This window comes from Chenopodium quinoa, unplaced genomic scaffold, assembly GCF_001683475.1.
Source record: "Chenopodium quinoa cultivar QQ74 unplaced genomic scaffold, ASM168347v1, whole genome shotgun sequence".
NCBI classification, from domain to species: Eukaryota; Viridiplantae; Streptophyta; class Magnoliopsida; order Caryophyllales; family Amaranthaceae; genus Chenopodium; species Chenopodium quinoa.
Genome location: NW_018742205.1, coordinates 3,532,455 through 3,604,543, shown reverse-complemented (window position 1 = coordinate 3,604,543; position 72,089 = coordinate 3,532,455). Strand labels below are relative to the sequence as shown.

Sequence of the window (72,089 nt, the reverse complement as noted above, 5' to 3'; positions counted from 1 at the left end):
TGTTGTAATATTATATTTTCATTAAAAAAAATTAAAATAAATTAATAATAAAATCAATAAAAATTTGTCGCTGCACTTGTTCCACCACCAGCGACTAGCCACCGATTCCACCATGCACCTGCCAACACGCACATTCCAACCAACATAAAAAATATCGATAACTACATCAGAAACACAAAATCTAACAACAAAATTTATACACTTAATATAATTTAAAATTACAATTATATAAAAAAAAATACAAGAAAATAAAATCTGAAATTTGATTAAAAAAAAATAAAAGATCTAAATACTTACCTAAATCAAATATCACTACACCATGACCCCTCCAACACCGCTGTTGCCACCCACACAACACGAGCAACACAACTGCATAGCCACACACAACCGCACCTCACGTGCGCAACTCCCACCAATAAACTCACCAACAACGGCACTCAAACCATACCACAACCGCATTACCTTACCCCTACTGTCTACAACACCGAACCTTTACCCAACTTTATCGCAAAAAAGCATCACCACGCTGCTGCTCACCCTTCACCAATTCGCCACCAACCACATGCACCACCATTGCCACACACCTCGCACCAGCCAGAGCATCCCCTGCTTTTCACGCTACACCCAAGTAATCCGCGGAATTTTCCATCACCAATTCGCCACCTCTGAATTCGCCACTTCCGATGCCGGTTGCTTGGTGGTTGCTGGGTTTCACTTAAATTAAAACACTTAAAAACGTGAGAGGAGATGTGGAGTATGGAGTTAAGAAGACAGAGAGAGAAAGAGAAGTGTGAGAGGAAAGGAGATGTGTGAGAATGGAGAGAGGAGATGCGTGAGAATAAGAGAGGAGAGTAGATGCGTGAGAATGGAGAGAAGGGAGAGGAGAGTGAAATAAATAAGGAGGTGGGCGGCTAATAGCTTAGTATTAAATTTGTTAGGGTTTTTTTAAAGAATGGGGAGCGGTTCAATGTTCAAACCACTTCCCATTTGTAATAATTGGAAGCAGTTCACTCATAACCGCTCCCCATTTATATGTTTCATTTTTTTTTGGTGGGTTTTTGGAAGCGGAATTCAATAACCGCTTCCCATTTGGGGCTGCCCATTTGCTTTTTTCTACTACTGATGAGAGTTATAAGAAAAGAGCGAACAAATTCAAGAAGCCAAGAGTATTCAATGTAGGAGATCTTGTGTGGCTCCAACTTTAGAAGGAAGGATTTCTGGCTAAGAGAAAGAACAAGCTCATGCCAAGATCCCATGCTTATAAGATCAAACTTTCGGGAGACTTTGGGGTTCATGCTACCTTTAATGTTGGTGATCTTGCTCCTTTTGTTTTTGAGGAAGATGTTGGTGATTATGATCCAGAATTGAGGGAAATTCCTTTTGAAGAGGAGGGGTTTGATGCAGGTGCATGGAACTTAGTGGAGGAAGTTGAAGAAGTGCAACGTGTTGTGGCACGTAGCCATGCAAAACTCCTTGTTGGTCACCTCTTAGGGTTGATTATCATCAAACTCGAGTAACTTTTGTTTGCTTATAATAAAGCTCCAAGGATTCCGTGTGTTAGCCAAGAGAGAAAATAATCAATGTATTACTCAACTACTTTAATAAGCCATATCCTCTTGGTTACAAGGAATTTTCAAGTGATTCAAATTAGATATGAAAGTAGAGTTTAAGATCTTTCCAACAACAGGTCACATGCCCAGTTTGAGCGAGAAATGAAGAAGTTATGAGCATTTAAAATCGAGCTATCCAAGCGGAACCGTTGGAGCGACCGCTTCGACCATTGGAGCGACCGCTCCACCCTTTGGAGCGCTCGCTCCATCCGAAATTGAGATTTCTGGTAGAATTTTTGGAGCGAACGCTCAGTTTTAGAGTAGCGACCGCTCCAAACGTTTAGAACGACCACTCTAGAACCCCTGTTTTGTAGCGGGTTTTGTTCTTTCTTTTGATGCTTTTTCTTGCTTTTAATCTTGGCCTTTCATTTGTAATCCACGGGGTGTAATTTTAAGAACTCTAGTGTTTATTTTGTAAAACCTATAAATAGGGCTAACTTTGCTTTTGATGACAACTTTTGCTTAATTTTGAATCTCATAAGATTTTCTCTCTCTACCCATAATCTTTGTGATTATTGAAAACTATGTGATTTCTCCTCTAATCTTTGCCCTACTTTGTGTTAGGCTTTGACTAAACCCTTATTGCATCAAACTTGATGATTGATTTGATAAGAATTTATCTTTGTTATTTGTTCTCTCTCAAATTACATCCTGAACATTGAAGTTTGGATGAAATTAGTTTTGTTGGTTGTTTCATATCAAAGAAACTCTATAGTGACCTTAGAATTTCATCAATGCTTAGAATAGTAGGTTAATTGGTTACTTCTCCACTCAACACTCTGTCCCTTATCAGTAGTAGGTATCACCTTCTCCTTTAACTTGCTTGTCCTCTTTACAGCTTCCAACACCCCATCTTCAACCACCTTCTCATCAGAATCTTTGGATAACTTAGGATTCCTCCTCACTAATGCCTGACGACATATTTTCAACAAGGTCATTTGGAGTAGCTAAACTTAACCTAGGGCTCCTCCTTTCTAATGCATCACTTGGCTTTTCTGGAGTGTGTTTAGAATGTGATTTGTTTGGTTGAGATGGGCTTGATTCATGTGGTGGTTTGGATCCGGTCTAAGAAACTGTTGTATAGGGTGGGTTGGACTTGGATCTAGTTTCAATAGGGTTGGGTTTAGATGGGCTTGATGTTGTGTTTGGGGCATCCACTTCAATTGACATTTGTTCAAGGTGTCTAGGGGGACTTCTTAAACTGTACTGAACAGCTCTAAGTAGCCATATTTGTGTTACGTTTGGCCTCAATAAACCCCCTAAATTCCTCATCATTAACAGTCTCCCTTTTCCCAGTTATCCAAGTCATTCCCTTTTTCTTATACCATATGTTAAATAAGTTAGGGACATCCCACTCCATGCCCCTAAACCCTTCTATACATAGAAATCTTAAGTATTTTACTGTTATGTATAACAATGGGCCACTCATTCTCCAATACATAAAGCCAGCCTCATAAACTTGGTACTGACTCCCCCTTCTATTCTTAAACACAAAACCCCCAAAAAAGTCTAAGCTTAATATCAACAATAGCATCACCTTCATCCATTTCTTTAATCTACAATGCATGTAAAATACATAAATCAACCAATTAACCTACAATAATATACATGTAACACAATCAAAGCAATTAAAAACACCCAATCCCAGACCGTACCAATTAACTTATCTGATTGCAACTGGATAAAACAATAATTAACAACACATAACCCTACTACATGCTTGTATAACCATCAATTATTAATTAATATCTTAAATATGCTTAAATTAATCCAAACACAATAACCTAGGGTTTACTTCAGCTTTTTCAAAAATACCCAATTGCAAAAATAGCACCATTGTTGGACCACTACAAATAGATAAAGAAATCGTACCTTCCCACTGATCGTTGTCAGAAGAATCTTCTACTTTCAACAATGAAGATGACGACTCCAAGGTCTTTAGATTTCACTCTGCTGCTGCGTTGATCTAGTCAAAATCTTCTACGTTCAAGTCACTTGCAGAAAAGTTGAGTGAAAAAGAAAGATAAAGAAATTGACAGGAGAGAGAGAAAAATAATTGTGGTTCAAATTCAACAATGGAGTATATGATTATGGTTAGGAGAATTGATGATGGAGGAAGAGGGCATTAACTGAGTTGAAATCGTGGAGATAGAAGAGGTAAAAGGTGGGTAATTAATTACGTCGGCCCCACTAACAGAAACAATAACACAAGTAAGACGGAGGATAGGTAACAAAATAAAATAAAATTTAGGATATTTCGACTTTTACCACAAAAAAAAATCACAAAATTGTTTTTTACTACCTAAACTTATCAAAGTTTTATTTTACTACCAAAAAAAAAATTCTAAAAATTATTTTTTATCACCTGCCATTAATAACCATTAAATGTAACGGAATTTTAAAAATTCTCCAATTTTCGTTCCAAAAATATGTTGTTTAGAGATTTTAGGGGTCATTTTGGCCCCTTTAGTTTCGATTTGAGGCCAGAATTAACAAAAAATTATCGTGAATGCCTCGTTTTGCCTACTAAAAATTACCTTAATTTGCATAAAACACGCAAAAAAAAAAGATAATTACGATAATATTTGTCAATTTTAACTTTAAATCAGACCCAAAGGACCAAAATGACCCCCAAAACTTCTAGAGAACATGTTTTTGGCATGAAAATCGAAGATTTTTTTTTTTGAACCGTTTTTAGTTTTTGGCAGGCGGTGAAAAATAGTGTTTTTTTGTTTTTTTTTTTGTAGTAAAATAAAACTTTGAGAAGTTTTGGTGGTAAAAAACAATTTCTTGATTTTTTTGTGGTAACAGTCATAAAATCCTAATATTTTAGATGGGTACCAAACCATTCTTGAGGTACTAAAAGTCAAAATTTACTTATTTATGAAATTATGATTATGAGCGGTAAAATACAAAATTTTCTTTAAATTCGTATGCCACATGGCCCACGTTTCTCTACCCAAAAAAAAAAAAACCTATGCCGCCACATTACAATCTATAGGTTTTTGGTTTTTCAAAATTTTGAGAAGTACTTTGTGTTTCATTTGTTTTCCCGCTTTTCAATTTTATTTACGCTCCACTCCCTCTCTCTTCCATTTTAAGCGTGCGCAGAATTATCCATTGAAGCTTGCTCAGAGCTTTCTCTCCTCCATTGAAGCAACTACTTAGGTAACATTCATTTCCTAACATTATAATTAAATTCAGAATGTAGGGTTTACTTCCACATTATCTTTGCAGACTTTGTTTTTACTCGTTAGTAAAGTCAATTTAGGGTTTTTCCGACTATTGAATTAATTTTTATAATTACTGAAATTTTGTTTTAGTCAATTTCGAGGTTTTTTTGTTGCTATGATTTTTCTATGCGCAATTTAGGTTGTTGCTCTAAAGCTATTATTTTGCTGCTATGATTTTTCTATGTTCAATTTCTCTATGTGCAATTATACGCGATTTTTGGAGCCTAATTTTGGTAATTGACTCAATTTTAGTTGCTAATATATTGCAGGCTTTCGTTTGTAACCCTGTAAATTATAATGGTTAAACGAAACTATAAGAAAAGAGTTTCTCTCCCTAGTCCCGAGGCCGCCACCACTCCTGCCGTCGCTAAGGGACAGGGTCGGTCTAAGTCGTACGATCATCGGCCAGGCACAGTCGCTCTCCGGAAAATTCGCAAATTTCAGAAATTTGTTAACCCATTGATTCCTACTGCGCCTTTTATCCGAACTTTATGTAGTATTTTCAATTTGCACTTCAATTGAATTTTTTTTTGCTTATGTTTAGGTAGAAACAAGCTCAACTATCCATTTTGTGCAGAGTCTTAGCTATTAACATGATACCAAGTTATGTTTATGTAGGAATATGTAGTGAGTATAGAAGCACAGAGAAAGTATATGAATCGAATTTGAAAATATAAAAAACTTTCCAATAATTCCCTTTGAGGTGATTGATGTGAACTTATTGTGAAGCTGAGTAAACCTTGGTTCGCTTCATTTGCTAAGAGTTGGGATTGAAGTAGTGTTTGTTGTCGGTACCTGGTAGACTTTAAGTGGAGATGTATCCTAGTTGATGATATGTTCTCTCTTATATGGGTGGCTTGAACTTCCATATAAAAACTTAATTGTTGTTTTGGTAAATGGCGGCTTAAACTTTTCTTAAATAAAAAGGGCGACTATTGACCGTGTGAGTTCATTTAAGAGCTTAGTGAGGTAATAAGCCGTGCATTTTAGGGGCCGTTTGGTTTGTACGGGGTAAACGGAATGGAATGAACAAAGGGAATGGAATGAAAATCCCTCAAATGTAATATGTTGTTTGTTGTAAAAAAACAATAGGAATCACCACCACCACTACACCACCAGCATCACACCCACACAACCCCTTTTTCTTCACTTTCCCACTTTTCCAGCCACCCTATTCCCGTCGCACCAGCCACCGCCCCTCCCTAACCCTTCGCCGCCCCCGAAATCACTACACCACCACCACCACCACACCCACACAACCCCTCTTTCTTCACTTTCCCACTTTTCCATCCACCCCATTCCCATGCCGGCCTTCCCTAACCCGTCGTCGGAACTCGCCGCCCCTCCCTAACCCTTCGCCGCCCCCCGAAACTACCTTCCCTGCCCGGAAAACCTTCCCCACACCCACGCACACCACACATAAGGGTTTTCTAGGGTTATGCGGGGGTGTGGGGAAGGTTTTCTGGGGAGGGAAGGTAGTATCAGGGGGTGGCGAAGGGTTAGGGAGGGGCGGTGACTGGTGCGACGTGGGGATAACCGGGATTAGGGAATTTTTTCGAGGGAGTTGAGGGGATGGCCGGTGAGGGAGTTGAGGGGATGGTCGGTTTGGGGTGAGGGAGGTGCAGCGAAGGGTAGGCGGTGGTGCGGTTTCCGGTGATGTGGGTAGGTAGGAGGGTGGTGGTATGGTGGTGTGGTGGTGGCCAAGGAATGGAATGGAAATACCTTGGGGGGTGAGGAATGAACTTGGAGGGATTTGGGGGAATGAAGGGGGTAAAGGGAAATGGAAAAGTGGCCTAACAAACAACAACAAAGGGAATGATTCCCGTTGATTCTCATTCCTTTTGTTGAATACCCCCAACCAAACGACCGCTTAGTATACTCTTATAAGTAATTATTATTATATATATGTAAAAGATTTGTTTCTTATATATATATATATATATATATATATATATATATATATATATATATATAAAAGAAATATATATAATTAGATAAAAATCTTAGGACTTACTTTAGTACTATTAATCAATTATATATAATTAGATAAATATTTAGTTACATCGTATCAATTATAATATATTTCTAGTATTACAACATGTCACAAAATATGTCTAAAATAGTAAACTTTGATTACAGAATTTTTTTTTTTTTTTATTTATAGTAGTCATTATTGTATATTAAAAGATACGGAGTACATCAAATCTTTTATTTTAAGTAATTATTATATTAATGAAAATAGCTATTATTTAGTATAAGATCTTTATATATTAAAAAAAAAGGACGACACATCAGGAGATGACACGTGTCATTATATGTGTGTCTTTTAGTATACGGTTATATTATTATTGATTAGTTTATTGCAAATAAAATCATTAAATTGTTAGATTTCATTTGCAATGGAATTTCTCAAAATTATATTAGCAGACGAAGAAAGTATAAAAAGTAGTCAATATGATACTCCCTCGTTCCAAAAATACTTGTTCTATATTGACTTTTACAATACAAGTATTTACATACACCACTTTTTTCTCTATTTGTGCTTTATATATAAAATTATTTAACGTCATGTGGGTCGAGTTTTTTTTATTTATTTTTTATGTTTAGTTTTTGAATACCAACAACATTTTTTTTATTATTATTATTTTTTTTTTTTATAATTTATACTTTTTGATAATTATTGGTTAAAGCTTTGCGTTGTCAAATAATCGATTAAAATGAAACATTTATTTTAAAATGTGGAAGGGGTGAATATTGTGAAACAGTGAGAGTATTATTACGTAACACACTCTTATCAACTTGAAATTTGAAGTAAAAGAAATTGAGAAGCATATGTATATTGGCTTGTTTGACTTGTAGTTTCTAGAATCCTTAAGATAATGTCTATTCAATGATTTCTAGATTTGATGTACCCACATGAAATTACCTAGTAGAAGAGCACACTGACTTTTTCATAGTATTAAGTTCTAGAACTTCTAAATATAAGTAGTGGTTTCTAGAATCTATGGTACGAATTGAATGATTGCTCATGGATAATCATGATTTTTAAATACAAACACGGACGATGGCCCGAGTTTTATTTAACCACAAAATAAAAAAAATTACCTTAATTTTAAATATCATTTAAGAACATTACATTAGTTTAAAATAAATATTTTTAAAAAAAAAATTATGGAAATAGAAAGAGAGATGCAATAGTATACTTGTTAATGTTACTCTGTCTAATTGCTAAGCTTGTATTGAATCTAAAAAATTAGTATCCAAGAATCAACAACCATTAATATGTGATTAATTTCTTATAAATTAAATTGTAGTTTATTGTGCAGTTACTTAGAGGTTACAATATTGTAAGGAAAAATTGAGTATGAAGGTTACACATATAAAGAGTTTGAAAGAGATGACACATAGTAATGATGTGGCGCCAAATCATATTAAGGGAATTGTGACACATAGCGTTAGCATGTTATCCCATTGTATTTTAATAATATTATAGATTTTTTCAAAAGTATAAGAATATTTTAGGATATACATCATTCTCTTAATTTAGAAAGCTAATTAATCTGTATAATTAATGTAACATGAAAGAAGAGTCATAGAGTCCTATTCTATTAGAGTTAACGTCAATATCTTGTGTGGTGTGGCGATGCTTAAAAATAGTGTGACCAAGTTTTAAAAGTTTGTTGATAAACTAGATTAACCTCTCTCTTTTAATTTGAATGAGGAACTAATTAGCTTCTCTATAAATGTGAGTGAAGTAGATAGAGTTAAACAATGAGATGATGTTAAGGTGTTATCCATACTATCAAACCACCCGTGTGATAATAATAATCCTTAAAAAAGAAGGATTATTATTATCACAAAAAAAGAAGGATTATTATTATTCCTGCTTAAAAAATATGAAGTATATGTTAAAAGAAACAAGTAAGAATTTGATACATGGAGTATTAGACTTGAGCCTTGTTGTATTTGACTAATTTTGATTTCTTTCACATAAAACATTCATACAATTTCAAACAAAATAAGTTTTTATTTTTTCCAATAATTCCAGACAAATAAGTTTACTTCAGATTATATAAGGCGAATATAACATTGCCCTAGAGTCTAAATTTAATCCCTCCATTTCACTTCCATAAGCCCCCTATAAAGAATAATGATATTGCCTTGATTTACTCTGTGATTTACACAATTAGGTTGATTGTCAAAGATTTCCCTAACTATTGTCTAATGTACCTAGACATATACTCTAGTGAACTGTTAAACATCGCCCGCAAATTCCTACATAAAGCCCACAAAATAAGAGTGAAATGACACTTTTGCCCTCAAACTAAAAAACACAATTTCTCTCTCTACTCTCTACTTCCACTTTCTCTCTCTAAATTATTTCCAGAGCTATGTCGAGGCGGCCCGGCAAGGAAGTGGCGGCACCGGCGGTGGGCGGAAGGCGGTTTGCCGGCCAGAAGTTAATTTTTTAAATTTTTGTAATTTTTTTTTAAAAAAAAAAACCTCCGGCGACGGTGGGGCGCCAAGGCGAGACGCCACCACCACGGAGGAACCGCCTAGGCAAGACGCCCATACGGTGGTGGCGGCGCCTGGCCCAGACGCCACTACCACGGCGGCGGCGCATAGGCTAGGCGCCACGGCCGTGGTAGTGGCGTCTGGGCTAGGCGCCGCCACCACCGTACGGGCGTCTTGCCTAGGCGCCTCCTTCTCTTTTTTTTTTAAAATTTTTTTTTTGTTTTTTTTTAATTTTAAATTTTATTTTCGAATTTTTTTTTTTTTTTTTTTAAAAATTTGTTTTTCTTTTTTTTAAATTGTATGTTCCCTTTTTTTTTATCTTTTTTTTTTTAAATTTTGTTTTTTTATTTGTTTTAATTTTATGTTCTATTTTTTTTAAAAAAAAAAAATTGTTTCTGGTTTTAATTTTTAATTTTATGTTCCTATGTATTTTTTTTTTTTTTTTTGAATTATATTTTTGTATGTAAAAAAATTATAAGTTCCCTTTTTTTTTTTATAAATTTTCTTTAAAATTTTGATGTTCTTCTTTTTTTAAGTTTTTGCAATTTTAAATTTTTTAAGTTTTGTTAGTTTTTTGTTTTTGGTTTTTTCTTTGCATTTTTGATTTTTTGTTTTTGTTTATGTTTTTCATTTTTTAGTTTGTTGTTTATATTTTTTGTTTTTGGTTGTATATTTTGTTTTTGGTATATTGTTTTGTTCATATTTATATTTTTTTATGTTTATATTTATATTTTTTATGTTTTTATTTATATTGTGTTGTTTATATTTTTATTTTTTATGTGGGGTGACTGCCATGTGTGACCAGCACTACATGGAATGGTACATCCGGCACTCGCACCCGAGGTTGATCAAAGACATCGACGACGCAGATGATGACGATGTGCCACCTGCCACTGCCTCTTATGCGGTACGTCTCATCTTTTATTTGTTGTTCTCTTATTTTAATATATATATGTATAATACGTCGTTTCATGTTTTTTGTTTTGTGTAGTGGATGGGCAAGATTATGCAGTTGGGACACCGACTTTTTGAGGAAAGGGACTGCATGACGAGTGCATCAGGCAGAGCTGTTATTGACGATCTGGAACGGACCCTTGAGCAGTGGCAGTGGGCGTCACAGAGGGATTACTGATATTTGAAATTAGACATTATCTTTTTAGTTTGTAATATTTGAAATTATTGTTCTTAGTTTTTAAAATTCAATATTATCTTTTAAAAATGAACACATAGAAATGACATAGTATTGACAATACAAGGCCTCATAGTAAAAGGTAGGTGTACATCAACAAAAACTACATGGCAATTAAATTGTTCCACTGTTGCACGCGAGCATGGTACAAAGCATCCCAACCCTCCACGCTTGCTCTACGAATTTCATACCACTTCGGTATGATATGTGGGACCGGAAAATCGGGTGACATGTCTAATCGGATAAAATGTCTGTATGACGGCCCAAGAAATCCAATAGCAACGTCCCTTACCGGTCTAGTGACGGTCTCGCGCGAACACCAGGGCAGAACCGTTGTACATGGATAATAGGCTCGACTATGTAAACCAAGGCCGAAATGCATGACTGCACACTTGTAGATGTTTGCAACGGCAAAGAGATCAAGTGGCGCATCGAACCAATGATTTTGATCGCAAGGTCCCCCTCCCCACCGGATACGCTGCAGAGACCTATCCAAGTCCTCGCCGTACACATGGCCATACACATCTCGGTTTGATGCGATTTCACTGTACATCAACTGCCGCACTAAACCGTAGTTGTCTTCACCCATTTGAAACACATCCGCCACAACCCGAAATCCGCAGTTACCATCTGCAATGACATCATTCCACCCGTCCAAGAATGGCATCATGATATTAGGGATCCTGTCCTTATATGGAAAATGTTCAATGTCCATTCTCCCTGTTACACACATCAATAAACACAATAAACAAGTCAACAGTAAACTAATCAAACAGTCAACAAAAGAAATTGAAGTCGAATGTCTTACCGGTGCCGGGCATATTCACCGACGACGATGATTGGCTGCCACTTGATGAGGATGTACGACCACGGCCACGGCCACGGCCACGACCGCGAATGTACTCAAACGCACTCTTGTTCCGCCGTGGTTGTCGACCCCTAGGTCGCTCGACCCCTTCCGGTTCCTCGGTATCCAAACACGATGTATTGAACATGTCATGAAGTATGTGTGTAGCACTACGAATGATCGAAGGGTGACTGGAGGACACTTGGTCAAACATCAACTGAAACTGCTCCAACTCCTCCTGTTCACGGTGAACCGTATGCGGAACAGCATGCTCTCCGATAACGAGAGTCCGCCAGAATGGATGAACCTGATCGACATGTAACGACGCCCTGTCTTGCGTAATTACGCGGTGAATGGTGCATGCACAAGGTAATCCATGAGTCACTGATATAGCACATCCGCACCGAATAGCCACTTCATCGCCCAACTCCCTCATCCTGGTATACTCGCTCAGAATCAACCCCAAACAGTGGTGTGACACACGACCGTGGAGAATCTTAAATATGAAATGGCCATACAACATGCCATGTCGTCGTCTGGAGTCCTCGAGATAGTTCTTGATGCCGTTCCTCTGAGTATCAATAGCCTTGTTTATTCTCTCGAACAGTGTATCCAGAGCAGCCGTGGAAGAATCAATCCAGTCCTTCAAAGCTCTATGAGCGCTCTCGACTCTGCATGTCGTAGTGTTCCCAAAATGAAGAACTTGGTTCGTCCAATATTTGACAAACTTGGTTCGTCAAAATGCGATCCATTCTACCATCCCGTTGAGATTTATGAGTTGCTACTACTAAACAAAAGCCTGATCTAATTGCAACCTGTTTTGCCCAATCAATCGCTTGTTGAGCATCTTCGAACAGGCCATCATGTACAAAAATCCCACTGTAATCATTTCCGTCTCCACCATAATCCTGTAACAATAACATATAACGTATAAATATAATTACATTAAAATTTCTAAATATCATTTTTATATTTAACGCATAATACATTTAAAAAACAAAATAATAACACACATTTCATTTCAAATTTATCAAACATAAATAAACAAACAAATTAAAAAATAATAAAAAAAAAAAAGAAAAACAAACAAAAATAAAAACAAACAAACAAATAAAAAATAAAACAAAAACAAAACCAAAAAAAAAAAAAAAAAAAAAAAAAAAGGGGATTAAATTAAAAAATAATAAAAAAAAAAATATATTCCCCTAGTGGCGCCTGGCCAGGACGCCGGAGCCACGGCCAGGGCGCCTGGTCAGGACGCCGGAGCCACGGCCGGGGCGCCTGGTCAGGACGCCGCCGCCATGGTGGCGGTGTCCTGGCCAGGCGCCCTGGCCGTGGCTCCGGCGTCCTGGCCACGCGCCACTACCATGGTCGAGGCTTCTCCACCAGGCGCCGTTACCACGGTGGCGGCGTCCTGGCTAGGCGCAACAACCACGGCATGGCCTTTTGGCTAGGCGCCAGCCACCATTTCGTCCTTACGATGCGTTACGAACCTCGTTTTCCGATGACGACGGCGATTCTCCGGTGATCCTCGGCGATCCGGTGCTGCTCCACATTTTTTTAGTGCGAAAAATTTATCTTCGGTTAAAATTATAAAAAGGGCAAATTTGTCAAAAAATTATAAAATGTGGGCTTTATGTAGAGATTTGCGGGCGATGAATAACAAGTCCCATACTCTAATGTATCTAGTCATACTTTCATGCTTACTTATGTTATAAATACTCTTGTATAATCATCAATATAATCAAGCTTTTTAACATTCTTTTTCTCATAACTTTATCACCCCCAAGACCCAAATATGTATTGCTAATTTTTTTTTTTTTCCTAGCCTCTCGGCTTGAGCATAGTCCGCGTAGAACATGACATGAAAAAAAAAAGGTTCAGTCTAGTTTTCTACTCTTGAATTTAGCATATCAAGAGTGATTCCTGTGATTGTATTGTTGTCTTAATTTTCAAAAAAGGTTCTTTGTTACTCTAATAATCTATAATTACTAGCTATCTTAGAGGAAGCAATTACATTATGGAATTCATCTTGTTTGGTCTAATACTGAAAACTAAAGTAATACAGTTGCCCACTTCTTAGCTAATCTTCGATTTACACTTTGTTTGGATAGAAAGAAATGAAAGGAAAAGAAGAGAAGAGAAGGGGAGGAGGAAAAATTCTTTTGTTTGGGTAAAGGATTGGGGGAAGGAAGGGAAGGAGATGGAGGAATCCATTTCCCCTCTCTCTTTAACAAGCATAATCCCTCCAAAATTGGAGAGTTTTGGAGGGAAAATAAAGTTCACCTCCCCCTCTCTTTCTTTTCCCTTCCCTTCCTCCTTTTCCCCTCCCCTTCCTTACCTTCCTTCTTTGCTATCCAAACAAAACGTTAGTGATTTTGATGGATAGGTTTGGTTGGAGGATGGTTATGAAAGCGTATAATTAACACAATAGCTTCATATATTTGTATGTAATATCCATGAATAAATTCTCCCTTCTACAACTTGTAATCATTTTTTAAAAATTATCGCACAAAAAATAGAATACAGAGTACAAAGCTAAACTAATATATTAAAAGACGTTCATAAAAACGTTGATGTGCCACGTAGTCCCTTATTTTTGTTGCGCCATGTCATTTTCCCAACATCTCATGACGCCACATCACGCAAGCAACCAACATTACTCCACATAAAAACATAAGGTTAAGGAGGATTGAACCCTCAACCTCTTATAAGAAAGATAACTATTCAACCATCTAAGCTAATTATCAATGATGTTATTAATATGTAAAAATCATTTATATAACTGCAAACTATAGGGTTCAATTATCAAAAAATAAAAATAAAAAAATACTCAAAGAATAATTCAATTTTAGTTTGACAGTGACAATTACAGTTTTGAAAAGCCTTTAAAAATTTTGTCGATTGCACGTCTACAACAGTAGAACATTAGTTTTATAAATTACTAATTGTGACAAAGTTGAGATATCAACTTCAATAAGACTACTTTCAGGTAACGAAAAAAAGAAAACGTCTCTTATTTGTCAAAATTGGTAATAAAAAATGAAAATAAATTTACTAAATTTAACACTTTAGAAAGTGAAATTTACATTATCATCATCAAATTTTAATTTCTTGATTAGTATCATCATAAATCTTTTATAACCTTTTGCTCTCTTGGAGTGTACGTACGCAAATAAACCCCTCGACAATCAATTTACATTAAATAAAAAAAATGACCTCTACATTATATTTTATGTAGCTTGATTGTCTAAAATCATTCAAATCCCTCACCAATTTGGAAATAAAAAGGAAAGGAGTGATATATAGTTTTCTCATAATGAATGATCAATACGAAGTACTTTGTAATTAAACAATTAATGAAACATGCGACAATTAAAAAAAAAAAACCTAATTAATGAAACATAAATAATAATTGTAGTTACTTGTAAAAAAAAATTGTAATTAAAAAAAGGGAAATTGTTCCATGTACTCCTGAGGTTTTAAAAAATGACCCCTGAAAATTTTCAAATGCACCATGTACCCCGAGGTTTGTAAAAAAAATGCACCAAATACCCTAATCCCATAACAAATGCACATATCATTGACTTATCAAACTAAAATTATGCCCACATACTGACTCACTTTAGTATTTTATATTTATGTAATAAAACCGCCTAAAAACATAAATTACATCAAAATTTGTACTCCGCGGATCATTCTAAATCCTAAACTTTTGGGTGTTAGAATTTGGTTTATTAATTAAGTTTATTTGATAATTAAATAGTTTAGCATTATAGTAGCATTAAACTGTAATAATTTACTGAATTTGATACTTATGGGGTCTCAATTTAACAAAATTAACATTTATTGTGAGTTTAAGGGTATTTGGTGCAAGTTTTTACTAACCTCAAAGGTATATGGTGCATTTAAAAGTTTTCAGGGATACATTGTACATTTTTAAAACCTTAGGGATACATGAAACAATTTTCTTAAAGAAAAACAGAAAAATTCAAATTAATCTCTGAGATAAAATCTGTAAATATATCTCTTCTCACAATATATATATATATTATAATAAAAATAAAATCATAAAGTGACACAAAAATCAATGCATGAAGTTGTGACTCTCCTACAGAGTAGATAAATTAAAATGTTAACCTGACTCCTTAAAAAAACAACCATGAACACCATAAAATTTACAAAACACAAGAAGTCAACATAGTTGAAATTCCCTCCAAAAATCATCACCAAACCCAAACACATCCACCTCACTCCGACCCCACAAAACATTACAATTTACAATTACATCACACCTTCTAATTTCCGCTTTATTACATTATTCTTTCCTTTCCTCCAAAAAAAAAAAACCCCACAAATAATTTCAAACTCTCTCTCTTTCTCTCTCATCAAAGAATGCCCCAAGTTGATCTCGCCTCAGTTTGCGCCGGCGTCGCACACGACCGCAAAGTCACCTGCGAAACCACAGCCGACGATTCCACGGCGGAGGAACCGATCCCACCACCGGATTACGCGCCGGAATCATTCTGGCTCTCCAAAGACGCCGAACTCGATTGGCTCGATCGCAACGCATTTCTCGACCGGAAAGATTCCGGCAAAGGTGGGCCCAACTCTAATTCCAGTAGCCTAAACCCGGTTCATGTTTCCGCCGGTTCACAGCGTTATTCGGCGAATTTGAAGTCAAAAGCGTCGTTAATCGCTCTTCCTAAACCGCAGAAACAGAATTACGCTGAAGTGAAAAACCGGCGACATTGTCGGCCGTCGAGCGTGCGGCTGTTTCCGAAACGGTCTGAACCGGTCGGGAAACCGGTGACGGAACCGGGTTCGCCGAAGGTTTCTTGTATGGGAAGGGTGAAGTCGAGGAAAGGGAGTAGAAGTGGGAAGAACCGGAAGAAGGTAATCGAACCGGGTTTGGTTAGGAATAAGAGTGTAAAGGAAAGGAAACCCGGGTTTTGGAAGAATTTCCGCTCTATCTTCCGGTCCAAAGGGGGTAATAAATTAGATGTACAACTTCAACGAGGAGATGATGAGGAATTTGTTGGAGTGACTAAGAGGAATAACTCCAACTCCAAGAAAAAACGCGGGTTTAATTCGAATAATTGCGACGGTTTGAGTGAAGCAGGATCGGTTCAACCGTCCGGTTTAGGGGGAATGAAGCGGTTTGCTTCGGGCCGGAAATCGGATAGTTGGGCCGGTGACGTGGAGGTTGACGGGGCGAAATCTGAGCCGTTGGATGGTGGTCCGATCTGGCGGCGGAGAGAGGTGGGCCCACCTGTAGAGGTAGATGTGGATCGTGATTGGCGGGCGGTGGGACCCATGTCTGTATGACGTGGGAGAAGGTTAGTGGGTCCCTTTTTGATAGGGTGACGTCAGGATTTATATATATACACGTCAAAATTTATGAGCTTCAAAAATTCGAGTGTTTTTATATTTTGTTGGGTCATTTTTGACATTGGTGTAATGGTGTGTGTCGTTGTTGTTTCAACTTCACGTCTGAGTTTTTATATATGTTCATACTTTAGGTTATAGGATTTTTCATATTTTTAGTGACATGGTTGAAGAATTTTGTTATATAGTTTGTATATACAATTTGTGATTTCTTCTTCTATATAGAGTTCATGATCTTTTTAATTTACTTTTTGATCAAAAATAGTTATCACGATAAATTAAGATGGATAACTGGAATTGTTGTAACTCAAGTACTCGACAACACTGAATGTTAGGACTTGGGAGTCTTAAGCGTGTGAATTTGAAATTCATGTAAACTTATCAATCTTGCTTTTTATAGATAAAACTTTAGACTTGGTTAATCATATATCGCATCAGTGGTGGTTTCAAAAAAAATTTCTTATGGGTTCGGAGTCAGTCAACATAGATAAAATAAAATAGCATAATCTATAATTTAAAACGTAATATATTGTAACTAATTATATGGGTGTACACATAAAAAAAAAAAAAAAAATTATACGAAGTACAAGTAATTAAATTTTCAAGTGTAAATATGCAGTGTATAATCATCTTCATTAACTGCAAGTAATTAAATTCTCAAATATAAATTTATGATCTTCAATTATATTAGCATCAGAGGTAAATCAGCCGCTGGGCTGTTGGGCGCAATGTTGTATACCTATCTCACTGTATTAATCTTAATTAATGTTTGAAAAAAAAAAATAAACTAACCAGATTTTTTTCGGATCCAGCTGAACCCATACTGGAACCGCCACTGTATCGCATTATCCATAATACATAGGCTCATACCGCTCATTATTGATAATACATAAGTTCTCTATATTTGTTAGCTCAAAAATTGGATAAACTTGTGATATCATGGAGTTCTACAGGTCCACATATAGCTTGTTAGAATGCATCAAGTATTTTGATCAATTTTTCCAACCTAATCTTTGCTCGATTAAGGTCGTGCTTGGTAGTAAGCGATTAGCTGTTAGTCATTGTTATTAGCTTTATTGGGTGCAATATTAGCTGACTTTACTAACTAATTGCATAAGATGTTTGGGTAAAAGTAGCTATCTAATGTGTATAAATCAGATAGGTTCAGAGGGACCAAATGCAGCGGGCAAACGACATTGCTAGGAACTGACGGTTTACGCTTTCTAATTATGTATAGTTCTTAGGGGTATTCTTATTTACTATTGTCAAAAAAAAAAAAAAAAAATCAGATAAATATTTGGCTTTGGTTATGACTTTTTCAAAAAAATTAAATGTTTGTTTTGCTCAAACGTTGACCATTTGGTGAACTAACTACTAACATCTCTCATGTACTACCAATTGATAAAATAAATATCTTAAGGGGTCGTTTGGTTCATTAGGAAAGGGAAAATTCTCATGAAATTTCAATTTGTAAGAATTAAATTTCTTTATCAATATTATGGGAATTCATCAAATGGGGGGGGGGGTTGGGTAAGTTAATTCCCATGTTTTGAGGGAAGTTAAAATTCCCATGAATTGTTATTGGCCCCATTTTTACCTTTTTGTGTCAACCAAACAACAAGTCCAAAATGAAATTTAAGGCAATTTTGAATGCCTATAAGAAATTAAGCCAACCAAACAACACCTAACAATTGCTCCGTGTTATTTAGTCAAATAAGTTTAGTGAATCAACTACTTCCTCCGTTAACATTTAGTTACAACATTTTGACCAAAGGATTATTGCAATTAAAAAGTAAAAAGGGGAAGGAGTATATTACAAATGATAGCTCACAATATTATCTTCACCATTATTTACAAACAAACTACTTCATATCATATTTAAGAATTTCAAATGTGCATTTCATATAATAATTTGGTACATTAGTCTAATGTTATATTACATTGACCCAATTTGGTGAGTTTTTAAGCATGCATATTTTCATTCATGTTTCTAAAAATAATTATGCTTTTTTTCTCACGGATAGACAGAATATTTAGGGCAAATTTGACATCTCCACCAATTTTTAATTGTTTGTGTAGACTATAATTATCTTTCATACGAGTATGAGTTTGAAATTAGTCATGTTAATTCCTAAAATTGACAAGAGTGACAGCAATAATATAAAGTAGAAGCCGAAACAACTAACTTTAATAATTTCTAAATTAAACTTGAATTGAAGGCGAAAAAAACATGAAAATTTAAACATTATTGTACTGTTAAAATACATGTGATTGATGTGAATATTACTAATCTTTCAGTGGCAAAGGAGGCTCTAGCCAAAGGTTTATGCTGAAGACAAATTTGTCATTTGTCTACATGTCAGTGACGTCACTATGTCAACAACCTTTGTGCAAGGGTATGTGAATATGTGATAATGTGAACAATTACTACTCCGCTTAACACAATTTTTTGTATGCGGTCTACTGTACTATGCGGCCAGCTTAGATTACGGGTCCAACATTTTTTAAGGCCAAAAAAAATAATGGGCCCCCATTTCTAATCCCGTTTTTCGTTTTTTTTTTTTATCTTTTTTGTTTTCCTCTTCTCACTCATTTTATTTCCCTTCTCATGCTTTCCTCTCTCCTACCTTCCATGAAGATGATTTCTCTCTCCTACCTTCTATGAGGATGATTTCACTTTTTTATCTTCTATGAGGATGATTGGTACAACATACAAACAAATTCATATAAGAAATTTACACAAAGAGCAAGTAATTTGAAAACCCCCAAATCGATTTTTGGGGTTTTTACGTGCGATTTTCGGCAAAATTTTCAAGCAACTCCGCAACAAAAGCATAAAAACGAGATTGTTGGGTTTCTGGGTTGATTTGGTGGAGTTGGGGTTGTTCGTCCTCGTTATCTTCTTCGGCACTATTGGAGTAGCTTTGAATGAGATCTATTGAAGAAGAAGATGAAGAAAAGGGATTACTTAGAAAATGGGTTAACTTTTGAGGGGTTACTGGTATTATTGGTTACTTGAAATTAGGGATAATTTATATTATGGATTACTTGAAATTAGGGGTTACTTTTGTTAAAAAAATATATATCAAAAAAAATAAATAGGGGTTACTTATAATATGGGTTACTTGTTTTTGTCTTCTATTTTGGGTATGTTATAAAATGGGTAACTTGAAATTAGAGGTTACTTAAAATTAGGGGGTTACTTATAATATGAGTTACTTGAAATTAGGGGTTACTACTTGAAATTATGGGTTACTTGAAATTAGGGGTAAATTAAGGGTTACTTGAAATTAGGGGTTACTTATAATAGGGGTTGCTTGAAACTGCGCATGAGTGTCAGACTCCTTTATGCACGTCAGACTTCGTTATTTTTACTAAGTTGGTAGTAGGCCACACAGTGTGGCTTGCTGCACCAAAAAGGTGATGTCCATTTAAACAATAGTTATTCTCACACGCTTCCAAACTTACAATATCCTCACAATTTTCGTGCTTTTACAAACCAATATACATACTCTATTAGAATCATGTGATTCGGAGATGTTTTTACATGCATCTGGATGCACATAAAGTTATGCGTGCTCATCTAAGGTTATATTACTAACCATATCCGAATACATTTAAGTTTAAGAAACTTCATATGACTTGAATAAGATTCAACTTACAAAGGCAGATAAATAGAATTTGATCCTAGATTGTTACGTATTAACATGTGTAAATTTTGCGAATTAAGCTAGTTAAAGGTGACATCTTCTATTATTGAGATGCACAAATGAGATATCTTGGCTCGCAACCAAATCCGCTAACTAGTAACTACAGACCAAAGTGGTTTATTAAAAGCTAACTGCCATGCATTTGGAACTAATCCTAGATCAAAATGATTAGCATGTAATACAGTTGTTTTATACAATATAGTATCTCCATGATAGATGTTTATGACTATGAAATCCTAACTAGTGGCTACTACACCTGATATCAATTATTTAAGCTTTACCAATCATTCAATTTTTATTGTTGTAATTAAATATTTAATTTCCCTATTAGGAATTCATTACATAATTAGCAGTTTTGGTCTGTTTTAGGTGTAATATTATTCCTAAGATCAATTCTATCGTGTAATGGAGTAGATGTTACAAGGATCCGAAATTCTTTATACTACTTGTACATGTTGGACGGTTTGGTAGTTGATTGTGCTTTCTGTCAATTGTAGAAAATTTAATTTAAACTAATATATATATATATATATACATTGAATAGTAACTAATAATATCAGCTAATCATTCAATTAAGATATATAATGTTATATGTAGCCCTTAGGGCTACAAATAAGCAAATAACTTTCCTTATTTGGTATAAGTTTAGAAATACGTGACAAAATCACGTGCGTATCAGTGTAATTAATGAATATTTTTATTAAAACTTTCCTCTTTTAGCTTCTTATACATACAACATTTTCTTTATTATTTTAATGCAAGAAATAGCGAACATGTAATTGATCAACGCCTGAACTTTATGGATACAACAAATTCCGGCATGTATTGATATTACTACGTAAAAAAGAAAAATGTATTAAAAGTAGTTTCTCACAAAACATAAATAAAATGTTGTTTCTCATAATTTTTCAATACAATTTTAAAAAAAATAATAATAAAAATTAAAAAGAGGAAGAAAAAAAGAGTCGTGCGTACTAGATCTTTAAAAATTTGTCTTGCTAGCTAGACAAGCCCCATTTAACAAATGCTTAAAATAACTAAACCTCATCATATGTTTCGACCTTTCTTCCGTTTAATGGTTGCACGGGCCGTGCATTGTTCTTGTTTTCTTCACAAAGAGGAGCACTTAGTTCATCCACTTGTTCCATTGAAATTGTTTTAGCCTATAACAATTATATCGAAATTTTGTTATAATATGCATGTATATAGCGATAAATTTTTAACTTAAACGTACATGTATAAATTTCTATCTTTACGAATTTAGTTGTCATGATACTAATTCAAATTAAATTTGTCAATAACGTGACTATGATTTCAAGTAAAAAGTACGGGTGTACTTTTTCCCCCTAAAAGAGTATAATAATAAATAAGTTCGATAATTCTTGTTTTTTTTCTTCTAAGTTGACGATAATAATTAAAATGTATTTATATACCTCGCAAAGCACATTCCAAATGACATTTTCATCACAAGGAGGGGAAGTGTGAGAGCCAAGATATCGATAATAATCGCGCGGCCATTTCCTCAAGAAGCTCAAATCAAACTTTGGGATGTCAATCCTTTGTTCTGTACAAGGCTTCTTAGCTAGTTCTTGCAATTGGGGCTTTAACTAAAACAAGAAAAAAAAAATTCAAATCCGACAATTGTACAAGATTAAAATAACAAATTATTTTTTTATTATTATTTTTTTTTTTTTTTTTTTTTTTGTGTGTGTGTGTGTGTGTGACATGAGCTTTAGCAGAATAAACAAATTGTTAAATCTACATATTCTTCTATACGTATATATAAGTATGTATATTACGTATTATTCTTTTAAATAACACAGCTATGTTACTGAATTATAAGCCATATCTGATTGAATGTCACTCTAAGACATTAAAATTTAATACTAAAAATATCATTTGAAATTTAAGTAACAATGATCACATCTCAAGCATACCATAACATCAATGCAATCTATACTATTACGAGTAATTCTTTATTTTAGAAAGTGGTATACTTTGTATTACATTTTTAAAAACTGACTCACTTAAAGTAGAAATGTAGTCCTTCGTATATGATACGAAGTAATAGTATTAAAAAACAGATGGAGCATAAATTAATAGAAATCGAGAAATAAAAAAATTTTGTGGATTAAAAATGACATAACATTAGACATGCATGATTGCTTATTCTTCCTAACCGACGCAAGTGAATGTTGGCTTGATTATGGACCATATATATATACTCGTATGAAGTTATTAGGAAAGTGCTGATTTCTGATGATAATAATGCAAAGGGACATGAGAAGCATGGTCGTGTTTTCTTTGCTATTTGGAAACATTCATACAAAAATTATTTCTTCATTAAAATTTTCACAAAGGTTTCAATTTATTGCGTATGTCATGCTCTTGTTCTAATCAGTGGAAGACCCATGTGATTAAGACTAAAATTTTTTAGACCACTTATCGATTAATAATTAAGACTTTGTCTGGCTTAAAATTTTGTTAAAAACTATTTTATCTGAATAGAACTTATTTAAAAGTATTTAAACTTATTTTGTTTGAATTTATTATGTTCCAAATAAAATTATTCTATTTAGAATTATCTATAAATGACTTAAAATACCATGGATCATAGCGGCCCTAATTAAGCTATGTTTGGTAAGGTGTACAAAAATTTCTTTTATTACTTCTTCCGTGTTTATATACTACTAGATAGTTCCCGAGCATGCTCAATTTTTAAAATTATGATAATTGAAATCTAAATATAGAAATTTATAGCAAAATGTAATTCAAAAGTCCATTACTTATCTTATCTCATTTAACCTTTATTTATACAAAGCACATCGTATGAAATAATAACCTTTTCCCTTAATTTAATGTTGGAGTTACTTGGTTTTAATTTAGTATCCAAATAGAAAAGTTGAAAATTTAAGATTTTACTTGTATTAAATTTTTTACATTTGAAAGGAACCTAACAAATTCTCATATTTGTTTAATTTTATTCTTATTAGTTAAATGTATTTTAATTTAACCGCATGAATGGTAATAAGAGACTAATTAAAAAATTTAAGTGGTGTGCTTACCATGTAAATGAAAGGACTAGGTGGTCCATACTTGAATAGAATCGCCACCACTGCTCGGCTGCCATCGGCGGCTTCATGTATCTGCTGTAGCTCTGCAGCATATCTTACATGGTTCATGCAAATTAAACATCCAAATTTGATTAGCATAATATAATTATACAAGTACATAAGAAAGAATTTTTTTTTAATAAAACCAGCTATGTTTGTGTTTAATAATAATAATAAAAAAAATATGTTATGTCCTATTATACAATACTTAGTACTTTAGTATTCCGTAGTAAGTTTTGGGTGAAACAATCTCAATTCTCACATTATTTATTGTAGGTTGTAAATATAGGGCGTAAAAAAAGTAATACAACACATGTGTTGGGCTATTATGGCCCTTTTTTTAGGAATGTATCCCAAAAATTTTAAAGTCCAATCAATGTCTCATGGTTTCTAAAAAACTCTACCATGTTGGTTTATCAATGATAAAATTGTACTGTGGAGAATAATTTCTAAAGTATATGGGTAAATTTTTCTACACACTTTATCCACCACCATAAATCAAGTATAAAGATAAGACGTTAGACATGATTTGGAAGTGATCCATCATATCCTTCTACCCATTCCTTTCCAAATACAATTCCTTTCATACAATGCCTAATTGCTTCCCTATTTACTCTTTTCAATCTCTAATCTCCGTTAGCAATTGGATTTGCGATGAAATTCCTATAGTAAATTATATAACCATTCCCCTCCTAATAGATACGATATATAGCAAAATGAGATTATTTGTATTTGACTAATTAGCAAGATAAGATGGTTTATACTTCAAGCAAAATAAATAGAAATGAGCAAATATGGCTTACGGGACACTGTTAAAACGATGCTCAGATGGAGTATGAAACAAAAGTTGCGTCAAATTGTACGTCTTTCCATATATTTTCAATCCTCCACTCCCACCTAAAGATATCTGCATTATGCATACGCATTTTGATTTCAAAATAATTTCTTATAATTTATGCACATATAAAAAAAAAACTGCAGCCCTACCATAATAGCAATATTTTATGTCACAATTCTAAAAAGTTCATCCTTTATTGATTTAAATTAGCAGTGACTGTGATAAAAAATATATAGCGGGTAATATTCTTTTACATATAGATCGAGAGATCAAAAGTAACAAAGTGTTAAATATAGGAAAATTTATGATATCAGTCTTATTACTTTTGACTACAGAAATTATTAGGTTGGTACTGAATATAATAAAACAGAAATTTTATGTAATAAAGCTTGTACATATACGATATTAGAGTGTAATAATATATTTACTTGTATTACACAAAAAAAAAATTAATAAGGAAACTCTCTATTCTTTTTCTCTATCTCATTTCCAATTAATATTGTTTTATTCATCATTTTTGATTAATTTCTGCTAGTTTTATCAACAAGTGTTATGTTGTGTCAAGGGTGTAGAACATAAAAAATAATATGATAAAAGACCTTGATTAAATAAAAATGACCAAATTCAAATTGAAGCAGATTAATGTGATCTGTTGTATTTTTTTTTTTTTTTTTTTTTTGAACTAAGATTTCTATTTTCATACGCTTAAGATTTTGTTCGCTCTCTTGCAACAGAAATGTTGAAGAGGGTTTATTCTGTCCAAAATGTCTGAAAAAACATGATTACAAGTTGTGTATGTGTGATTACCGCAGCGCAATGAGGTTTTAATTCTTAATTTGGAGTAAAAAGAAGTAAAACCGGGCAAACAATGAGCTTCCAAGGAATGTGGTTGCGAATACAGCTGGTTATTGGGTAGGGTAGTCCTATGATAGTAGGGTCAGGGTCAAGGTTAAAGGGCTTTTAATGGATAGGGCCTTTAACGGATAGGGCCCTTATTAGGTAGGGTCAATGTAGGGCCAAAATGTTTTTCCAATAATAAACAAACAAAATAGATAATGTAAAAATAATTACATAAATAAATTTGTATTCATATATACTTAATAATGGCTTTGTTCAATATTTATTTTAATTGATATTTTGTTGGCCCGCTCATTATCGACCCGCGATCCGCATGGGCCCGACCCGCTATTAACCCTATAAAATATGACCCTCTTTGACCCAACCCACAATTGACCCGCACCGACCCTGACCCGACCCGCCCAATAACCAGGTCTAGTTGCCAATAGAGGGTTATTCTTCCTGCTATAGTATACTCTCTATACCATAAAATTCATTCCACCATTCATTTAAAGTTGTCGTTTCATAAACTAGGTATTTTATTTTGCTCATGCTTTATTCTAATATTTTTTCAAATAAAGACAGTAATATTATTTCAACTTAATCCAATTTATTTGTGAATTGTGATGGTAATTTTCGTATTATCGATTTATATTTCTCCCCAAAAAGTAGTTACAAATTACATTATTTATAACAAGGGGGAAGAAGCAAGTTTGTGGGAGTAATTTATAAATCAATAAGTGAAAGAACTAGAAGAAATGACTTAGGAAATTGATTAAGATTAACCTCCAAATGTTTGCCATCAGTAACAAATGTAGTGTTGTGAGCAACATGAAAATGGTATTCTCTTTCAAGCGGTTCTAAGGTTTTGTTGAGTATAGCAAAATATGTGTTGATATCTACTGGAGATTGCCTCTTACCCGACGAGCACACTGCAAAATTTACAATTAAACTTTACGTTAATACAATCATTATTTGACTACATATATTTCCAACCAATTGAACATTAACAAAAAAACTAGGTATAATTTGTGCGATATATATGCTTGTAAGGGGTGCGGGGTAAAAGGAAAAAGATTAATAATGAAACTTATGTGGCACATTCTCTTCAAAATGTGTCGTTTTTGTTTCCCTACATGTTATATATATAAAATTAAAAATATAGAAATTGAGAAAAAAAATTCCGAATATTATAGTATAATAGACTATTCACGGACTAAGGAAATCTTGATGAGTCTCCACATGTTAGTCAAGGGTAAACATTCTTATGGTGTCCATTTCTGTTATCTTGCTTTGTGTGAGATTTAAACATAATCGACATACTGCATCCAAACTTAACCAATTTATAATTTAGATTACATTCGCAATCTCAATATTTCAGATATATATAACTTGAACTACCCTAAGTAGGTTATATACTTAATATGTTATGCTTTTTAAACTTTGTCTTTTCCCTATAAAATATTCAAAGATTAATGCAATTAATGACAACATTGCCAAAATACACATTTGTTTGTAAACATGCAAGAGTGCTAACAAAAATAACTCAGTACCTGCGGGATGCCCTGAGGCAAGGGCACCTATGAACAAGAAGGAAACACCAAAGAAGAAGATCAAGATAGAATTGAATGCCATTGTAATGTGACTTTTGTTCAAAAATGACAAACAAAACTATTTAATTACCAACTTAATTTTGAGAAGTTTTGTTCTCATAACTTTGTGGATTTGGTTTCTGGATTTTCTCCACCTTTCGTATATTAAACTATTGTTACTAGATGATAGGAGATATAGCTAAACTTGGCTAGTTAATCCCTAGAAAATCTAAAAGCCAATCACATATTCAATTTTTAATAATATTGCTTACTAATAATATTGTGCTTAATTGATCAAAATTTGATGGAATTTTTGTTAATAATTATTTTTAACTAATTAAAAATATGCTATTTATAGAAATGATGTTCCTTATTGATGAAGTATAATACACATTTCTGGGTTTCAACCATCAACTTAAACTTTTAGTTGAATTGATACTCTAACATTTAGAAGCAATAGTAATTAATCATCTTGGTCAAGAAATTCAAAAAAGGTAACAAAAAGAGAGAGAGGGAAAAAAAAAAAATCAAAGTGGTATGATGATTAAGAAAGAATATAATGCACTCTGCTCATTCTTTTTTTTACTTATCTATTATTCAAGTAAGATTTGCTCCTCAGATTAGTTGTTGCAGTAGGTGGTAACTGTGTGAGTAGATATTCTATTGCCTAAACATAATACAAAGTAGATAACTTGTCAGAGTCACTCAAAGCCGTATATTCAAATCAGGCATTTCAACAATTTTTTCACCTTGACTCGTACTTAATTTAAATGACAAAAGTTTGCACCTATTTTTAGGAAGAATTGTGCATAGTATATAGAAAAGAATAAGTTAATGCGTGAATGTGATTGAATGGACCTATTATGAAATAAATGATGTGTTTGGTTTACATAAATTACTGATTAATAAAGGTTGAGAAAACAATAATAAAGAAAATAAACAAAGAACACAATAACTTACGTGATTTGGTCAATTAGCCTTACTCCCATAGTCCATATAAGTGGGGTTTTCGAGATATTTTCTTCACTTTAATGGAGAAAAACCAAAGGAATATCAATGATTCTTTTTATGGCTTGATTAACCTAAATCTCATTGGTTCCTTTTACTGTACAAGGAATGAGGAAACCATTGTAAACTCTTTAATCACCCGCTTTCACTGTATTTGTACATTTTATGTTTAGAAACTTTGGTTAATGGTTTAATACGTACGAAAAACTATAGTGAGGAAACTTGTATGGCATTCAAGTGGTCATTTTTGGTCTTGAACCTATTCTTTATTTGGGAATGTGATACAGGAGGTAGTGTGAATGAGAATGATTGACGAGAGAAGGTGCATGAATGGTGAGCTGGCAGGTGTACTTTGTCTGTTAGAATGAAATCAGTCAGTTGTAATGCTGTAATATTCTCTAGGTTGTTAGAGTTTGTTATGGCGAATATTTTGTGTGGCTAGGATTAGCTTAATCTTTCTATCTATAGTTGCCTAAGTTGTTGAGCTGAGGTTATGAATAATATAATTCTCGTTCTCCCCTCTCTCTCCTATCTATCCTTCTCATTTTCTGCTAGTACATTACTATATTCAATCTTATAATCATCTAGTACCGTATCAGTGGTATCAGAGCTGACCGTTGCCTTTTTCTCTGATCATTCTGGCCCTTACACTGACTGTCAGAGTTACTTCAATGGAAGCTCGGCTAGATGCGTTGGAGCACAAGTTGGAAATACAGAATACTTCAAGTGCACAGAAATTTGATGATTTAATACAAATGATGCAGCAATTAAAAGAAAGCATAGCTGACCCTAGAATTTAGAGGCCAGAAGAAAGAGGTAGTACCCCCAGACTTGGATATAATCCTAAGATTGAATTTCCGAAATTTGATGGTAGTAACCCTAGGGTGTGGATTAAAAAATGTTGCAAATACTTTCAGTTGTGCAAAATACCTGATAAACAGAAAGTAGATTTAGCATCATTAAACATGACCAGTAAAGCTGAGTGCTGGGTCACTAGCTATTTGGCTACTAGAACATCTGTGGATTGGAATGATTTTGTGTTTGATGTGAGTGCTCGTTTTAAGGATGAAATAGGGTTGAATGTTGTTGAGGAATTTAATAAGTTGCAACAACACAATACCATTGAATGTTATGTGGATGATTTTGAAAATTTGAGATCTATTATGGTGCAATCAGGCTATATGCTTCCTGAAAAATATCTTTTAGAAAGCTTCATTGGCGGTTTGAAACCCAGCCTTAGACCATTTGTTCGTGCTTTTAAACCAAAAACCATGGCTTCTGCCATTGAGTATGCCAGACTACAAACTGAATCTGTGTCCCTTAGCCATGACACCCACTATAAAACCACCCCAGCAAAACACTCAACAAACTTCACCACACCCAACTCTTCTAAACCACCCCTTCTACCACTTCCACCAACCAAACCCCTCTCAAACACCTCCCAAACCTTCATTCCACCTGCCAAATCAACCACAAGACCTAAATACATTCCGGCCGCAGTACGGGCTGAGAAAATGGCAAAGGGCCTATGCTACTACTGTGACTCACCCTATACTAAGCTCCACAAATGTCAGTTTTCTACACCCCAGTTATTTACTGTTGAGATACCATGTTCTGATGAGAGTGTGGATGTTACTGAACTGAGTGAAGAGCGAGATGTGGTGCAGGTGGTAGAGCCATTGATTTCCTTGTCTGCTCTGTCTGGTAATCATGGATTTCAGACTATGCGAGTGCAAGTGCTAGTGCCTGGTAAGAAGTTACAGACACTGATAGACTCAGGGAGTACACACAACTTTTTAGACAGTTACCTTGCTAGGCATCTAGGGTGTGTCTTGGAGCATGTACCTGCTCAGTCTGTTATAGTGGCGGATGGTAATAGGTTGGTGTGTGATTCGATCTGCCGAGGTTTTGCTTGGACTCTGGCTGGGCATAAATTCATCACTGATGTGTTGGTTATTCCCCTATGAGGATGTGATATGGTTTTAGGGGTTCAGTGGTTGAGTACATTGGGCTCTATTACTTGGAATTTCAAGCAACTCACAATGCAATTCTCTCTGGGCCATGAGACAGTTGAGCTAAAAGGGCTGCCTAGTCAGAAACTTAAGCTGACTGCTACAGACCCAATAGCTTAGTTTTGGCAGCATGTTGCTCAGGTTTGTATGATTCAAATAGTTGAGACATCTGCTATGCCTACCAGTGAGCTACTGCAGCTCTGTTGCCCAAGCAATACATGTACAGGGTTATATGAACTTCTAACTCACTACTCTGATATCTTTGAGGAACCTACTGCCCTACCACCTAACAGGGAGGGTTTTGACCATAAAATTCATCTGGAAGCAGATAGTAATCCAGTCAACATTAGACCCTATAGGTATTCCCTCAAGCAAAAGGATATCATTGAGCAATTAGTACAGGAACTGTTGGACTTGGGAAAGATTCAACACAATTCAAGCTCTTTTGCTTCGCCTGTAGTATTGGTTGGCAAGAAAGATGGGTCTTGGAGGCTTTGTATTGACTACAGAGAAATGAATAAAAGGATAGTGAAGCATAAGTTTCCAATTCCAGTCCTTGAAGAATTGATTTATGAGCTTTCTGGCGCGATGGTGTTCAGCAAAATTGATCTCCGGGCAGGGTATCATCAATTGAGAGTACATCCTAGTGATGTCTTCAAAACTGCCTTCAGAACTCATTCCGAGCACTTTGAGTTTTTAGTAATGCCTTTTGGGCTAACTAATTCCCCTGCCTCTTTCCAGAGTTGGATGAATGCCATATTTAAGCCATTTTTGAGAAAATATGTGCTGGTTTTCTTTGATGACATTTTAATTTACAGTGCTAGTTTAACCTAACATCTGCAGCATTTGGCTTCGATATTTGAGATTATGCAGAAACACTCTCTTCATGCAAAGTTGAGCAAATGCTCTTTTGCTACAAGTAAGGTTGAATACCTTGGGCACTTCATCTCAGGCCATGGAGTTGAGACTGATCCTGAGAAAATCAGTGCAGTGGAATCGTGGCCCACTCCAGCTTCAGTCAAAGACTTGAGGAGTTTCTTGAGGTTGGCCGGCTACTACAGAAGATTTATTCAAGGTTATGCAAGTATCAGTAAGCCCTTGACTGATTTACTGAAAAAGGGTGGCTTCACATGGACTAACTCTGCTTAGGCAGCATTTGACTCTCTGAAGCAGGCTCTAGTTACTGCACCTGTCTTGGCCTTACTAGATTTTCAGAAGCAATTTGTCATTGAGACTGATGCTGCCAAAGCTGGTATTGGAGCAGTTTTGTTACAAGACAATCACCCTATTGCCTATATTAGTAAGGCATTAGGGCCAAAATGGCAAATACTCTCAATATATGAAAAGGAACTATTGGCCATTGTGTATGCTGTACAAAAATGGGAACAATATCTGGTTAGTGGGCCTTTCATTGTCAAAACAGACCAGAAAAGCCTCAAATGGCTGTTGCAGTAGAAAATCTCCACTCCTTTCCAACAATTTTGGCTTTCCAAATTGATGGGATTCACATATGACATTCAATATAAAGAAGGGAAGCTCAACACTACTGCAGACGCTTTGTCCAGGGTGTCTGGTTCTCAAATCCTTTATATGGCGATATCAGTCATTGATTCTGACCTTCACACTGCTATTGAAAACAGTTATGCCCTGGATTTTAACACTCAGGCTATCTTGCTCAAGCTGCAGTCAGGGAATATTTCAGTAGCAGACTTCACTCTCCAGGACGAGCTGCTCATAAGAAAAGGGAAGATAGTTGTTGGGCCTGATCCTTCACTCAAACAGAAGATTCTCCAATGGCAGCATTCTTCCTTGGAGGCTGGCCATTCGGGTAGGGAGCACACACTAAAAAGGGTCCAGCAACTCTTTTATTGGAAAGGGTTAACCAGAGATGTTAGCCATTTTGTAAGGCAATGTGTGGTTTGCCAAGCTTCCAAGTATGATACGGCAGCTCACCCTGGTAAACTACAACCTCTACCTATTCCTAATCAGGTATGGTCAGACGTTTCAATGGACTTTATTACGAACCTTCCTTTGTCAATGGGCAGGAACGTGATTTTTGTTGTGGTTGATAGACTTAGTAAGTATGCACATTTCATGACCCTAAAGCACCCTTATACTGCAGTGGAGGTGGCTCAATGCTATCTAGATAATGTCTTTAAGCACCATGGGTGGCCTAGAAGTATTGTAAGTGATAGGGATTCAGTATTCCTTAGTCAATTTTGGCAAGGTCTGTTTTCCATCCAAGGTACTAATTTCCTGTTGTCATCGGCCTACCATCCTAAAACAGATGGACAAACTGAAGTTGTAGACAGATGCTTGGAGACATACTTGAGGTGTGTTACTAGTATATGCCCAAAGGACTGGTGTAAATACATCCCTTTGGCAGAATGATGGTACAACACCCACCATCATACTTCGGCTGGAATGACACCCTATGAAATAGTGTATAGCCAGCCCCCTCCTTTACATCTGCCCTATTTGTCGGGTGAGTCTAGTAATGTTGTGGTGGACAGAAGCCTACAGCACAGGGAAGCTATGATTGGTGTCTTAAAATTGAACCTCCAGAGAGCTCAAAATCGGATGAAAACTTTGGCAGACAGAAAGAGATCTGAGAGAACCTTTTCTATTGGGGACTGGGTGTGGCTTAAGCTTCAGCATTACAGGCAATTTTCAGTTCAATCAAGGCCTAACAACAAATTATCTGCCAAATACTTTGGCCCTTTCAAGATACTTTCTGTGGTGGGCAAGGTTGCGTATAAACTTCAGCTCCCTGAAAAGGCAAAAATTCATCCAGTTTTCCATGTTTCTCAATTAAAACAATTTGTTGGTACTCTCCCTACTTGTGTTATCATTCCAGATTGGGATACTTCGCCTGGTCAGAAACCATTGGCTATTATAGATACTAAGACTGTACATGTTAATGGTACACCTCAGCAGCATTTATTGATTCAGTGGGAAGCTAGTCCTGCTCATGAATCAACTTGGATGTCTGTAGCAGATTGTGAAGCACAGTTTCCTGACTTTATTCCTACTGACTTGAGGTCAAGTCTCTTTGGAGGAGGGGCTATTGATACAGGAGGTAGTGTGAATGAGAATGATTGATGAGAGAAGGTGCATGAATGGTGAGCTGGCAGGTGTACTTTGTCTGTTAGAATGAAATCAGTCAGTTGTAATGCTGTAATATTCTCTAGGTTGTTAGAGTTTGTTATGGCGAATATTTTGTGTGGCTAGGATTAACTTAATCTTTCTATCTATAGTTGCCTAAGTTGTTGAGCTGAGGTTATGAATAATATAATTCTCGTTCTCCCCTCTCTCTCCTATCTATCCTTCTCCTTTTCTGCTAGTACATTACTATATTCAATCTTATAATCATCTAGTACCGTATCAGAATGATAGCATTATCTTTGCCCATAATTGTTGCTATTAGTTAAAGTGTGCAAACTGTTGATGTGCTAGAGAAGTAGCTCAAACATATCTAGGTCGTATTACTATTGTGGAAAGGTCTAAGAGGGTAAGGTGATCACTAAGGGTGTCTATTCGAGAGAAGTTGTACAAACAACTTCCAAGGGATGAGTCTATCTATCAAGTGCGAGGTAGAAGCAAGTGTTGATTAAGACAGTGGCCCAATTTATTCATACATATATAATATGTGTGTTTAAACTACCCTCTTCTTTTTATGATGAGTTTTGATCTTTATATATAAAGATTTGGAAAATTCAAACAAATTTTCTTATATTATGCCCGCGAGCATTAGATTGAATAAGTGATATGAAGTGGAAACTCTCAAAGGTTGAATCAATCAAAACGTGATATTGAAATATTAAAATATAAATTATATAAATTAGAGCAAAGCTATATATTACAAATGATTGATACCAAAATCAATCAATCAAAATATGATATTGATATATATAAATGATAACAAAGCTATATAAGTATTACAAATTGAAGCTCATGGATGAACAAAAATAGTTTATGAGCTCGGATTGATTATTATACAAGGTGTTCAAAAGCCGAGCTTTAACACAATAACTACAAAACAAACAAAACTTGAGCAAAGTTTTGAGCTCAGATGAAAGTTCAGGCTTGATCTCGTGCTTGACTAAGTTAAATGAACATGAATTAGTTAATAACTGACTTATTTACCAGCAAAGGTTCGTTACAACTTAGATTTATACTCCTTGCTAATTGCCATCATAAAGTTGGACCCTCCTTCCATTAAGTGGTTGTGCTGGTCTAGCATTCTTGATCTTATTGGCCTCACAAAGAGGAGCCTTCAAAGCTTCAACTTGATCCTTTGAAATCGATTTCACCTAAATTTTAAATCAACAACCAAAATAAAAGGAGGAATGTATAAGCCATTTATCACATATGTATTCATTAGCATGTAGCCATTCTTATTGTGTGCATTGAGTTTGGCTCATAAACTATACTCATTCATTGGTTATGTTAAGTTTAGTTGTCACGTTGTTTAAAAAAAAAAAATAGTTGTCACATTGTCTCAACTTTTTATAATTACGAAATAATTGTATTGTATAAAAAGAAAACACTTTTTTATATTCAAATCATCTCTATAAAAAGAAAACACTTTTCATTACTTAGTTTAAGAATTGAAGGTGAATATATATTCAAAAATATTAATCCTAATTCATTACTATATTAGCCTATATTAGAAGTGACTATTAATTCCGAACAGAGGGAGTAATGTTATGGATTTATGGTGTACTTACTAGGCCTAAAATTGGAATTATTAGGCATGTAAAGCTATTATCTCTGTCGTAATAAGTGCCAGCCTCATTAGAATTAATCAGTTATATAGTATAAATGTATAATATAATTTTGTCAACCATATTAATCTAGGGTACATACATACGTAACTAACTATTAATTTAAACATACCTTGGTAATAACATTCCAAATGACATTCTCATCACAAGGAGGGGTAGTGAGAGAGCCAGGATATCTGTAATATTTGCGAGGCCTCCTTCTCAAGAATCTTGAATCAAACCTTGGAATCGCCACTATTCTTTCATGATCTTGACATGGTTCTTTAGCTAATTCATCCAACTGGGGTTTTAGCTGAAATCCATCGAGATCAAGCAAACACGTACACACAATAAATGGATCTTGTTCGCCGTATCTTCAAAGGTTAAATCTAAAGAACATAACACATGGTATCTTTCTATAGCAAATAATCAAGTTCCAGACCCAAACTGCCATGTACTCTAGGTAACAAACCAAACGCTCCCCTAAAAGTAGCAAATGAAGCTAGATTATATCGCGACTTAATTAAATTATAGCCCATTGCTTAATTTAAATGATCATGTATGTATTCATATTCATTATATTATTGTATGATTTGTATCTGCTAAATTTTATCTATGTTTTCCTAGCTTGTGACACCCTTCAAATGAAATTAAATAATTAAATAAAAAAAAAAATAATGAAGAAGAATTGGTACATATATATAACTCTACAAACATACCATGGTAAGAACAGGATCAGGTTTGCCATACTCGAAAAGGATCCCTACAACAGACCGGCTGCCATCAGCAGCTACATATACCTGATGTAGCTCTGCCGCGTATCTTTGTAATGCACATACAAATATTCAAACAAAACCATTTCATTATGAAAAATATTATATCTAAAATTTCTAATCGCAATAATAATGTCCCAATCCCTCATAATCAAGTCTTGAAATATAAAGGACTGACGAAGAATTTAGCTTACTGGACACCATTAAGGCGGTGCTCTGAAGGAGTATGCCAATGCATCTGCTTCAACTTGTATGTCTCTCCATCGAACATCAAATCTCCTCGACCAGTAAATACAACCTGGATTACATACCGTTCATAGGAATACCTTGTCAAAATTAATGCCCAAACATATTATAGCATGTAACAAGGGCTTTAGAAGGAAATTAACCTCAACTTCAATGCCATCAGTGGACAATGAAGCGTTGTAAATGTGGTAGTTTCTAGTCAGAGGTTGCATGTTTTTGTTGATGACAACGTCGTTGGTGTTGATATCAATAGGGGATTGCCTCTTGCCGGTAGAGCAAGCTGTGTAATTTGGGTGCTTGCTTCCCCATTTTTCTACTTCTGAATAATTATACAGTGGGAGATCCTCTGATTCATGTAACCAAAAAAATATTATAAGGGAGTGTAATCATTTATGCTTTGATCATTTTTTACTTTGTTCGATAAGGTCAATTTCAATAGCTTAAACAGCAGAAACCAAACATTATAATCTCAAATCGATCAAGTGAAAGAGTTTTCTACAACTAAAACAACAAAGACATAATATTAATCATGGTATCGAATGTCCTGATGTATGCAACATTATCCTTAGGCAGTAAGGCCTTAACTGCTTAAAATTATTGGAGAGGTTGTGTAATATACACAAGTAGACGTTAGAGAAATAGAGTACCTGAGGCAAAGGCGCCGATGAACACGAATGAAGCACAAAACAAGAGAAGGGCAGGAAAAGACGAAATCATTGTATTTTCTTGCCCTTTGCTAGCTTATTTCTGAATCACAAACAGAAAAACTCTCCCCCTCTAAATATTTAGTTCTACCTACAGAGTTTACCACACTTAGATTTGTGATACCAAGGAATAAATGGCTAAGCTTTTCTGATTTTCTCTTCCTCTTGTTTTATTTAGCTCATTGCATTTACACTCGATGATGGGAAACTCTGATGGTTATATATAGCAATTCTTCACCATAAATTCCACAAAAAAAAAAAAAAAAAAAAAAAAAACCTATTATTTGATGTAAAAATAAAAATTATGTGGTGCTTAATTAGATATAGCTTGGTGGGCCAAAAAGTCCATTAACAATAGGAAGTTCCTGTAAAATTAATTAGAGATGAGATATGTCATTAACAGGATTGTTGTTTCACAGTTAAAGGAATCTTAATTTTTGTTTCTATAATAGTTATAAATAATGGTAATTGAACTAAAGCGTCTACTTAAGAGCAACGCAACCAAATTTTGATGTCAATGTAATAAAATTAAAGAGTCTACTAAAGAGCAACGTATCTTATCATGTCTGTCCTTTGTCTTGAACTACTCTAGTTTTTTTTGGATGTGAGATGGTGTATAAGAGGCTTTTTAAACACTAGTTAGGCCTATTAAACACTAGTTGTTTGTCTTAATGGTGACAATGTATTTATGTTCGATTCTAATTACACATATGTCGAAACGCTTGATACACCTAAAAACGAAAATATAACAGTTAATTTGGAATGGAGGGAGTAAGTTGAAATGAGCCACACATCTACTATTGGGATGTATGCTCAAATTATGGGTTGACTATTTTACTCATTTCTTTAACCAAGAAATGGATCACAATCACTAGAGTTTAGAAGGCCGACATGAAAAGATTATACGACCCAAAATCAATATATTATTTGGTCCAAAATTAAAGAAAAACAATGTCATAATATAATATAAGCCACCATGAAAGGATGAAATAAAAAGTCCTAGGTAGCAATTTATAAGTCAAACAAATAAATAAAACCTCCCCCATACATATTGGAAGGCATGCATGCATTCCTAACACACTTTGAGTGCACTGTGCACTGTAAGTGGTCACAAAAAAAGAGTTGCACTCTAAACATTAAGCAAGATAATGGTGGTGCCATGCTGTGAAAGGAACAACAATTGTGGTCTTTTCTGTTTGTTTCTTTACATGTAAAAGAAAAGGCAGCGTAATAATTCTACCCCCATATCTTGAGAATATCTTCTTCACCTCGAAGCATCGCGATGATTCGGTTTCTAGAACCATGCGACATGGAATCTGATCCTTTTGGTTCAAGCTATTGCTGCATGCTACAAGCCTACAAGTATACATGATTTCTCATGTGAAGAGCTAACTGAGCATGGTCTTCATCCATTCCAGTACAATATTTTGTGACAGTTATGTTGGATTTGCACAAAAAGGGAATACTAATTTTGGAAGAATAAAAATAAAGAATGAAAAATGAAAAGTAGGAAGTATTACAAAAGACAAAGGGAGAAATAGATTGAAATAGCCGCTGTATTCTAGCCTTCTAAGTTAACATCATAATATTGGATGTTTGGGCAGATATTAATTGTCTACCAAAGATGAACATACATCCCCTTTCATCGAACCATAAAATCATAATATTCTTTAAGTGTGGATCAAGATAAACAATCATGTTGAACTCTTGGGGAAGATCAGCCTGTTATCCCTAGAGTAACTTTTATCTTGCCCTAGTTCAAAGACTGTAACTGCTAAACTTTCTATAAGATTGAAATTCTTCTCTGTTACAGTCCCGTCACCTTTTCATTCTTTTTGTTGATTTTCTTTGAGATTTGGGGAAGGGTTTGAAACATTGTATAGCATTGTCTTAGCCTTCTTAGGATCCTAACTCCTCATCAGATAAAATGATCTGTACTCCTGTAGAACCTGCGACACCTACAAGATTGTCGTTTCACACAAATTATGCCACTGACCCCGTACAGTGAGTGTCGTGCTCGTGCTTGCCTAGAAACACAAGCATCACCTAGGTAATAGTTCGTTCCTTTGAAAGGATAAAGCATATGCGTGCTTTTAAGAGCACATAAACTATACGGAACAATTATACAATATTTTAGAGGTTTCTAGTAATCCTTGTTCACCTAGACAGCAGATGACATGATGATGAACAATCTTTATAATCTCTCTTGATTTGGATGGGATCTCATGCAGCAGGCAGTCAAGTTGGGTTAAAGAGACAGGAAACTCCAAAACAAGTCAATCTACTGTTTGACTGCCTTCATTATTCCAGTAACCAAAAACAGAATAACAGCAGCACTGCCGCGCTGGAGCCTATGACCATCCACTTTTCTTCTATATATACAGGTTGAATAAATGAAGAGACATCCCAAAACAGTGTAGAAGTGTTTTCTTGAGACCCACACTAATCCTAGAACCAAGCACGACTTGGCCTAGTGGAAAGGTTTGTATCTTAACCATGTGGTTATAAAATCAAACCCCACAAGAACACTTTTTGGGGGTAAGAATTTCCTTACTCTTCCCCTCTCCCAAGGCACCTTGCAAGCTAACCCAGCTAGGATTCTAGCCGGTAGAGCCTTCTCCTTAACCACCCAAAAATAAATAAATATTGTCCTAGAAGAAAACCAAATTTACCAATTCACAAGAAGAGGTACAAAATTATTACCATTATTAATGGTCAAAAGTATATAGGGGTAATTAAATGAATAAAAGTTACAATTTGAAAGACATAATGCCACAACTGAGATTTGATGAACATGAATAGAATCTTCCAGTCAATTTATGGACTGACAATGAGGACAATGTTGAGAATATATTTCTGACTAGATTTGTACACATCACACATGACCTTCATGTAGAAAAAGAAACAAAGGTATATCAAGCACATTTAGTTATCTACAAGATGAAGAGAACCTTCATTCGCCTCAGAATATTTGCTACTAAAGAGCATATGTTGCTTTTAGGTAATCTACTATTTCGGCACTTTCGAACATTTGCACTCCGGTATTTGGATCTTCTAAATAAGGCACCTAACAAGATATTATTGAAACATTAACAATAATGTTAGAGCTTACTGCATCATCTAATGCAACATAAGGGACAAGCTGCTTATTATTTCAAAAAGGAATTTACCTGAAAATGACCAACTCTTGCATACAGATCCTGTCTTTTGGGGCTGCCACGAGCGCAGCTGAAAAAAAAACAGTATTAAACCTTGTCATAGTTGAAAATTAGGACATGTAAGCCTTCATCAATGTTTCTAATAAGAAAAGATAAATGTTGATATCTTTTGAATTAGGATTTTCAAAAATTCCATGACTTTCAATATCAAATTTTTTTTTTCTTCATAAATTATGCTCAACGCTTGCTTTCTTTGACGTGGAATATAAAAATTCAGACCTTCAATGTCGGACAAAAGAAGTATTGCTTCACTACATTGTTACTCTGTACATTTGCTAACAGGTAAAAAAAAAAAAAGAAAAATTCAATTTCAACTTAATTACCATCTTACTTTCATCCAATCATGTTCTAAAATTTTGAAGGTATTAATACTTTAGTGTGTACAGTAATAGAAACTGGACAACAATGTCAGGACATCCGGAGAGAAAATTTAGCAACATAGCATGGATGGAGTATGTTAAATTAGACAGATACTTATTCAACATTAGTGTTGTGCAAAAAGAAAACATTGCAACTTCGATCAATACAATATGAACAAACAAATAAGCTATATAGAAACTTTCCACACAGTACCTGCGTTGAATGTGTGGCAACTCCAATTCCACAAGCACCTCACGAGCAACTTTACAGAAAGGAGAACCCTGAAGTAATAGACATGGTATTAAACTCCATAAAAATTGATGTTTAAATATAGGCAATACAAGAAGTATAATTTATCTTCCTATTCCCTTTCCCTCCCCTCAACTCCCCCAAAAAAAAAAACCAAAAAACAAAAAAAAAAACAAAGATAGTATTAAAGTTGACAAGTAAAACCTCATATGCCCACAATACAAGTGGCTTAGGTGGCATTTTTGCTGGAGTATAAGATGATCCCTGGAAATAGGAAAGGCAGAAGAACAAATGTCAGTTACTGGTGTCAGCTACCAAAAGAAATTTTGCAATCAGAAAATGTTTTGCCAAGTGCAACTTACTCTACCCATGCGCCCAATCATCGCAAATCCTTCAGTTAAGGTCTAAATAAGTCAAAAAAGTTGAATTAGTCGTTTATTAGTGTTTCAATAATTACATTTAAAGCAATTGAGATACTAACCGTAAGTAGGCCTAGCGACAACAAAAGAGGGACTTGACCATTACCTGCATAAAGGACCTCAAACTCATAAAAACGTACAGGACCTCCAGAGAAGTATAGATAAGTTGCAATAAATTTTAGATTGCAAATTCACAGAGGAGATTATTTATCTAGGAAATTCAGGATGTTTGACATTATCTAAAGTGCAATTGACTTATTTTACTAAGATGTGGCTGCAAGCCTGAAACTTGTTTGTATCACATTTTTTTTTTTTTTTTTCTATTAACCAGACAATAGCAACTTCAATAGATTAGAAATTTTGGGATATATATAATAACTAAAAGGGAGATAAATAATAAATAATAACTAGGAGGTAAGGATGAAAAAAGTAGTATTTAGATTAACATTTACCAAATAACAATTGCAAGCTAGGAGTTTTCACTGGTGGCAAAGTAGTAATTAATAAAATTTACTTCGTATAAAGACTGGGGGAGAATTGCTTCTCTAATAAGAAAATTAAATATCAACGTTTAAGCAGATAGACCTTTTGTTTGAGGGGTAACTAAAAAAGGAGACCAAGGGTTGGTAGTCTATATCCATAATTCACTCCAACGTTCAAGAGCTTTCCTTACTTTGTAAAACTTTTTAGTAAAAAACACTAATCTCTTCATAGAAAAGAGTTTGGAAACTCTGGAACCAACATAAGAAAAAACCTGGAGTCATTAAGATAGTAGTACGTCTGTCCTGCACATAAGCATACTATATATAACTGTTGTTCAATAGAAGACAAGTATAACCTCAACATTATCAAAACGGAAGTTGTCCATGGCAGGATAGAGGTCATGTATATGTAATCTTATTTGATATGACAAATAGATTGCTTCTTATTGCCTTGTAATCAGAACTCAATAGCCATATGCTACTTCACAAAAGTGCATTTTATGAGCTATTATGATGAGTAAATTATTTATTGGATATCTACTATTTCTTTCTTGTGTTCCAAATCAAAGGCTAAGTTGAAAAAAAAAAAAAAAAAAGAAAAGAAAAGAAAGAAAAAAGAAAAAAGGTTCTTCGTTTTTTCAGGAGAACACTGCATATATCAAAGGCTTTTAGGAATGAAAAGACTGAATAGCATGATGCATGTGACTTTTCAATAAATGGCTATAAACTGATTGAATTACTGGAAATATAGAAAATCTAAGAGCAGGACTAAAGCTTTGTTCTCTTCACCTTAATCTTAGCTTTGTTCTCTTCACCTTAGTCTTATTACTTTATATTTAATCATGTCAAAATTCTAGACAAGACTAGGAAAAAAAAAAAGAGATCAAATTCACACTAGATAAGACCACACTTTACAAAAATCAGATCAAAACACCTTTATAAAGCTTCATAGCATCAATGGTCATCTACATATAGTTTTACATCCATCACCACATAGGGGCTCTTCTATATATGGATAATAATTAAATCTTAAGAAATTAAAGTAAAAATACAAATCAGTAGAATTGACTTTCAGCAAATTTTAAGCTAACTCTGCTAATTATTACCTAATTATCATCCCATAAATCCCTTAATTCACTGTTGCTCAGGTTGTTTATTAAATCATTGCAAAAAGTTTGATAGAAAGGTTTTCAAAAAATTCTCAAGGTTGCTTCAATATGGTAACTTGAAACGCTCTTGGTTTCCTAGCACAAAAAAAAACACTAATATATTACACAAAACACCAAAACAATCGAAAATAAAACAAGAAAGCATAATGGCTTAAGACTTTAAGAGTGTAATTTGAACTAAATGTTACCTAATACCTTAACCAATTCTTCAGCTATCACCTGACATGAATATCCACATAATTTTACACATACTATCAAAAAATAAAAAAATAAAAAAGGAAGACAAAATCGTCATTGGCCAAACAAGCAGAGATTTGAGCCAAATTATTTTCTTATGTTAATCTTAGTTATATTAATTTTCCTTCAACAGATTAACTACAGACCTATTCTTCTATGAGTAAATGTGTAGGTTCATATCATTTAAGGAAGATAAAGCATTTTGGTTAAAATACAAGTGCATCCCCAGCTTACCACTTCTCAAACACGAAGAACCCCTGATAACCAATATGTACAGCTCAATTGGAAAGCAAAGCAAGAAAGGGCAGGAAGAGCCGATGTAAAAAAGTTAAATGACCAAACTTTAAGGGTCACGAATAAAGAAAACAATGTAGAGCCATATGTAAGAGAAGGAATGGCAGAATTAATCAATGGGCTTGGCATGCAATCAAGGCTAATGAAATCAAGAAACTCCGTTAAATAATGAGGAGAAGGTGACAAACCATATTTGTTGACCAAATACTTAATAATATCATCTGATTCATACATAGACACTCCAGTGTTAGGATCCACCTGCAATCACATAATCAGTGACTGGTTTTAATTTCATTTATTCAAACATGTGTAAAAAAGAAATCTTAACATAATATCAAGGAGAGGAGAGGTAAACCAGTCCCAAAACCAGACACTAAGAGACTGGATCTATAGGCCAGATTCTAAGGAATGAGAAGTTGTACGTATAATACTAAACCAAACACTTGGGCCAACCTATAAAGTTGGTGGTTCTGGAAAGACTTGTCATCAAGACAAATGCACATAATTGTAATGAACCGACCACATTACAAGTAGTCTAATACTATTCTGTAAATAGTCATCAGATTTCGTATAAATAGAGAGAGAGCTGCCACTTGTGCATATGAGACAAAAGCTCATTCTAGAATCATCCTAGGGGTTGAAACCGTGTACATATATAGAGAGAGATGAGAAAGGATTAGGCAGGCATTTTGTGAGTAGAATCATTTTGGAGAACTGTGACCTAAAGTCACTACCTTGGAGTGGTACTAGGAGAGTGGTAGCCTCAAGCTGTCGGTCACTAACTTGGAGAGTGGATGACCATATGCTCATATAGATTATATAAGTTTAAAGGAAGTAAAATCATACATCGCATCCTTATGCTTATGCAAATTATATAGCAGTAGGCCAATAACATATTAAATACTACCGAATGACCTCATAGACATGATGTATGTTCTAGATAAAGTCAGAAAACAATAGTCTGAAAATGGACAAAGCCCGTTAAGTGGTGAAGTGGCCCCTTCCCACCACCCAACATCCACCACTGCAACAAAAGCCTCCACCATCACCTCCACAACCAGCCACCACCAACAGCAATAGGCCCCTATCCAACAGCCACCATTGACACTAACATCCCCATTGCACTCCCATCTCCTCCACCACCACTTCCTATAACAGCCACCATCATCTTATTCATTCTTGTCTCTGACAAAAATACAATGTCTCATATTTGTGTCTTTGACGGTCGAATTTGGCATAAATTTCAAATATATAACCATTGTGGCCAGATTAGACCACCATATACTCTCTATCATTCAGCTCTTATGGTGATTTGTTTTCTTTCCCTTTCTTGGTCGGATAATGGTAATTTGTTATCTTTCCCTTTCATGGTTGGATTAAAAGGTTTTCTGATGGCTAGTTCTCATGGAGGGGCTTGTGGAACTATTTAGTGGTCGACTCTGGGTTCGGTAGTTATGGTGAAGCCATGGTGATAAAAGTGTTCTTAAGGTGGGTTTTTTTTGGAAATCTCAAAATTTTATCTGATACATACTATAAGATTACTTCACCACATAGAAAATGCAAAAACAAAGGGTTTCTAGGCTAAAATTCTCAAATACTGCAGAGGACTGTGTCCCTATCTTTTTGGGGGAGTTCAGTTTCTAAGGGTGCAAAAATTATTATACTGTATCTCTTCCATTTACATGACCTAAAATTAAATCTGATTACGAACAAAACAATTGAACTTTGCCAGAGTTGCCACATTAATGGTGAAATCACACAAGTGGGAAAGGATCTGTACAGCAAAAAATAGTTTTCAGTCAGAATAATTTGACATAAGATTGATGGGTATGTTGTCATACCATGTAAGGAAACATCTTCTTTCCACCCATCTGAACTGCTTTCGGACGGAAGTTTGGCCCATTTCTAGGGCAAGGATAGTACAAAACATCAAGATCTAACACTGCTACAATTTCCCTGACCTGTTTACACATTAGGAGATCAGCTATATGGAGTTATGGACAATCCCAGGAAAGGTATGCAAATTACATTCTGGAGAAAATTATCATCAGTCAAGCACCATATATATTGTGATAATGTGAATGAAATAATGAATCATCAGTACCTTTCGGCAGAAGGGACAACTGATGTACTCAGTGTGTTGCAGGCAACATATGGTGATGCCAAAGGAGCAAAGTAATTAGTTAAAATGCCAATAAGCTGTAAAAGGCTATGCTAAAGATGAAGATGCCACAAGCTGCACAATGCTCTTCAAACACCAATGCTCAGAGATGGGATGAAATGCAGTTCAGTTTCAATACCTTTCAAACTCATATATCTCAATAGGGTTTTCAGGACGTGGTCCTAATTTTGATCTCTCCTTCAACTTGAAACCTTAATCAAATAAAATTGAAGAAGAACAAGCAGTATATATGTGAGTCACACATTAAATTTCAAAATATAAAGTAAAAACAATCATTTCATCCAGAAAGTGACTATTACAAAGAGTGGGGAGCAAAATTATTACATAAAAATTATATAAAAAAACAGTTTAACATCTTCAGCAGACAAAGTTACACAAATACATTTATACACACATCACTTTCTTAACCAATCTACATTATAAGAATCTAAAGCCCCTATGTGGAAAGACAAATGTACACAAAAACAAGAGCATCAGATATAGTTCATATTCTTTCCAAAATTACCAAGAGGAATTTAAGAAAATGTGAAACTAATTTATTCACAAGAAGAGTTCTGAATTCTAACCAATCCAAGCAAATGAGAAGCTAACTTATTAAGTGACTTGATTTTTACATTTTGAACACAACAAAATTTTAACGGAGAAACTTGCTAACAGGTTGGTCTATGCAAGGCTGATAGTAAAGATATTGACCCAGGAAAAAGAACAAAAAGCCCAAGCTAGCAAGCAACTGATGTGCTGCTTAAAAATAGTTGTTCTAATCCTTAGCTTTCAAGAAACTCAACCAAATCATTATCTTGCACTAAAATCCGGGACTTTAAATTTGTTTTTGCAAAAAATTATCTCATTGAACTATAGAACAGGTTGAGATAATTGAAAAAATCTGCAAACATCCTTGCGTTTTCCTTAATAGAGCTTCTTTGTTTCAAAATATCAATACTTTTGTATAAATATATTCTAGTGGAAAACTTATAGAACATTCAAGAACCCCCAACCTCCAAAGAGAGGAACACACATCCAAGGACATTGAGAAGGGAGAACGGCCTCATAAAGTCTTATGGAAAGCAAACCTTATACAATGAGGAAGTTGAGCAAACATATTACCAGCAATTTCCAGAGCATATTGGTCAGATGGGATTTCATCCTTTGAAACAAGGGAAACAGAATACCTGTTAATGAGTGATAAAAGTAAATCATATATTGAAAACACTGTACAAGCCAAGGTCAGTTATTCTGATCAAGCAATCAGCCATTCTATTTGACAAGGGATAAGTCAAAATTAAGTTTATTGCAGCATACATTTGAAAAATAGATAGCTGTAGGCACAAAGTAAAGGACCTAAATTATATAAACATCAAACTGCACTCCCTGGCAACAAGCAGAAAAAAAATTCAAGAGGTATATGAGAAGGCACCTAATTTAGATAGATGCGAACCGGATGATTACATTGGGTAAATAGTTCATCAGGTTCCCAGTTCAAGTTTCCTGTACTTTACCACTGATATAAAGGAAGCCTTGGTTACTCTGCAGCTCATATTGTCCAATATTTGGCCATTTGATAGTAGATTGATGTCAAGACACATAATGCAACAAGCAGTTTCACGCTAGCATTGAGTCACTGACAAACTAGTTTTACAGGGAAACATACTTCCTCCAAGAAGAAATGCCCTCTGCTTTCCTTTCCTTTTTGAGATGTTTTAGAAGGAAGGTCCCAAGTCCAACCTCCAAAACAAATTTCTCTCTATGCAATAGCTGTGCTACTTCAAAACGTAATTTTAGTGGTTTATGATTACTATCTCAATCTTTGTGAGAATTCAACTAGGATAAACAATGTGAAAAAGAAGAGCACATATATCAGAATGACAAGTGTGCATGAGAGAACGGAAAAGGTAAAAGACAGAGAAGCTAGATTCGCAGACAAGTAGAAAAGAGAAAAAGATGGTTTGTTAGGTGGTTAGCTCCCAGCTATGGTACTAAACTAACTCCAAATCGGCATCACAAGAAGTCAAAGCAAGTTTAGTTGAACGTCGAAGAGTTATAATTGTTACTAAACATGGAGTATCAGACATTGTTTGTTGGACAGTATTAGAATTTCAAATTCTACTATCTACCACAAACTGGACATACAATGACACAAAATCTTCAATTTTGCAATTCCTATATTTTTATCAACCCTTAAATAAATATACCGCAGGAACTTTTATCCAATGCATGATTGCATGTATCATCAAATAATTCATTCAAATACAAAATAAACTTCAGGGACTTATCCTATGCATGACTGCATGTATTATCTAATAATCCATCCAAAATACAAAATTGCAAAAATCCCAAATAACATCCATGCAATTAACAAAACTCATAGAACACAATCAATTAAGTGATTAACAAATATCATCGTCTAATTAATCACCATAATCATCTGATTACCTCAGAAATTACAAATAAACATAATTAAACAGTAATTAAGAAAAAAATTAGGGTTTACCCATCAGCAAAAACACCGGTACCCAATCGGAAGATGAGAGAGAGAGAAGCGCCAAGAATATCGAGAGTCCTATCCGGTCTAATACCGAACCGCTTCGGCTCCGGCGGCTTAAAATTCGGCGGCGGCGAAAAATTAGGGTTCGATGTCGAAACTCCGGCATTTAAACCACCTTGAGAGCTTGAATCTACTGTCGATTCTGAGATTTCCGTGGAAGCCCTAATTCGAAATGAATTTATCGGCATTTTCCGGCCGGAATTTGGCCGGAAAATTGAAATTGGAGTGAAATTCAAAGCTCCGGGCATGATTTTCCGGTGAAGTTCCCGGAGATATAATTAAATAAAATGAAAGAAGTGATGGATTTTTTGTGAAGAAATAAGTACAGTAGTTTTAGTTCACAAGTGTGGGTAGATTTTTTTTGGTGGCAAATACGAATACACGTACTCTCGTACAAGTGTTTAAAATTGGCGGGTTAGTTTACTCTCGGAACATGGACTTGTTTATGGAGTAATTATGTATGGATTTCTTTTGTATCATAACAATTGCAACCGTTAGATTTTATCATTTTCTAAAATGGATATGGAATTTGAATATGAGACCAAAGGTTGTAACTATGGGATTTGAACATATGACCAACGACGTTTTCTCTTGGCACAGACTTTTTTTGATAGCTTATAAGGATCGATTGAATTGGATTATGTACCAACCACAAGTGATAATGAATTTATCTATACTCCATTTATTAATTTTGTTTCCTTTAGGTTTAAAATAAACATATAACTATCCAAAGTCATTCTTGCAATAGAAAATGAGTATATTCATTCTTAACAGGACCGTCTTGGAAGATTTTGGGGCCCTATTCTAAAATAAAATTTGGGGCTCTCTATATTTAATTATAAAACTTATACAAACTCAAAAGTTTACAACCAGAATTTAGATAAACAATATTTATTTCAATATGCTACTCTCTTTGTTGTAGCAATAGAATAATCAAAGTAATCAAACTTTGCCCAAAATTAAGTAAAATAAAATTAAATATAAGAATTGTCTTACCTTACTTTGGATTTCAAAGTAAATCGGCAACCGCAAGACCAATCGATACTATGATGGTGAATTATGAACTCTAGAACTTAAAATTGAAGGTAATTATGTAGTTTACCCAATTATTGCAATTGAACCACTGTACTGTACATATGAGGAATTTAGGTTTTTTTTTTTTTAAAAAAAAAAAAAGTAGAATTGGGATGAAATAAAAAGGGGAGTATTTAAGTGTGACGAATGATTATACATTACAATGAAATTGAAAACTTAGTGTTCATAGTAATGTAGATTCATCTAAACATGGAGAAAATATTTTAAATTTCCATATATAATTGACAAAATTACATGGAAAAGAAGAGAAAAAATAGAATTAATTGATTGAATCTGACAAAAATAAGAAAAAAAAATGTCAAGTTTAAAGGAGAAGATAAAAAAAAAAAAAGAGAATTAAGGGAATAAGGGGTTGAATTGGGATGGAAAACTGACATGGGAATCAGAGAACTGTAGACGTGATTTTAGGAATCATTAAAATAAAATAGGAGAGAGAAGAAGTAATAAGCAAAAAATTAATCCAGTAACTAAAAAATCCAAACTTAAAAATAAAAATAAAAAAAATTAAGACAAGGGCTACTAATATGTTTGGGCCTGTTTTCAAAAAAAAAAATAAAAAATATGTTTGGGCCTCAATTTTTGGGGGCCCAGTGCTTCAGCACGGGTTGCACACCCTTAGCTACAGCCATGATATTTAAGGAAAAATTGTCTGGAATTACTAGCTTAATAGGTCAATTTGTGAACAACTATTCCCTAAAAAGTTATTTAAAAAACTACCCCTAAAATTTAAAAAGTTTGGGTAGCACTAGCCTTTTTCATTTTTCGGCAACTAATTCCAGCAAGTGGGCCCCATATGTTATTTTTCCTCAAAAAATTTGGTTTTTGGATTGAGTCTTTGCAAAGAAGAGAATGGTTGGTTAATATATAGGAGGGCGAGGATGTTTTTTTTTGGAGAGAAAATAACAAACGGGCCCCACTCGCCGGAATTAGTTGTTGAAAAATGAAAAAGGGTAGTGCTACTCAAACTTTTTAAATTTTAGGGGTAGTTTTTTTATAAAACTTTTTAGCGAGTAGTTGTTCACAAATTGACATGTTAAGTGAGTAGTTCCTGACAATTTTTCCTATATTTAAACTTGCATGTATTAAATGAAAAGAAATCTCTTTAACATTTTACCATTTATCAGTGTTCTTATGAACCAAATCACGAACCTATATGGGTTCAATTTTACTCTTTTAATCTATATAATACAAGATATTCTTTTAAAGGTTCATATACTTATAAGGATCTTGCTAACAAGTGTCACGGGGCGTTAGATAAGGGATTAATATGTTACTTAGAATAGTATTAAGTTCGGAATGCATGATAAAATCACGCGTCGATTGGTGTAATTAATGTTAATTTCACTATAATATTTCCACAGTTAGCTCTCTTATCTAACGTCCCAGCTCAGGGGTGCTCGTTAGCTTTTGCCTACTTATAATTGAATTGTAACAAAATTCTAGTAATTAATATGTTAGTATTTTATTTTATTGAAGGGAAATTAATATGTTAATATAAAACGCACTTTATAAAAGAGTATATAAAAAAAATTCACCATTACTCATTAAACTCACTTTGTAAAATTTTGTGTAAAATGAATGTTATGATTTGTAAACAAGAGTGATATACTAATTTATAATTTTATAAAGGGTAATGATATATGTAGCTCTTAGGGCTATATATATGCATTAAATATACTTCCTCAAATGGAAGTAAGTTGGGAATTCATGATAAAATCACGCACAAATCGGTGTAATTAATGTTGATTTATACTAAGATTTCCCTTTTTAGCTTCTTATACATAGTCCTTAGGCTATGTTTATCATTTTCCTTTTATAAATGTGTTCTTTTCACCTAGTTAGACCTAAACTTATCTGAACTGAACTTATCTGAACTTATTAAACTTATTAGACCTTAATGAACTTATTAAACTTTTTTTTTTTTTTTGAAGACAGATCTTATTAAACTTATTGGAACTTATTAAACCTTGTTGAGCTTATTAGAACTTATTGGACCTTATTAATCGAAACTTATTAAACCTTATTATAATTAGACCTTATTAATATTAGATTTGATTAGAACTTATTGGAACTTATTAGACCTTATTTAACTTATTGGAACTTATTAGACCTTATTCAACTTATTGGAATAGAACTTATTAAATCTTATTGAACTTATTAGACCTTATTGAACTTAATTATTAAACCTTATTAAATTTATTGGACCTTATTGTAACTTATTTGAACTTGTCTGAACTGATGTGAACTTATTAGACCTAAAACTTATTTTTATAAGGTGAATAGTTTAAGCCCATCTATTCTGATCCCAATATAACTTGCTCATTTGATGATCTTCTTCCACATTTCCCAATAAATTTATATGCATGCCTAAGAGGTTTAACTAACGAGCAGTATCCAATTAAAATTCTTGTGTTAGATCATTAAATAAAAACATTTTCAATTAATAAAAGGCAAATCTTTAAAAAAAAACAACGGAAAACGCCATCTTTAATGTTGAAATTCGAAGCAGCTTTAATGGAAGATATAGATCTCAATGCTTCAATGGAGACAACCCCAACAACTATTTTCGAAGTCAAAGTAAACGAAAACCCTAAGAACAAATGGATAAATAAAGGACATGGTTAACCCTAAAGGGTATAGTAGGGGTTTCGTCCCCCTCCATTGATTTCCCCATTGAAGCAGCTCGTTCCTTTTATTGAAGCTTCGTTTTCTTGAGCTTCATATAATTGACAAAAATATCCTTACTTTTTTGTAGGAAAAATTATGTTGATAACCCTAGGATAAACACACCAAAAGTTTATCCTATTAATTTAACGTGTATTTTCTCTTAACTAACAGTTTTGCGGTGTACTGGCCAATATCTATTAGTAGCTGATTTTTCCTCCTCAAATTAAAGCATGAATCATGAGATTAACTACTAGTGGATATATCATTACTTCATTAGTGGATATATTCATTATGCATCTTTTACATAAGCACATCCATCACGCTGACATGTATTATAACCTAAATTAATTGCGGCTCCATTTCTAACAAAAAAAACTAAGGGTTTATTAAGTAATTGTATATTACATGGAAAATAACCCTCAATTGCACTTCTTATTTAAGTCTTTCACTCTTTCTTCATGTGTCAAAGGATCCACAGTATACAAAATATTAAAATATGAAATTAAAGTATATATATACGTAGTATTAAAGTATGAAAGTATATATGGTTTTTATATAATTTGAACTTATGACCATCAATAAATAACTTAAAAGGAGAATCAAGGTTGACTTAGTTAGTTAGAGACCCTCATTCCATACCTGAAGTAACTAACTTAAAAGTCTTACTATCTTAGCCATATTCATGCTTTCTTACTTAATTTTACTCAAAACATATCTCCTCGCAACTTTGATTATATATGATCATTTTGCTTTTTTTTATTTTTTATTTATTTTTTCCCCTCAGTTTAATCGGGGACATCACTCGAATCACACACTAGTCATTTAGTTGGTTATTCATCAAAACTTTATTTTCAGCCATAGTTTTATTATAGCATTCCTAATAAATGCACATTCTCAACATAAGTTCGGCCACCCAATGAATAATTTTCAACTCCACCAGCATTGCACTATAATATGTTAAGCAAAGGCCAATGGGGTAGACTTTGAGAAAACAACAGAATTCACATACGCAAAAATGCTGAGACTTTTACACCATCAGTCTATCACCAAGCACTAATTGAGACAACAGCCAAGACTCGAGCACCTAATTCAAACCCAATTATGCCATTATTTAGTGGTATCCAAGAAAATAATTAGGAGACATAATTAAGGTAAATACAGAATAAATTCAGCCATCAAACAATACGAATTCCATAACACAAATTTCAAATAGTAAAGCAATCAAGTAGCAAGTTCCACTAACTGAATTGAAAGCCACAATTGGACGGTAAAAAAGTGCAGCTAGTAATTTCCATCTATCCTATGACGTATATTTTTCTTCACTCAGTAGTTCCAATAAACTCCACATTTTCTACTTTATCCCAAGTATGATTACAATAAGAATGCTTTCTTCATATAATTTATTTGCAAATTGAATTAGGTAACTTTTATTTTTTAAAAAAAACTTATTTAACTTTAAATAAGTGAAAATAATGTGACTAGAAGTCTAGAATAGGGCCAAATCTTTACAAATTACATTTTAAATAGTTTTAATTAAAAATTAAAAATTAAAAAATAAAAAATAAAATATAAAATTATAGTATCCTTATTGTTTTGGTGTTTTTGGAGTTTGTAAATTATTAAATACGAAAAAACATTTAAGTTATCGAAAAAAGAAAGATATAACTTAAAACAAAAGATTTAGATTACTCTGGCTTTTAAAGCTTGATTAACAGCCCTCTGTTTATATGAAAGATCAGCTATGCTTTTCAAGCTTTTACCGACCAAGATCAAAGCAAAGAGTTAATTCTTTATCTATATCTTCAAGCATGCGTTCTTAATCCAATGAACTTCATTTCCTACAATAAAAAAGATAGTCAATTTTACAATACAATAGTCAAGCAAATCAGGCTGTATACAACCGCCCACTATCCAATTAACCTTAGTGGTTCTAGAAAAAACAAATTATAAAAGATAAAGTAGCTAATCATAACAAATGAATATGGCATACAGTGATAAAATTATCTCCAACTTGCTACGCAATGATAAAATTATCTCCAACTTGCTACGCAATGATAAAATCACTACTTGAGAATTACCAACTTCATTTAAGGGATTACTGTAAGACATATATTAAAATCATTCAACGTGTTACTACGAATATGTACTCCCTCTACCCCAATTTGATTATCACGTTTGATTTTCATACTTTACAACGGCTCAACACACAAATTTTCTCATCATCATAGTTAAAAAATTTCAAGTACGAATTAAAAAAGAATAGACACATCAAAACGACTCTAATATCACAAATATACCTATGCATTTATATATTAGTGAACGGTTAAAGTTATTATATGAATAGTACAAAAGCTAGTGTAGCGGTTAAATTGGGATGGAGGGAGTACGTCACCATAACCAATTAGCCGTGTGCTACCACTACAACAATTTTCTACCAAGGATTGGATTGTCTTGCCTTACTCCTACCTTGCTAACCAGCCAAAAGAAGTAAAAACAGAGTTTTATTATGTTGTTTAAGTCACTTTCAAGATAATGACAATAGAGCACATTGTTGCACAACTTATAAATTTAGTGTTTTTTAATGGGATAATCCTGTCTCAACTCTCAATCAAGTCACAATCACTTCACAAAAAGTGAACAATAAACAAAGTTTTTAGTCCAACTCAAAATCAACCAAATCAAGAAGTGGGGTCATAGAAATCAGACATAAAGCTCTTAGCCACTGGCCTTTAAATTTGTAAATTCCATAACATAATCCTTTGATAGTTCACTGAAAATAGTTCTCATTCTCATATCAATCTCTAAAATATCCATACTTAAAAGCCATTCAGTCATGGGGAATTGCTTAAGATCACAAGGAAAACTAGTACAGGTTGCGAAACCCGATGGTAAGATACTCGAATACAAAGCATCCATGAGAGTAATCGACGTGCTGTCAGAATTCCAGGGACATGGACTGTCAGATAATCTTCCAGTCCTGCAATATATGAAGCCGAATATCGAATTGATGGCAGGTCACCTATACTATCTTATACCTCTTCCAGTTCAATCTCCAAAGGTTAAAAAGAAGGTAAGTTTTGCTGAACCAGAAAAAGTGGAAGAAAGTAAGAGCAAAGACACAAGTTTAACCATAAAGTTGGTTATCAGCAAGCAAGAGCTGAAGGAGATGCTAGAAAAAGGAGCTGTCTCACTGGATGAACTAGTTTCAAAGCCACAGAATGATAGGTGTCGGACTGAGAAGCTCGATGAGCAGAGCTATGGAAGCAAGACATGGATGCCTTCTTTAAAAAGCATACATGAAGTAGACTAATACAAACTGTTTCCATATATTTTGTTTCAACACCATACAATCTAACATATCAATACAAAACATTCTGTTAGCTAGTATTCTTACTCTCAAGTGTTGCTCTTTTGTCTTTTTTGTTGATTGTCCAAACATTTATTAGCTACATGCCTACAGCATCCAATACAATCATCTACGTTGCATGAAAACAGATACAGGAGACTGGGGAAGATTAATGATTTCCATACAGCACGTAAACACAAAAACTAAACAATAAATAATTTTTTTTGTTTGCACATCTAATTTTTTTTTTTTTAAACTGTAACTAAACAAAATAATTAAAAGGGTAATAAAAACTAGTTTAGTTTACTCTTAGGATATTAAAAAAAATAAAATAAAATAAATAAATAAATAAAATTGTGATCCATTGTTGAGGGGAAAAACTTGCAGGAAATTGAAAAGTTAAGATTCTTAGCTTCAAAAACAGAACACGTGACCTTCACACAAGTTTCTTATTGTGTCAAGGCAGGTCATGTAACTAGTAACACTAACACAGATTTAACAAAACTAGTACAAATAAAGCTGCAGTTCAGAGCTTCAGACCTGTTATGGAGGCAATAGTGTACTTGAAGAAGAAGTTGTCTGCGTTGACCATAGATCTTCATTAAGCAAGTCTAGTTCAGGCACAGAAAATCAAAGTTAAAAGTGAAAAGAGAATGTCATAACTCGGGTAGGGTGATGTATGTAAAAATACTCCTAATTGGTCCGGCTATGTTGGTGCTAGAGGGCATGGCTGTCAACATCTCCAGGACAGACTAACCTTCTAATCAACTCTTCTTATCTTCTTTTTATATTCCTTAATCTCTAATTCTCTTATCCATGATAACCTCTTGCTTTGATTATTACTTCAGCACCTACCTGTTCCTCTCAAACTTAACTTTACCAACTAGATTTTACGAAATGTTTGAAAAGTCGGGTTTAACCTAGCGAATAACAAGCTTATCAGGACTAGGAGGACAATCTATAATCAATAGCACAAATAAATCTAGTCTAGCCTTAACCAGCTTACACATTCTAAAGATCCGAAACAAAATTAATCCGACTCTTTGAGGAAAGATCATGTACATCTACACTACCCACAAATCATGCGAATAATGAAATCCACTATAGATGGTGGTAATTGTTGATGCATAGATCCCAAAGGAGAGAGTGTATAAACCATATGATCCCAACTCGATGCAATGCATTTTTACAAGATCATTCCAGTTATTATATTAAGGAGAAATGTCAGTTAAAAAGAATTACTATTATTTATATGTTCAATTCTAGGTAAGAACTCTGCAGTTTATGCAGAAAATCCAAGAAAGAATCACCTACTGATCTCTTTTCAAAGGCTTTAATCTCTTCGACAACAGAAATAAATGAATAACACCATAACATAACACACATGAAACAAGTACTTCTCATCATATGCAATCTACATCCTTGCAAAGAGGCAAATTGCAGTATTTCACCATACCCTTGGCCTGGAAAAGTATCAACTAACACGATACTTCAAAAGAAGCAAGTACAGTTAAGTCAAAGGTTTGATCAAGTCCATTACAATCAAAGACAAAAAAACAAAAGGTCTCTCTAGCAATGGCATGTTCAACTCCTGCGAAAATGGATGGTTAATATGTTTAAGTTACAACAGATACTACTTTCATAGTCAAAAAATAGATATCACTACCAGCACCATGATATATTGGTGGTTGACCAGGCAAATTTACTAGGTAGAACTATGATTCCCACCACACTCCTCATAATAGCAACCTCAGAAAAAATTGGTTAAAGTAGTAGTTGCTTCTTACATATTGCATGATAATCATTTTAACTTGGGGCCTTGAAGTAATACAGGGGTTTGACATGTTCAAATACTGATCATCACATATAGGCAACTAGTTTCTCTCTTTTATTTCTCCTGAATTTTCTTTTCTATCTTACAAATCATTCACCTTTTGATTCCACATCATCTTGAGTTTTATATTCATTCAATACTCCATAATTAAACCCACTACTAGATTCAATAAATTAATACCATGACATTTAACATGATTATAATTTTCTGCATTGAATAGTAAATATAGAATGGTTCTTAAATTAAACTGAAATGACAAAAATGTGATAAGATGGAAAGATTATTAAAAAATGCAAAAAAAAAGAAAAAGAAAAAAGTGGAACATCTTTCAACCCCATTGGCACCAAAAGAATTATGCTTATCTGCCAGCAATGAAAGAAAAGAAGACCGGCAAAGAAATGAGAAAGCAAACCCAAACAATGGTGAACATGAACCTAAAGTAATCTGCAACTATAAGCAAATATAGTGCTTGTTTGGTTTATGTAATGTAAACATGGAAACAAAACTAATTAAGGAAACAAAAATAATTGAAGATCCCATAAAATCACTTCCTAGGAAGTTATAGTTCCCCCTAGAATGAAGTCAAACTTCTTGCAGGGTGTTTTACTTCCCATGATTAACCAAACAACTTTTATCATTAGAATGAAATCATATTGAAAAAATCAACTTTCTATGAAGTACTATGTTCAAGCAAAAGATCATGAACATAGGAGCCTTTGGAAGTAATACTTCCTAAGAAGTTGATTTTCCTAAGTAGTTCCAATTCCTAGGAAGGGTAAAAAGTTGTTTGATCAATCATGAGAAATACTACTTCCCACATAAAAAGTTCAACTTGGCAAGAGGTAAGCAATTTCTCCCATTTAATGAAAAGTAATACTAACTCATAATATTTTCGTCAACTAAGCTACTCCATAATTTCCACTTTCCAAGGGTGTTTTATTTTATTTATTTTAATTTTTTTTTTTTTTTTTTTTTTTTTTTGTCGGCCAAGAAAGTACTTGCAATCATCAGGAAGCCTCAATCCTATCAAAGTGCTTAAGAGTAGGGGACTGATGTTTTTAATTCAAAAAAGAGGAGAAATTTTCCAAAGAAACCATTTTTTTTTATCTGAATCATAGTCTGTGGTATTCAAAACATCTGTTACTGCAAACCTTAAAGAGTAGGGAATTGAATTCAAACTGTAATTGATATGAAATTGAAAGGACCGGATTAAGCAGAAGCTGAACAAACATATCTGAAACAGGTGCTAACCTTCAGAGTGCTTTTCTGAAACGACAGAAGAAACTGACGGTAAACTTTGGGAGCAAACAATAATTGAAATGGCCTTCTGCATGGTAAACATATTAGGAATCACACATCTAATTGTTCTCTTTGCATTTCAAGCAAACTCGGCATATTGCGGCTCAAATATAATCCTACAACTTTAGTAAAAACACACCTACACAACCACTCCACAATGTAACTATGACCCAAGTCACAAGAGCCACCTCTAAGTACGACAGATAACTAGCACCAGATAATGCCCAAAATTTATTGCAAAGCCCGAAATTATATTTCAAATGATATTCACATCGTTTGAAAGAGTTTAACACTCACAAGATGGTACACTTTTTTTTCCAAGGTGATAGGGTAATAGTTGTAAATTGACAACAGACAGGAAAAACTGAAAAAGAAAAATATATAAATAAATTATATTACAAGATAATTGTATATATACACATTCAAAGGATCTAAGCACACTCTTACATCATTTTGTTCTTCATCAAGTCATTGACTATAATCTGGTGCTGCTCCATTCAAGGAATCCGTATGAGCTGTTAAGAACTAGTGTTCCTCCTTTCAACTTCTAGAGAAATTTCATTACGGCGAGTAAATGGAAGTGTGAATGGTGGGTTATACTGCAAAAATAAAACCTTGTTAAATTCAAAGCAACACTTGGAAAAACTCTGCTTATGAAAAAATGAATATTTTTGCCCCAACATTCTACCTCTACTTTATTCACTTGATTAGAAATAGAATGTATTACCTATCTGAGAAGAAAGTAGGGGTCAAAAATTTAATAATTCTACCAAATCACTTTCAGAAACCCTATGGTATTACCTGTGCAACTTCTACTTCAGCTCCCACTTTTACTTTAAACTCCAAGTCATTCTTCAGAGCATCTCTCAATTTTGACTCTCGTTGTTTGACCTCTTCATCAGTGACATTACCTAGTTTCCAATTATAAGATTACAACAAATTATTAAGAGCAAGTTTACCATGAGTAGAAGAATATCAAACATTAGGCTATATGATGCAAATAAGCAAGCATTGCACAGAGAATCAAACAATAAGAAATATAATCTTAGATATCAGAGAAACAACCAAGCTGATAGAATCTTATCAAGAAAATATAGTCATACCAACATCCGGTGAGCAACTTTTAAGCACACTCAAAAGTATAAAATCTTTTCTAGTCACCCTAGAGTAAAGGTTCTGAGCTTTTTCACAATTTAACATCCCATACTCAGAGGATTTTTCTGGGAATATTCTTCTATAACAATCAATGCTATTCTTCATGTGTAAGATGTGTTCTTTCTAACCTGTACTACCTATAGTGTAATAGTTGTCCATACAACAACAACAACAACAACAACAATAATAATAATAATAATAATAATAATAATAATAATAATAATAATAATAATAATAATAATAATAATAATAATAATAATAATACTCGGATAAGAGTTAAAAGAAAATGTATATGGATGTATACTTCAAAAATATGATGCAGCTGGATTGCACAATAGCATTTTCTGGTATGTCATCTTCCGGGCTGCATGCAGGTTGTTTGTGTAGCATACAATACTTGAAATCAATCACAACTATATACTAAGCACAATCCTGTTTAGTATAAGTAACACTACTTATTTGTAGATAAATATTTCCATGTGTTCAGATATCCTTTTTAAGCCATGTTATTTTCCATATGTTTAGTAAAGCTGCCAATGGCCAATTATCAAACATATTATCCACCGGTATTTTTTGCAGATTTAAGTTCAGAGTCAAAATCAGTAATGATTTTTTTCCCTCCATTTCTCCTCATAGAATAATAAGAGGACAAACCTGAGAAGGCAGCAACTGCAACCATTGTCTTTGGCACCTCAGTGACCTTCACAGCTGAATCTTTAGGTATAGGCAAATTGGAACCGTATTTTGAAGGCAAGACAAAAGACATCTTCCATTTTTCTCTACCCCTTTCCTACTAAGTTTGAAATATTCCATAAGCCCATATGCATGAAGAATCGTATAAACTTGCAGGAAAAATAAATAAATTAATATTCTAGGGTAACTAAATGTGTCAACACTAAAAGGACCAGTGTAGTTCAGAAATAACCTGTTATAAAAAGAAAAAAAGAAAAAAGCGCAGAAACTGTAAGCAGAAAAAAGGTACTAGAATGATAAATTCCTACCCTCCTTGTAATCACAGGGGTCGTCATTTCCATTTTCTCTCCATCAGATGTCCTACGAGTGATAACAGGTGTTGTCATCTCCATTTTCTCATTTGTTATATTCTGACGAAGTGATAGTCCACATTAGAGCCACAATCTCAGCACAATATAGTACACAAGTTACAAGAGTGGACCACCCTTGCACTACAAAAATAAGAGGTAACCACTCAAAAGACTGAAAGAGTTATTGATGAATACCTTACCAAACAAATACTCAGCTAACACATTGAAGGACTGAGAAGACCCAAAGAAATCAAAGCCTTCTTTCCCAGGCATGGTTGTCTCTGCTATAAAATAAGGCTAGTGCACATTCAAAAACCTTTAATTAGAATTTAAAAGCACTAGCTCATAAGGGATGGACAAAGAGAAAGCAAAAGTATGGAGAGTGATGCTACCACATTCAAACTAATCAACTTGCAAATCTGATGCCAACACATACAAAGTAATAAACTTAAATAATCAATGCTACTATATAAACAATATATGAGTAGAACTTCGCAGATAGTTTTCCACAATATTAAAATTGTGTAGTGGAGAACTGGAGATATTGTTTGTCCCATCCAGTGAGATAGTTTTCCATCATGAAAGAGCTCAAGTGCAGGAGTCCAACACAAAAGGTGAAAATAAGAAATGTTTTCAGCAAAACACTACCCTCAATGGCTCAATGCCAACCAACACATGAAAAGTGAACGAAGATACAGAAAAGATACTAACTAAAGTCTAAGCAACATAATAGAAGGAAACAGACTAATAAACAATAAAACTTCTATGCTTCCCTCTCATCTGAGCTAAAAAAGCTATAAGAAAACCAAACATATGTTTGCACTTTGCAAAATCACACATTGTTTCTCCACATACAAGTCATTGCACAAACACATGTGAACTAAGAGTAAGTATTTAGGGTGCATTCTCTTCACCTTTTGAAAATAAGTTTCTGGCTAATCAAGGTTATCAGGTCCAATCAGGTGTAAACATAAGGTAAAATTGGGGCATGTTAGGTTCAATCAAGTCTAATTAGCTCAAGTGAAACGAATGCACCCATATGTTGGGGAGTAGAGATAAGTGCTTTAACAAGTATGCACAATTACAAATTCTCCCTCTATTATACTCATTGAACTCAAACAGAGAACAACATTAATTCACAAAAACAATATTTTTTGTAACAATGAAGAAAAGATACTAGGCAACTTAAGTTACAAGTTGACAGTCTTAGGTATTCCTTATCAACAAAATAAAGAATGTGGTTTGGAAGTGTTGGTACCTCAACTTCTCGGATCTCATACTGGTCCTTCCTACTCAACACCTTAAAATTCACAGTCTCAAGGTCCGGAACTAGAAACAAGACCCAAAAAAACAATAACAACTTTAGTGGAATGATATATCACAGCAAATAGAAGTTATCTTTAAAAAATAGTACGATTGATATGGGCATATGGCCATATTCTTCAAAATAAACTGGATTAGAATTAGCCACAAAATTTATCTGCGACCGTTAGGCACTAACGCATGATGTTCTTGCTGATGGAAATCCTTTCACACAAGACAAATGCATCAGAATGGTATCACTTCTTGTGAATACTTTTGTCTACTTTGCCATAATTTCCTTCATTAAGTTTTTCCTACTTTTACCAATAATCCACAATATCATCTTGCCTCATGCTCGTGGAGGAGGATCTTTGTGGATGAACACATGAGATAGACTCTTGGTTCATGCATTTGGGAATAACGCTATGGCATTGTTGTTGTTTTTATTTGTTGTTACGAATACTCCACAATCTTACTTATAATTCTAGCCAATTGTCATTACTATCAAAGTCGAAATCCCCACAACAAGAGACACCCTCTTCTTTCTTTACTTCTCAAAAAAAAATCCATTAAAGAAGGACCAACTAGTGACAAATTAAGGACTTGGAATGAGAGTATGCTGATAAAAAAAAAATGAGGGCTATTAAATAAAGAAAGTTATAACTTTTTATTCTTAATCCTAAAACAAATTCAATTTTTATTGAAACAATAGGAGTGTAGCCATCCTCTTATGTTCCTTCAAACCATCCTTTTCCTTCAAACAATAGGAGTGTAATCAAATGTCAGAATATTAAACTATATCTCCTACCAAGTGAATCTACTCAACTATGTAACTAAAATTTTATCATTTACAGTTGAATGCATTCTCCTTCTCCAAAACAAATAATTTGCACAAACCAGCAATATTTCAAATTCATGTAAATCAAATTTCTCAATGCTAATATACAATAATTACTATTTAGGATAAAATCTAATGCCTGAATTCATAAAAACTTGCTCTGATTAGTAAAATGATCAACAAGAGAGGCTTAGCTAAGAGGAAGATGAACGAGTACCAGTCATTAAAGCTTATTCGAGATTCCGACTCTCGAATCGCTTCGGAACAACATACTTGCTAGTCTCAGCAACTAAATCAGCCACAACTGCAATATCAAAGCACATAAACATCCATAAAATCAATCAAACTAGAAAACCTAGAAAATTCCAGACAAAAGGCGGAAAAATCAATTGAAACTCGTTGAATTGTAAACAAATAAATTCATATTTAACCTCGTTGGGAGACAGAAGCAGATTGCGAAGCGAGCGCGAAGAGGAGAGAGACGCGAGCTTCGAAAGCCGACATGGTTGGGCGTTGCTGCGGTTTCGAAGCAGGAGAACGAAGCATGGTGCGATCATTCGCCATTGATTTAACTGTAGTATTGAGTATAGATATTGGCAGTTTTGGTGCTGCCATTTTTGTAATGCTGAGAAAGAAACACTGAAACAGAGAGTGCACTCAGAAAAGAATACGTGAAGATGGAGAAATGTTGTTTCAATTTTCAATTACCGTTTTGTGGTCATTAGTAAAGCTAACTGTTTTCCGGACCAAAAATTATGTGGCCCTATTTTAGTGTTCTTCGTCTTAATTCCATTTACTCCGTTTTAGTTTAATCACGGTAGTTTGATTAACACATATAATGTACAACTTTGACCATTAATATTAAGTTACCAGACACATGCAATATAAGAAATCTATATGGCTTGTTTTTCATTTTCTGTAATGTTATCTACCTTATTCTAATGATAATAAAAAAAAAAGGGGAGGTTTTGAAGAATAGGTAGCTTTTTAATATGTTAGTAAAGGATGGTAGGTTTTTTTTTTTATTTTTTGTTTTAAAGATGGTTTTTTTTTAAAAAAAAATGGTAGTTATATTTAGAAAAGGATGGTAGTTTTTTTAAAAAAGAAAATAAAAGATGAGAGGGGTATTTTGAGAAAGTAAAATTTATCACCCAAAACCCCTTCACTTTATATATTACTATAGATTTATTAATTCATTAAATACAGAATATTACTACTAGGAAGATTATATAATGAAAATTATCATGAAGACTAATCTAAAAACATTTAACATGACAGCATTTATTTTTTATATACTTCATAGTTGTACAATGTACACTAGTATAAATTATAGTCAACGTAAGTATACATATGAATTATAAAAAATTCAACACATCGTGATTAATCTAAAGTGGATATGTATCTTATTTTATTAGTCTTGAACTTAGTATCATCTCTTTATTACTTATCTTATTTAAACTAAGCTAGACCCTAAGTCGATCTAAATTAAATTTGGTTGAAATGAGCTATAGCGTGGTATTGTTTTGTTATGGTGGTTTTATGAAGTAGTGGGATAGTGGGTAGAAATTTATTTATTTATTTATTATTATTTTTTTTAATTCATAGGTAACTATTTTGCGGGCTGAATAAATAGATAACTTAACTTTTAAATAAACAAGCTGTGAGACACACGCTAATTGCGTGTGCAATATAAGAAATCTATATGCATGGCTCGATTTTTTTTTTTTTAAAAATATTATCTATCTTATTCTAATTAAAAAAAATAGTTGGTTTATAATAAATTGATGAAGTCATGGAGGTTAATAGTAGGATATTAAATGAAGGTATTTTTTTTGAATAAAAATGGTGTGGTTATATTTTTTAAATGATGGTAGTTTTTTTTTACAAAAAATAGAAGATGAAAGGGGTATTTTGGGAAAGTAAAATCTATCACCCAAAACTCCCTTTCACTTTATATATTACTCATACTATATATACTATAATTATCATACATTTATTTCCCAAATTATCCAAAATTACTTACGGAGTTAAACTATGGGTATGTTTGGCAATACTAGCGGTAGAGGGTAGCGGGTAGTTGTTGAGTAGAGGGTAGGTGTCAACAAGTAGCGGGTGAAGGTTAGCTGTCAAAGTAGCGGTTGATAGTATGAGTGTTTGGTAAAACTAGCGGTTGGATTATGTAAAAACAATAAAATTTATTAAACTTATTAATTAAATTATTAATTTATTATAAAATCAGTAATTTAAAGTCATAAATATAATAATAATAATAATAATATGAAAAATTACATAGGTACTAGTATAAAAAAAAAACATTTGTCCTCATCATAAAAAACAATAATTAATATAAAAAAATAAAAGCAATTCCATAAAAGAGAATACTAGTGTTTCTTATAATAACCGACGTCACTCATTTCTCGCCTTCCATAAAGTAGCTGCTATTTTGTCACGAAGGATTTTCATTTCAGTACAACTTTCTATGCTATTTTGACCATGCGAAGTAACACGAACATCAGGAAGCTCACAAGAAGGTATAAAATTAGGATAATCCTCTAACACTCGAAAAAGGGGATCTTCTGGAGAATTTATTCGGATATAGTTATGTAGTGAATGTTGCAACCACAATCCTTATTTGTGTCTCAATGCTAATAAATTGTGGCATACTTCTTAGTATCTTCCACCCTTGCTACAAAACTCCAAAATATCTCTCAATGCAACTTCGAAGAGACGAGTGCCAACGATTAAAAGTTTCACGATCATTTTTTGGAGGCTCGTATTCAAATTGTGACTTATGATATCTTGTCTTCGGATATGGTACAAAATAACCTTTTCGATCTGGATACCCTTTGTCAGCCAAATAGTACTTACCTATCATAATATAAAGATAAATAACATTAACATAAACCACCTAATTAATTACCTAGAGATAATATATAATATAAATTAAAAGAATTTATACACACCTTCAGGCGGTTTAGGAAACTCAAAAGCTGGAGATTCAATTGCATGAAGAAATACACAAGTATCATGCGCGGAACCTTCCCAACCCACTGATACAAACGTGAAACACATATCAAAATCACAGGTAGCTAATACATTAAATGTAAGAATTCCTTTTCTTCCTCTATAAGGCATTTGTAGGGCCTCTGGTATACATGCCTCTATATGTGTACCATCAATACATCCAATACAATCCTGAAATATAATCAATATTAGTCTTCATATTAAAACTTTACATGATGACAACACTACAAAAATGAAAAAAAAATTACCTTGAAGTAAGGCATCTATCTTGAATCTTTTGTTATTTTTTCCGGCACACGTGTAAAAGTTGGATCATACGGTCTTATAATATCATATGCAAGCCCCTTGATTTTTCGACAAGAAATTGAATTGAGGACATCATAAATTGCCCTACTTATAGCTTCACTAGAACGTTGAAAACGCTCACCAAGAACTCTATTTGAGGCACCTTGAGCAATTGCATTTAAAAAAATACCAACTTTCTCACGAATAGACATATTACAACTAGAGTTTAGTCCATATTTCGATGATAGATCATTACTTAATCTTAAAAATAATTGTGGCTCCATTCTAAATGCATTGACACATCGAATAGGATTGCCAATCAACATTTCTTTTACCCACATCTCTCCTGTTAGGATTGTAGTCATGCATGGTTCTTTATACATGTATTTATAAAAATATGTAGACGTCATATATATTGTAAATGCAATTGCAATACAAAGTTTGCGCATTCTTTCCTCATCAATATCCATATTAATAACAATCCTGTCAATTATAAAAATAAGTCATGAATAAAACTATCATAAAAAATACTGAAAAACTTCTCTAGGAAAAACACACATAACACAAATAATCCAAATATTTCACAAAGAACAAATCTACATTTTTTTTATTTTTTTTTTGGTTCATATGAGCCACTAGGGCGGGGATAAGAATCGATCCCAGGATCACCTGGAACCGGGAGGAAAGCTCTTACCAACTGAGCTATCCGCCACTCTCATCTACATTTTTATTTTACCACTAGAGCAAACAAAACATTGATTCCTAAACTACTCCTAGTTATTACCCTTAATATATATATAGATATTCTTACCACTTAGCTCTACTATCATCATCCGCCATACTAAAAAAAATCTCTCTTTTAGTTGCATCTCCAATGACAGTAGTAGCAAAGCACCAAAACTCACTATGTTTCTCCAAATACTCATGTTCCATAATACGACTAATGGTATTCATTGGTGTAGAAATCGTGGACACGTTTGATGTACTACTTTGACTAATTTGTTTAACACATTCTGTCATTTCAATAATTCCCTTAGATAACATTGTAGATCCTGCTGATTGTCTTCTTGTATGTTTCACTTGACCACTATTAGACTTTAATGGAGGCTGCTTTTGAATCTTACTAGAAGAATGAGTTTCATTGTTTGCAGCTTCACGAGTCACTTGTGATGACCTACTTCCCGAACTACCTAAATTTGCATCATTACGTGCTTTGCTCTATAAAATGTTGAAAAAAAATTCCCCTCATCATTAAGTAAATCTTGAGCATATTGGTCACTTGGAAAATAGGTATCGCCACCATCATTTTCAAAGTTCCCTTCCTCTAAATTTTCATTTTGTATGGTAAGATCTTCAATGGGGTCTATTGAGGGCACATAAACACTATCTCCTACTGCATAAGAATCTCCAAACAATTGTTCCCACTTTTTTTCAAGCTCCAAGTTTACACCCCTTAGTTAAAACTTTTGAAATTCTGAATTTTCCTACATTAAATTATTATAAAAATTAAAATTTTATTAAAAATAATTTCATACTATAATTGTTAATATAAAGACTATATAATAAATTAAATTGTGAATTATACATACCTTGATTTTTCTTTGCCACTATTCATTTGTAGCGTCAATTTTTCCCGACTCTGGATCCCATCCTATACCCGTCTCCGATTGTTTTAACTTTTTCCAATTACGCCAATCTTTTCTCATTGTATCATATTTGTTCTTGCAAGTATTTGGATTACTTAATTCACGACCGAATTTTTTTTCGACATCCGTTTGAATTTCCTTCCACCTAAAAAATTGTGCCTTCTCATTATCATTTATAAATGCAAGACAAACTTCACATAGGATGATTGAATCCTTGTCACTCCACCTAAAAAATTGTGCCTTCCCATTATCCTTTGTTATTCTTTTGTTACTCGATGAGGCCATCTAACTACCAAACACATAAAATCATCAATAATTCAACCAAGTATTAATATGGTTGTCAACCTCTCACACAATTAACATAAAAAAATATAATTAAATCATTATGATAATTGGTAATTTGGTATCATCATGATAAGTGGTATCACATGAAAATAAATGCAAAATTCAATATATTGATATTGCTATATGATTTCAATTACAATAATAATGATTAATGTACCTAACTCTACAATGTAACAATGCAAGCTATTGATTAATGACTAATGTACCTAACCCTACAAGAGTAATAGCTTCTCCTGACAACTTGTATTTCTGTATAATTTCAACTACAATACAATTTGCGGGTGCCTATACATCTTACATAGAATATGATCCTATCCTTTTCTTTCTTCCATTATAATTTTTCCCTTCAATTTATTTATATATATATATTTTTTTTTACATGAATGTATCAATCAAGATAAAATTCATTCCATTAATAGGTCCCATATAATCTTACTGTAAACTTTCATCAATAGCACAATTTCAACACTCATTATTAACCAAAATCGACAAACAACCCATCAAACAAATAACCACAAAATCAACAATTTAACGTAGATAAGAGATTCAAAGAACAAGAAAAGGATCACAAATAGCAGCTAAATAAATTCGCTGAATTTCACCATAAGCGGAGAGAATTTCACAGAGTTTCAATCTAATAATTCATTTATGCATGATAATCTAATAATATTATCACATATGTTTCTCAATATATATATATATATTAAATCAGTCGAGAATAAATTCTATCAAATTGCACCAAAGGTTATAATTTATCATCTTGTGTAATTTTCCCAAAAGATGAATTGAATTAATTATATATATATATATATATATATATATATATATATATTCAGAATTTCAATCAAAAAATTTCATAAAAAAAAAAAATCAATGAAACAAGGAGAGGGATAAATTTAAGGAGAATACTTACTTGAACAATGATAATCACCAATCCAATATTGATGATGTAGGAATTTGAAAGAAGATGAAAACTTGAAAAGTTGTTGGACTTGATGACAGTAGTAGTCAGAATATTATAACTTGCACCGCTACTTTTTTTTGGAGGAAACGCTTGTTTCTCTAACGTTTGAGAAAATCTTTCTAACCACTACCCGCTACTTTTTCAAACACCACTAATTTTACCTAATAGTGTTTTGACCTAGTCAAAACGCTATCCGCTACTTAAAAAACTACCACAAAAAAGGCCCATATATGGAGACGAACTGAAGCCTTTTACTTATAATAGCAAAGGCATAATTGAAGTAGGATGAAAAGATTCAAAGTGGCTACTCTTCTCTTTGTGAACCACTCACCTCCAAATCATGAAATTATCACACTTCCAACACAACTCAACCTTTGTAATAAACCTTCAAAAGAACCTGTAATGTAAACCAAACCCTTTTCTCCTTCATTCAACCTTTCAAATGACATCCATGATTTCAATCTGTCTTTCTTCAACTCCCAAATCCCGCCATTTTTCTCTCTCCAGAAACTTCTCAATCAATCCCATTTCTTCATCTTCTTCTTCCGCCATTAATGTCGTATTCAAGCACCATCATCCTTCCTTTCAAAGATTCAACTTACCATTGTCAATTCCTCGTGTTTTGTCGCGCAATCTGAGGAAGAATTCTAGGGTTAGAATTACGACTATTAGAGCTAGCAGTAGTAGCATCGATGTTGCGACGTCGTTTAAGCCGGGGAAATTGGTGGAGAGCGATAAACTTCCGTCCGATGTTCGAAAGCGAGCTATGGACGCCATTGATTCTTCTGGAGGAAGAGTCACTATTGGTGATATTGCTAGCAAAGCTGGCCTTAAATTGAATGAAGCTCAGAAAGCTTTGCAAGCACTTGCTGCTGATACTGAGGGTTTCTTAGAGGTATAATTATGAATATGAATTTGATTTTGAAGTTAATTTAATTTTCTAGTAGTCTTATTGTAATCATTAATCTGTTAAATTGTTTGTTTGATTGAATGATATTTTATAAATTTTGGCATATATATTTTGTGGCTAGTTGTTTGTAATTGTGAGATTATTCATTATATAATGTAAAAATAGCAAATTGAATTAAATGGGTGATTGTAAAACTGTAATTTGTGAGGAGAAATTTTGTGCGCTTGCTTTACACGATTGGCGATTTATCAGTTTATCACTAGTCGCGCCTAATGATGGTAGGAGACTACGAACTAGTAAACATCAAAGGCCTAATGATGGTAGGAGACTACGAACTAGTAAACATCAAAGGAGGTTTTTCAGTCATAGTTCGGGTTACAATCGACTAGATCAGTTCAGTCAAGTGATTAAAGCAATTAGTAAAATTTGTAAAGTCTATTACTCAAGGCGATGTCAGTGCATTACTCCCTTAGCTTAAAGGAGCCGGAGGTATCAAAATGGTGTTATTGATTTCTTTCTTTCTTTGGACAGCTAGGTATTTAATGCTTTATCAAAATTTGCCACTCCATGTATTAAGAACAATCACACTTGATGCAACTTTCACCGCCTAATTAAATCCTCAATTACCTGTTTTTGTTGATGTAAGGTAATTCATACTCATGCATGAAGAACAGTCACATTTGATGCAAATTTCACTGCCTAATTAAATCCTCAATTACCTGTTTTTGTTGATGTAAGTATGACTTTCCTGTTCGGTTGGTGGTGATTTTATGCTTTGCCGCTTTGCAGTTTGCACTGCTACTTGTCCTCTAAAATCCCAGCATATACTTTTTGCTGATTCATTTGTACCTCTTCATCTTTCTGTGTGATTTATTCCTAGCCATTCCACAATTTAAATTTTCTATTATTATTGTCAATGTCATCTTATTGCATGTCTTTGGCGTTTATAGGTCTTGATGTTCAGTTTTTTCATTGCAAATGCTTAACAGGTCTCAGATGAAGGTGATGTTCTCTATGTTTTCCCAAAGGATTATCGTTCAAGGCTTGTGGGTAAATCCTTCAGGATGAAAATTGAACCCTGGGCTGATAAGGCAAAGGTATTATTATCTTTTAATTATCATGGAAATCAATGATTTTTTAGGTTTATTCTTTGGATTTTTTTCTTCTTGTCAACACCTCTGCTAATTTTTTTGGCAGTCTGGAGCTGAATATCTTATAAGGGTTTCATTTGGGACAACATTAATTGCTTCAATTATTCTTGTGTTTACAGCAATTCTTATAGCGGCCTCAAGTGGAAGGTATGTTTTCAATGTTTTGTCCACAAGTCATTGTCATATTATCGTCATTCCCAAATCCAGTACCATGATCTGACAAACTTCCTATACATACTGGTTTTGACAGTGAAGACGACAGTCGTAAGAGGCGAGGAGGTAGATCATTTAGTTCGGGTCCAAATATCAGCTTCTTTGTTAACCCAGCAGATTTATTTTGGTAAAGATTTGTTCTTTCAATCAATTATGCTTTATTGCTATGGAGTACTTTCTTGTTCTCCTATCTGTTGAACAAGAATAACTTTGGATCATGGCTCAATGTTTTCTTTTAATTGATTGCCATCCGTTTTTGGTTATATTGCTTGAGAAGTTTCCCTGAGAATGTCCCTTTATATTTGCTCTCTGTTTTATCTTGAGAAATCTCAGACTTGTCTGTTTCTGGTGAAACTTCTTTGAGATTTTTGTTTCCGTTTTTCCTTTTAGGTACACTGATATAAATTACTATAGGAGAACTCAAAGAAGAGGGAATAATGAAGGCATGAACTTCATTGAGTCTGTGAGTCAGAATAATGCTTCAATTTTCTGATAGTGGAAAATATTTCATCTTTATGTTTTGGGGGAGAGGGGTTTGAGCATTAAATTATTTGACATTATGCTGTAGGTTTTCTCATTTGTATTTGGTGATGGTGATCCAAACCAAGGAATTGAAGAAGAGAGGTGGAAGCTGGTAATATTTTAGCATTGCATCTAGTAATCAGTTGCTTTCTAAGCTTTATGCTGTGTTATCCATGTTCTGAGTTGGTACTCCTTCCTGTCAGACTAGTAAATGCTTTTCTCCCAATCTTTCAGTCTAGTTATCTTTTTGCTTATTGGGGGGGGGGGGGGTGTTGTTTTTTATTTTTGAGAGATCTTATAAATATGTTAGGTTTTAAAGTCAAGGGTGATGTTTGTTTTCATTGTTGAGAAATTCATTTTTTAACTGCCATAGTGTGTTTTTTTCCTTACTCTCTCTCTCTTTATTTTTCTATTTTTTTAATTATATCTTCTTTAATTTTTAAAATAATGACCTGAAGCACAGTCAATGTATACAGGCATGGGATGACAGATGCCATTGTGTTAGGTTGCTCCAGAATCGAGCTAATGAAATATGACATTAGTACTGAATGTCTGAATTTGTATAGGCACCAACCACACCAATCATTACGTCTACAAGATATATTGTGAATGATTAATGCTAGTATTGCAGAATGTACTAAAAAAGTTAAAAGAAAATCTGTTATCTTAGAGTTCATTCTGTCAAACTTTTTGTCTCAATGGAGGATACATCTAGCACTTTAGCAGCATGACTTATAAAGTAAGATCTTTGATGCAAGATCAAATAACTAGGACTTGATGTGAGAAGAGGTCAAGCTACTAAGGTCATAGGGTTTACCTTCTCAGCTTAGTTAGTTCTCAACCCCAAATCACCTCTGATTTAAGGTTAATAAGATCTGAATCATCTGATAAATATGTAATGAACAGTATCTTCTCAT

At 33.9% G+C, this 72,089-nt stretch overlaps 7 protein-coding genes and 2 pseudogenes across 7 annotated transcripts in view; 3 read left to right on the top strand and 6 right to left on the bottom strand.

Moving 5' to 3' along the window:
• Window positions 1-10,568: 10,568 nt before the first annotated feature.
• LOC110729519 lies at window positions 10,569-11,795 on the bottom strand. Its single transcript, XM_021909257.1, has 2 exons — window positions 11,356-11,795; window positions 10,569-11,267 (listed from the first exon to the last, which is right to left on the bottom strand). The coding sequence occupies exons 1-2, from the start codon at window positions 11,606-11,608 to the stop codon at window positions 10,651-10,653; spliced, it is 870 nt and encodes a 289-aa protein (XP_021764949.1). The 5' UTR covers window positions 11,609-11,795; the 3' UTR covers window positions 10,569-10,650.
• Window positions 11,796-15,693: 3,898 nt separating this feature from the next.
• LOC110729510 lies at window positions 15,694-17,336 on the top strand. Its single transcript, XM_021909245.1, has one exon. The coding sequence runs from the start codon at window positions 15,790-15,792 to the stop codon at window positions 16,720-16,722; it is 933 nt and encodes a 310-aa protein (XP_021764937.1). The 5' UTR covers window positions 15,694-15,789; the 3' UTR covers window positions 16,723-17,336.
• A 3,964-nt stretch (window positions 17,337-21,300) lies between these two features.
• On the bottom strand, window positions 21,301-26,980 carry LOC110725734 (alpha carbonic anhydrase 1, chloroplastic-like). The gene is made up of 6 exons (XM_021905205.1): window positions 26,834-26,980; window positions 26,067-26,212; window positions 24,409-24,512; window positions 23,558-23,660; window positions 21,926-22,099; window positions 21,301-21,655 (listed from the first exon to the last, which is right to left on the bottom strand). Exons 1-6 carry the CDS (start codon window positions 26,913-26,915, stop codon window positions 21,530-21,532), a joined length of 735 nt encoding a protein of 244 aa, XP_021760897.1. The 5' UTR covers window positions 26,916-26,980; the 3' UTR covers window positions 21,301-21,529.
• Window positions 26,981-33,749: 6,769 nt separating this feature from the next.
• LOC110729500 (alpha carbonic anhydrase 1, chloroplastic-like) lies at window positions 33,750-36,612 on the bottom strand. Its single transcript, XM_021909235.1, has 6 exons — window positions 36,325-36,612; window positions 35,821-36,023; window positions 35,626-35,729; window positions 35,378-35,480; window positions 34,792-34,971; window positions 33,750-34,205 (listed from the first exon to the last, which is right to left on the bottom strand). Exons 1-6 carry the CDS (start codon window positions 36,392-36,394, stop codon window positions 34,077-34,079), a joined length of 789 nt encoding a protein of 262 aa, XP_021764927.1. The 5' UTR covers window positions 36,395-36,612; the 3' UTR covers window positions 33,750-34,076.
• A 2,495-nt stretch (window positions 36,613-39,107) lies between these two features.
• On the bottom strand, window positions 39,108-48,187 carry LOC110729492. Its single transcript, XM_021909226.1, has 12 exons — window positions 47,480-48,187; window positions 46,096-46,160; window positions 45,110-45,182; window positions 44,914-44,932; window positions 44,651-44,770; window positions 42,998-43,067; window positions 40,690-40,733; window positions 40,571-40,612; window positions 40,413-40,472; window positions 40,173-40,240; window positions 39,552-39,609; window positions 39,108-39,448 (listed from the first exon to the last, which is right to left on the bottom strand). The coding sequence occupies exons 1-12, from the start codon at window positions 47,779-47,781 to the stop codon at window positions 39,359-39,361; spliced, it is 1,011 nt and encodes a 336-aa protein (XP_021764918.1). The 5' UTR covers window positions 47,782-48,187; the 3' UTR covers window positions 39,108-39,358.
• Window positions 48,188-54,128: 5,941 nt separating this feature from the next.
• Window positions 54,129-54,605, top strand: LOC110726725. Its single transcript, XM_021906208.1, has one exon. The coding sequence runs from the start codon at window positions 54,129-54,131 to the stop codon at window positions 54,603-54,605; it is 477 nt and encodes a 158-aa protein (XP_021761900.1).
• A 185-nt stretch (window positions 54,606-54,790) lies between these two features.
• LOC110729483 lies at window positions 54,791-62,857 on the bottom strand (annotated as a pseudogene).
• A 3,350-nt stretch (window positions 62,858-66,207) lies between these two features.
• On the bottom strand, window positions 66,208-67,375 carry LOC110726718 (annotated as a pseudogene).
• A 1,277-nt stretch (window positions 67,376-68,652) lies between these two features.
• LOC110729473 (uncharacterized protein At5g03900, chloroplastic-like) overlaps window positions 68,653-72,089 on the top strand; it is a 10,504-nt gene continuing 7,067 nt past the window's right edge. The window contains exons 1-6 of the mRNA XM_021909210.1: window positions 68,653-69,271; window positions 70,276-70,383; window positions 70,484-70,584; window positions 70,688-70,777; window positions 71,041-71,113; window positions 71,219-71,284. Coding sequence (XP_021764902.1) covers window positions 68,819-69,271; window positions 70,276-70,383; window positions 70,484-70,584; window positions 70,688-70,777; window positions 71,041-71,113; window positions 71,219-71,284 — 891 coding nt within the window. The 5' untranslated portion in view covers window positions 68,653-68,818. The remainder of the gene's footprint in view (window positions 69,272-70,275; window positions 70,384-70,483; window positions 70,585-70,687; window positions 70,778-71,040; window positions 71,114-71,218; window positions 71,285-72,089) is intronic.

Bases quoted from the DNA above. Each gene is read 5' to 3' on its own strand.
- LOC110729519 (XM_021909257.1), bottom strand. From the start codon at position 11,608: ATGTTTGACCAAGTGTCCTCCAGTCACCCTTCGATCATTCGTAGTGCT. The intron at 11,268-11,355 runs GTAAGACATTCG...TGTGTGTAACAG, and splicing joins GGTGAATATGCCCGGCACCG to GGAGAATGGACATTGAACAT.
- LOC110725734 (XM_021905205.1), bottom strand. From the start codon at position 26,915: ATGGCATTCAATTCTATCTTGATCTTCTTCTTTGGTGTTTCCTTCTTG. The intron at 23,661-24,408 runs GTAAGCCATATT...GAACCATGTAAG, and splicing joins CATCGTTTTAACAGTGTCCC to ATATGCTGCAGAGCTACAGC. The intron at 22,100-23,557 runs GTAAGCACACCA...TTCTTGTTTTAG, and splicing joins CTAGTCCTTTCATTTACATG to TTAAAGCCCCAATTGCAAGA.
- LOC110729492 (XM_021909226.1), bottom strand. From the start codon at position 47,781: ATGCCCGGAGCTTTGAATTTCACTCCAATTTCAATTTTCCGGCCAAAT. The intron at 45,183-46,095 runs GTAATATGTTTG...TATTTGATTAAG, and splicing joins ATATGCTCTGGAAATTGCTG to GTTTCAAGTTGAAGGAGAGA. The intron at 40,613-40,689 runs GTTAGTATCTCA...TGACTTATTTAG, and splicing joins TGTCGCTAGGCCTACTTACG to ACCTTAACTGAAGGATTTGC.
- LOC110729510 (XM_021909245.1), top strand. From the start codon at position 15,790: ATGCCCCAAGTTGATCTCGCCTCAGTTTGCGCCGGCGTCGCACACGAC.
- LOC110726725 (XM_021906208.1), top strand. From the start codon at position 54,129: ATGGGGAATTGCTTAAGATCACAAGGAAAACTAGTACAGGTTGCGAAA.
- LOC110729500 (XM_021909235.1), bottom strand. From the start codon at position 36,394: ATGATTTCGTCTTTTCCTGCCCTTCTCTTGTTTTGTGCTTCATTCGTG. The intron at 35,481-35,625 runs GTAAGCTAAATT...TGCATTACAAAG, and splicing joins CACCGCCTTAATGGTGTCCA to ATACGCGGCAGAGCTACATC. The intron at 34,972-35,377 runs GTATGTTTGTAG...GATGGATTTCAG, and splicing joins CTGATCCTGTTCTTACCATG to CTAAAACCCCAGTTGGATGA.